The sequence below is a fragment of the Garra rufa genome, chromosome 19 (assembly GCF_049309525.1).
Source record: "Garra rufa chromosome 19, GarRuf1.0, whole genome shotgun sequence".
Classification (NCBI taxonomy): Eukaryota; Metazoa; Chordata; class Actinopteri; order Cypriniformes; family Cyprinidae; genus Garra; species Garra rufa.
In genome coordinates, this window is record NC_133379.1 from 24,453,109 (window position 1) to 24,525,197 (window position 72,089).

At 37.9% G+C, this 72,089-nt stretch overlaps 8 protein-coding genes and 1 pseudogene across 8 annotated transcripts in view; all 9 read right to left on the minus strand.

The window, feature by feature from the left end:
- Window positions 1–1,134: 1,134 nt before the first annotated feature.
- Window positions 1,135–12,753, minus strand: pold3 (polymerase (DNA-directed), delta 3, accessory subunit). The gene is made up of 12 exons (XM_073824523.1): window positions 12,622–12,753; window positions 12,066–12,121; window positions 11,869–11,971; window positions 11,736–11,775; window positions 7,517–7,649; window positions 7,170–7,425; window positions 7,021–7,093; window positions 6,774–6,942; window positions 6,550–6,659; window positions 6,157–6,242; window positions 3,920–3,998; window positions 1,135–1,849 (listed from the first exon to the last, which is right to left on the minus strand). The coding sequence occupies exons 1-12, from the start codon at window positions 12,685–12,687 to the stop codon at window positions 1,644–1,646; spliced, it is 1,377 nt and encodes a 458-aa protein (XP_073680624.1). The 5' UTR covers window positions 12,688–12,753; the 3' UTR covers window positions 1,135–1,643.
- A 6,389-nt stretch (window positions 12,754–19,142) lies between these two features.
- On the minus strand, window positions 19,143–20,078 carry LOC141291902 (olfactory receptor 2C1-like). Its single transcript, XM_073823904.1, has one exon. It carries the CDS (start codon window positions 20,076–20,078, stop codon window positions 19,143–19,145), a length of 936 nt encoding a protein of 311 aa, XP_073680005.1.
- A 9,609-nt stretch (window positions 20,079–29,687) lies between these two features.
- On the minus strand, window positions 29,688–30,620 carry LOC141291851 (olfactory receptor 13C4-like). Its single transcript, XM_073823868.1, has one exon. The coding sequence runs from the start codon at window positions 30,618–30,620 to the stop codon at window positions 29,688–29,690; it is 933 nt and encodes a 310-aa protein (XP_073679969.1).
- A 2,168-nt stretch (window positions 30,621–32,788) lies between these two features.
- LOC141292017 (olfactory receptor 13C8-like) lies at window positions 32,789–37,847 on the minus strand (annotated as a pseudogene).
- A 3,704-nt stretch (window positions 37,848–41,551) lies between these two features.
- On the minus strand, window positions 41,552–42,490 carry or61a1 (odorant receptor, family 61, subfamily A, member 1). Its single transcript, XM_073823994.1, has one exon. It carries the CDS (start codon window positions 42,488–42,490, stop codon window positions 41,552–41,554), a length of 939 nt encoding a protein of 312 aa, XP_073680095.1.
- Window positions 42,491–44,044: 1,554 nt separating this feature from the next.
- LOC141292020 (olfactory receptor 4E2-like) lies at window positions 44,045–45,007 on the minus strand. Its single transcript, XM_073823995.1, has one exon. It carries the CDS (start codon window positions 45,005–45,007, stop codon window positions 44,045–44,047), a length of 963 nt encoding a protein of 320 aa, XP_073680096.1.
- A 3,647-nt stretch (window positions 45,008–48,654) lies between these two features.
- Window positions 48,655–57,959, minus strand: LOC141292021 (olfactory receptor 52E8-like). The gene is made up of 5 exons (XM_073823996.1): window positions 57,557–57,959; window positions 55,716–56,219; window positions 52,328–52,539; window positions 48,930–49,013; window positions 48,655–48,825 (listed from the first exon to the last, which is right to left on the minus strand). The coding sequence occupies exons 1-5, from the start codon at window positions 57,957–57,959 to the stop codon at window positions 48,655–48,657; spliced, it is 1,374 nt and encodes a 457-aa protein (XP_073680097.1).
- Window positions 57,960–62,940: 4,981 nt separating this feature from the next.
- On the minus strand, window positions 62,941–64,307 carry LOC141292022 (olfactory receptor 52D1-like). Its single transcript, XM_073823997.1, has 2 exons — window positions 63,390–64,307; window positions 62,941–62,952 (listed from the first exon to the last, which is right to left on the minus strand). The coding sequence occupies exons 1-2, from the start codon at window positions 64,305–64,307 to the stop codon at window positions 62,941–62,943; spliced, it is 930 nt and encodes a 309-aa protein (XP_073680098.1).
- A 7,436-nt stretch (window positions 64,308–71,743) lies between these two features.
- The window catches only part of LOC141293083 (olfactory receptor 4S1-like), a 930-nt gene continuing 584 nt past the window's right edge, over window positions 71,744–72,089 (minus strand). The window contains exon 1 of the mRNA XM_073825136.1: window positions 71,744–72,089. This exon is cut by the window's right edge and continues 584 nt beyond it. Coding sequence (XP_073681237.1) covers window positions 71,744–72,089 — 346 coding nt within the window.

Sequence of the window (72,089 nt, forward strand, 5' to 3'; positions counted from 1 at the left end):
TTGCTAAGAACTTAATTTGGACAACTTTAAAGGCGACTTTTTTCTTGCACCCTCAAATTCAAAGTTGTATCTCTGCCAAATATTGTCCTATCCTAATAAGCCATACATCAATGGAAAGCTTATTCAGCTTTCAGATGCCAATCTCAATTTCAAAAAATTGACCCTTATGACTGGTTTTGTGGTCACAAATATCTAATAATGCAGCCAGTATTCTCACTAGCAATCAGGCTGCAAATTGTTGTGCATTAGTGCTTCATATGAAAACCAAAAGAATCCAAACAGGTAGCGGAACAAGTGCACCTTTGAAGACGCAAGATAGACCTGGAAACAGTTAACCGGACTCGCCCGAAGCGCTGGCGTGCCAAAACTATTGCCGCATTTTTCCGACGACAGCTATGCAATCGAGCAAAGGATTTTCTCAGACAACGAGGCACCTAAAATTTTAAACGGCTGTTTGATAAGGTATCCAGGACGGGCGTCTCAACCCAGTCTACATCTAACTGCCCAGCCAGAGGCCAGCAAGGGTGAGCTAAGGGAACGAGGGAACACCTAACTGCACAAAACAAACAAAACCAAATTGTTTTCCCTCACAGAATGCAGCTGGATAAGGTAATTAGTGTCAAAAGGTTATTTTTTACACATCAAGTGATCACAAAGAGAAATCTTTTTTTATTATTTAATATACAAAGCATTAATTCTGACTTTGCTAGACTTAAGGTTTGAAAGCGCAATTACAAATGTTTTACAACAATATAAAGAACACTCTGTTCTTGAATTCAATTGCACATGCTAACTCAGGACTAAGTTTAGAAGCCTTTCCTCGGGGGAAAAAAAAAAAGTGAGTTTATGGGGAATGATGTCTTGGCACAAAACGGTCAATTTCACGTCTGTGGCACTGGATCAGAAGAGCTTGGACTGATTTTGATGTGCATTTACAGAGGCATGCCTTTCCACACAGTAAGTTTCGTTTTGATAAATGGAAATGTCCAAGATCAACACAACTATGGAGCCAGAAACTGATGTCATGTAGAAATATGAACCTCTGAGGAGAAAACAACTTCACTTACAGGAACCAAACAAGACCAAACCAACTAAAAAATTTTTTTTACAAGAATATTAATCCAAACAAAAAGAAAAAGTATTTAAATTTTCGATTTATTTTCTAGCAACACACTAAAAATAGACAGATAATGATGAAATAAGACCGGGAAGTATTGGCGGTTGGCCATGTGCAGGTTGGTTTATGGTAAGTAAATCTGCTAGATCAGCAGGATCATACATTTACATACTACAACAGACAATTGTAACAGGCCCAGAACTGAAATCCAGCATGTGAAGTTCAATGGATAGTCAGCACAAGGGTTGTTCGTGTAGAAACAGAAATCTTGTGTCAGTGTTTCTGAATACATATTTCCTCCTTAGAGCATCATATGTGGTTCACTGTTGTTAAGTGCTTAAAGGTATATTTCACCCCAAAAAAGAAGTCATTATTTCTTCATCCTCATGTTGTTTTATTATTTTTTCCTTCCTCTTTAATGAACTTATACGAGAACTTATGGAACAACATGAGGATGAGTAACTAATGACAGCTTGCATTTCCAGGTGAACTACTCCTTTAAAAGTTCGTGAAAGAATAAAAAATGTTATTTCTTTTGGAAGAATCCCATGATGGATGGCTGTTTTGTGGATTTGTTAGCAGCCGAGGTCTTCTTCTGACTCTTTTCTTTTTTCTCTTCGACTTTTTTTCCAAATGACTGCTTGATTGAGCTTGATTGCTTGGCTTGACTGTTGGGTTCAGGCTCCTCTTCACTTTCAGAGTAAGACTCACTCACATAACCCTTCTCAGTCACTAGGAAAACATAAACGTAGGTTATAGATTGTCAGAGAAACACCATCAAGTGAGTAAGTGTGGTTTGGAGTCAATACATACAGTGCCTTTGGAAAGTATTCATACCCCTTCATTTTTGTTCACATTTTATGTTGCTGCCTTAGGTTAAACTGCTTTAAATATTTTGTTTTCACCCACATCAGTTTACACCATAATGGCAAAGCAAAAAAATGGTTTTTAAAATCTTTGCAAATTTATTTAAATAAAAAACTTAAATGATTCTATTGCGTAAGTATTCAGACCCTTATCTGGAACACTTTAAATTCATAAGCATTCATGTTGCTTGTAGATGGTCCTACACTTTGAATGATGTTAACCTGTGGCAAATTTATTTGAACGGTCATGATTTGGAAAGGCACACACGTCTTAATAAAAGGTCTAACAGCTGAAAATGCATAGAGCAAAAACCAAGCCCTGGGGTAAAACAAAAACTGCCTGTAGAGCTCAGAAACAGGATTAGGTCAAGCCACACATCTGGGGAAGAGTTCAGAAAAAAATATCTGCTGCATTGAAGGTTCACAGAAACTCATGGTTACTCTTAATGGAAGAAGTTTGAAACAACCAGGACTCTTTCTAGAGCTGGCCTCCTGGACAAACTGAGCAATTGACGGCAAAAGACTTTGGTTAGAGTGGTGACCAAGAACCTGATGTTTACTCTAGTTGAACTCCATGATCATGTGTGGAGATAGGAGAGATCTACAGAAGAACAAACATCACTGCAACACTCTACCGATCTGGGCTTTATAGCGGTGTGGCCAAACTCAATCCTCTCCTCAGTGAAGACACATGAAAACACATTCAGAATTTGCAAAAAAGCACCTCAAAGACCTTCAGACTGTGAGAAACAAGATTCTCTGGTCTGATGAACAGGAAATCCAAGCATCAATGCTAATGAGCAAAGCTTGTTGCATAATATCCAACAAGACTTGAGGCTGTAAAGGTGATTCAGCTAAGTACTGAGTTAAGTGTATGAATACTTATGCATTGTACATATATATATTTTTTTATATTAAATTTATGGAGTTGTGATAGTTCTGTTTTTGTGATGACATTATGGTGTATGAAGTGTAGATTGATGTGAAAAAAAGTAATTTAAAGCAGTTTAACATAAGGGCAGCAACATAAAATGTGAAAACCATGAAGGGTATGAGTACTCACTTTTCACAGAGATTTTTTTAAATTGCCATTCTTTTTGGCCAAAGGAAAGTTCCTTAATATTAACAGCCTTCTCTTAAGCCATCTTAAATTACTGCATCTGTAGCCAACACAACAGGTTTTAAAACAATACACATTCCTGGCTATGCTATAAATCTTGGTCTGGTCATTCGCATGTAATAACAAATAAGGAAAAAATAACATGTGAAATAAATTTTGTTACCATACAACAACAACAAAAAAATCCACTTCAAAGAGTTTTTGTGGTAAAGGGACAACTAGCATTAAGGAATGCGTAATATTAGACACTGGTCTAGTACAAAAATAATACCAGTGGCTAGATGTTATAGGAATCAAACACACATTCGTGCTTTAAAGTCAAAAATCATCTGGAATAAACAGTCTCAGCAAATATAGTTTGCCAGCCGTCTGTATTTCTGTCACATAGCATATGATTTACTCAATGGTTTAAGTCTTTCTGTCAGGGCTTAGAAAAGATGTGCTTGTAAAAGTAAGGAGAGAGTTCAGTTACTGTTATGCACGGATATTTTAAGGAATCTTCCAGGTAAAAAAGGAAACAATGGATAAGTAAAATGTCAATTACCACAAAAAAAGAAACTTTTAAAACACTGTGCATTGTAATATTTACTGCCGGGCCCTGTGTACTTTGTTATGAGCAGAAAAACTCTGTGGTAACTGACATAAATGCCACAAATGCTGTCAGTAAAACATTTTGCATTTGCATTGAACCCAGTTGTACATACGATAAATTTGTAAAACCATTCTCAATTATATTACAGATTTGATGGTTTCAAGTTTGTGGAGCCGATCAAGGCTAGTGAATGACCAATATAAATCGACTGAAATTGTACTTACCAAAGGAACCATCTTCATCAACAAATGTTGTAGACTTCAAAACACGCCTTCTTTTCCTCCTCTTCACCCCTGAGCTCTCCTGAGTGAATCAAGAACATAATCAATGACAATATTACTGCATGGAAAATACAAATGTGACTTGTACACTGCTGTTCAAAAGTTTGGGGATCAGTAAGATTTGTAATGTTTTTAAAATTTGCTCATCAAGGCTGCATGTATTTGATCAAAAATCCAGAAAAAAAAAACAGTAATATTGTGAAATAGTATTTTAACGTAAAATAACTGTTTTAAATGTGAACACATTTTAAATCGTAATTTATTCCTGTAATGCAAAGCTAAATTTTTAGCATCATTACTCAAGTCTTCAGTGTCACATGATCCTTCAGAAATCATTTTGATATGCTGATTTATTATCAAGGTTGAAAACAGTTGTGCTGCTTATTTTGTTGGAACAATGATACTTTTTTTCAGGATTCATTAATAAAAAAAAGTTTAAAAGAACAGTGTTTATTTAAAATAAAAATCTTTTGTAACAATACAAACTACAGGGTTCCTACACATTTTCCATTTTAAAATTCCATACTTTTCTAGACTCAAATTTCCAAACCTCTCAGTCGATTTTCAGACCGTATTTAACATAAATGGTTCATAAAGCATTATTTTCAGCTTTATATTTGGTATATAGTACAGTCATCTGTAAATATTTTTATTTTCTCAGGGTTTTTTCATTGATTTTCTTGAAATAACAACATACAGAATCCCTAAAAAAAAAAAAAGACAGACTTTTACATGCACACAAGAAACCTTTTTTTTGTGTGTCCTCGAGAAAATATTCACATGCACATGGGAATTTTTTGCATGCTTATGCGTTACAATTTCTAGTTTTATATTCATTTGTTTGTCACTATGAATAAAAACAAGAGCACGGATGCACATGAATTAACAGAAATCTACGTTCTCACAATTTGGCTTTTTTTGGCATAATGTCCAATTTAACACATCCTCTGTGGCGGTGCAGAAACCATGACACAAAATGAGCTAATGACATAAAATTTGCAAGTTCAAGGATCTATAAAAAAGACTGGTACTGTAAAAAGTGTTTAAATTTGGCTTTCATTAAGGCATTATGCAGTATTTCAAGGTCTTTTTAAGGTTTCTTTAACGCATGTGGAGGCCAAGAAACCACATTGCACACATAAAAGTCTGTGTATTTTTTATGTTTGCAAAGGTCCTTGAGGCTGTGTAATACGGTGCTATGAATATTGTGCAAAGAAACCCAAAATGCTTACATTTCCTATTATAAAAAAAATGGGTAACACTTTACAATAAGGTTCATTAGGTAAACATTAGTTAATGTACTAACTATCATGAACTAACCATGAGCAATACATTTGTTACTGTATTTACTATTTACTAATCTTCATTAACGTTAGTTAATGGAAATACAGTTGTTCATTGTTTGTTCATGTTAGTTCACGCTGCATTAACTAATGTTAACAAGATTTTAATAATGTATTAGTAAATGTTGAAATTAACATTAACAAAAACGAATAAATGCTGTATAAGTGCAGTTCATTATTAGTTCATGTTAACTAAGGAACCTTATTGTAAAGTGTTACCAAAAAATGAATATGGGTAAAAGTCTGGAAACACAAATATTGTGCTTTCTTTTTTCCATACTTTTCCAGATTTGGAAAATACTTAAATCAAATTCCATACTTTTCCAAACCCCGTAGGAACCCTGAAACTACCATTTAAAAGTTTGTGGTCAGTACATTTTTATTCTTTCTTTTTTTTAAATAAATAAATAAATACTTTTTTCACCAAGGACATATTAAATTGATAAAAAGTGAAAGCAAAGACTTTTACTGTTAGAAAAGATTTCCATTTTGAATAAATGCTGTTCTTTATGACTTTTTATTAATTATAGAATCCTGAAAAACAGGTTTAATCACAGGTTTTAAAAAAATATTAAGCAGCACAACTGTTGCCAACATTGATAATAAAAATAATAAATCAGCATATTAGAATGATTTCTGAAGAATCATGTGACACTGAAAACTGGAGTAATACCTAATGAAAATTCAGCTTAGCATCACAGGAATAAATTATATTTTAAAATACAAAACCATTTAACTGTAATAATATTTCACAATATATTTTTTTCTGCATTTTTGGTATGTTTGGAAGTCCTGTTCCTAAAAAAGCCAGTAATTATTGGTGTTAGTAACACTTACTTCTTGGTGTGAAACAGGCTCTCTCTTCACTTGCTTTTTAGGGCTGGGAGTATGTACATTAGGCACAGGTGGAGAATCTGGCACAACTGAAAAAGGGAAGAAGAGACATATATTAAGTATATATATATATATATATATATATATATATATATGTATTGACAGAAGGAAAAGAAAGAGAATAAGGAAAAAAACAATGAATGTTATCAATTAGCTTTTGTTTGTCAGAGAGCAATTCTGATATTTTATTCAGCAGTCTGCCCAGAGGGAGAACCTATTTCTTTGTTTTTCTTCATTTTGGGTCACAGAGCGCCTCATCTGGACTGATTCAAATCTGCCAAGCATGACGTGAGCCTGATTTTTTCCATTTTTTTTTTCTCCCTATCTCTTTCCTACCCTCATCATCACTGCTGTCTGGCTGGGGCTTCTTTATCCGCCGTCTCTTCTTCTGCTGGCTCTCCATTTTCTCATCGTCACTGTCCACAACCTCAGCTCGCTTTGTTTTACTTGAAGGAAGCAAATTTAGCTTTTAGCTCACATTTAAGAGGACAAACATAGCATGTGTCAAATATTTGTATGTAGATTTTTTAAACAATATTTCTTAGAAGAGGGGACCTTACTTCCGAGTGTCTTTTGATTTGGCACTGGGCACCTTGGATTGTTCCTCTTTAATGTCAGTCTCAGATTTGGGAGACGTCTGTGACTGTTTCATACTCGCAGTAGCCGTTGCTGTTGAGCTGCCATCCGTCTCTTCTTTGATGCTTTTGTTGGGTTTTTCATCAGCCTTTTCTAAATGTCACACGGTTACATTTGGTTACTGTATGTTATGCTTTGTTTCAATTATTTGGCAGAAAAGACAGAACTCACTGGGGGCAGACTTTCCAAAGAAGTTACTCATCGGGTTCGCTTTGGAGGTTGTTTTGCTTTTTGATGTTTCAACCTACAACATATGAAACCATTATAAATTTCACAGTCTTGTGTGCCATTAACATTAAACTATAGAGTTACACCCGTACCAGAGAAGAATCGTCTTTCTGCTCTGTTTTCACTTCCTTGCTGGATTCTTGGCTCTTAGAAGCATTTTTGCTTGCAAACATTCCCATGATGCCTGCTGGCTGCTTAGCACTGGGTTTGGAGGTAGCTGAAGTGTTTTCATTCAAGCCAGGTTTACTGATTTCCCTCTCCGCTGGAGGGGCCAAAGCCATCTCTTGAGCTTTCTGCAGCTCTGCGGATGACATGGGGACTGCCGCAGCACAACGTATAGCGCTGTACCTGAGGAAAGACCAGAAATATTGGATGTGTCACAACTTTAGCATGTCATGTATGCGTGTGAAGCATTACAGATTATATGAGTATCACTTACTTGTTGCAGTTTTTGAGGTTCTCCTTAACAGCATCGTAATCTGTATTGTAAAGTGGTGAACTATCCTTCAGCTCAGCTCTTTGCACACTGTACACATGCACACTGATGGTCACGTCCATTTTTGCTTTAACAGCTGAGCAAAAAAAATAATAATAATAAACACAAATCACAAAAATGAAAATCATATGAAATTTTTATATACATATATAAAATATGCATTATTTATATGATTTAATTTCTTATGTTTAATTTAATATGTTGAAAACAGTAGAATTTTCTTTGTAATAGAGGTTTCTTTGATGAATAGAAAGTTCAGAAGATATATATACAGTGCCCTCCACTAATATTGGCACCCTTGGTAAATATGAGCAAACGTGGATGTGAAAATAAATCTGTCTAATTTATCCTTTTGATCTTTCATTCAAAAAAAATCACAAAATTCTAACCTGCCATTTAAGTAAAATAATCAAACCTATGGGTGAAATCTCATTAAAATAAATGTTTTTCTCTAGTTCACGGTGGCCACTATTATTGACACCCAATTATTGCAGCGTCCTTTTCCCAAGATAACAGTTCTGAGTTTTTTTTCAACAATGTCTAATGAGTTTGGAAGATGCAACCATGGCCCATTATAGGATTTCTAACAGAGGTCAGGTTTTGATTTTTTATCTGCTGGTATTTGATAGAATCCATGAAGCCATGTATCTAAACAAGATGTCCAGGACCTCCGGCAGAAAAACAGGTCCACAAAATTAAGACCTAGCCGTATTTTTAAGCATGGGCATGGGGTACTTTTTTTTTTTTAATCCCTGTCTGCACCAAAACCATCTGGAGGGTTAGCTGCCAAAAAACTCATTTTTAGTTTCCTCTGACCATAGCAGCCAGTCCTGTTTGAAGTTCCAATCATGTCTGACCAGTGTTGTTTTTGACAACCATCTTAGATTTAGTCTTAGTCTTATGGACTAAAATGCTTATTAGTTTTAGTCAAATTTTAGTCACTTCTAAATGTGATAGTTTTAGTCCAATTTTAGTCGACGAAAAGTCAAAAATGTTTTAGTCTAGTTTTAGTCAAAAAAAGGGGAAAAAGTCTTTTAACAAATTAATGTAGGTCAGTAAGTATTTTGCTGTTTGGTAGTGTCACTTATAAGTTGTGAAAATAGCAGATCTATAGTTCAACACAATGTGAGCTTCCGGATCGACTATTTTCACCAATAATTACAATAATGAAGGAATGGTTTTAGACATAAAAGACATATATTTGAAATACACCCATAGGTCCTCTCACCGTTTGCGACCACCCTGTGTGCAAACTGCCGCCATCATGGTTAATCGTCTGTCTGTCTGAGTGACAACAATGTGACGTGTTGAGCGTAACCAAACAAGGATAGAATGCTAAAACGGCTTGCCATACTAGTATGGCAAAGAGTATTTAATGCTAAAACGGCTTGCCATAGCGGCAGATACTTTTTCGGTTTTAATTGGCATGCACAATAAGCAGAAATGTCATGTTTTAGTCATCAACGAGCCATTTTTATCTCGTCATCGTCTCATTATCGTAATGAAAAAAAAGTGGCATCAACGAAATGATTTCGTCATCGTCATTGTTGACGAAAACAACACTGTGTCTGACAATTGAATATGCTGGAGCTTGTTTTTGGGTGAGTCAGGAGGATTTTTTCTTGAAACCCTCTGCAACAACATGTGGTGATGTAGGGGCTGTTTGATCATTTTATTTTAGGCTTTCTTACCCCAAGACTCAACAATTCTCCAACTGTGATCCTTGGAGAGTCTTTGGCCACTAAAACTCTCCTCCTTATTGTGCATTAGGATGATATAGACACACGTCCTCTTCTAGGCAGATTTGTAACATCTTTAGTTGATTGGAACTTCTTAATTATTGCCCTGATGGTGGGAATGGGGATTTTCAATGCTTTAGCTCTTTTCTTACAGCCACTTTCTATTTTGTGAAGCTCAACAAACTTGTTCTGCACTACATTCTTTGGTTTTACTTCTTGTGATGGATGATTACTTCTTGTTATGGATGATTGTAATATTAATGGGAATATACTTTAGAGATATTTTACTTAGACAAATTTTTAAGGGGTGCCAATAATTGTGGCCAACGTGAACTAGAGAAAAACATTTATGTCATAATGAGATACCCCCCCCCCCCCCAATTTTACATAATTTTACTTCAATGAAAGGTTAGAATTTTGTGAATTTTTCAAATGAAAGATCTAAAGGATAAACAATGCAGATTTATTTTCACAGTCACCTTTGCTCATATTTACTAAGGGTGCCAATATTAGTGGAGGGCACTTTATATGTATATGTATATGTATATCTATATATTATATACATATACATATACATACACACTGACGTCAAGCTTTTGGATGGCATAGTGCATATTGTTATAAAAGCTTTTTATTTCAGATAAATGCTTATCCTTGAATCTTTCTATTCATCAAGGAATCCTGAAAAATATCTACTCAACTGTTTTAAACATTGATAATAATAATAATAATAGTAATAATAAATGTTTCTTGAATGGCAAATCAGCATATTAGATTGATTTCTGAAGGATCATGTGACACTGAAGACTGGAGTAATGATGCTGAAAAGTTAGCTTTGATCACAGGAATAAATTACATTTTTAAATATATTCAAATAGAAAGCAGTTATTTTAAATAGTAAAAATATTTCACAGTATTACTGCTTTTGTTGTATTTTGGATCAAATAATTGCAGGCTTGGTGAGCAGAAGAGACTTGTAGTGTAAATAAATGAAAAACATATATTTGATTAATATATTTAAGATTATAAAGATTATAATCACTGATGTGTCGACTTTATGAAATTAACAAGAATTTGCATATTCATATGTAGGATTATGCATTATTAAGTGTTTTATGAATATGTCTTATGAATTATTATATTTATATCATTATTAATATTTTTGAGAATATGTATTCAATGACCCTTTTGAGACATGACATGAGACTGTATGCTGTTGCTATGTAGCTATGTTATTTTCGTACATTTTATCATATCTATCATTAACTCCGACAGACAGACCGATGTTCTTAGAACAATAACTACTTCTTAGTAAATGTGCCTTTTTAAAGTTTGGGTTGGTGGACAAATATGCAAATTAATAACACTTTTGATCACGAGCTGAGACATGAGTATTGCGTTCTTAATCAAAATATAGAAATATTAACACACATTAATAATCATCTTGAAATATTAGAAGTTTGGTTATATCTTATTGATTAAGCTACTCAATATAGTGCTGAATGCTTTATTCATCCTTCGAAGCATATGTTTCATCTGTATTTTCCATCTATGTATGTGTGATGTCCGAAGCACAGTTCCGCAACATGGTTATTCTTGGCACTTAATGAAGACAGTTTAGATGGACAATTAGATTAGCATTAACACGTCTCAATGTCTCAAGATATAAATTAAACTAAAAAGGAGAAATGAAACTGCACGTCCACTCAACTGAGTTTATAATTACTAATCACGAGTTTATTCACAAGTTGATGTATTGATGTATTTTCAACTGACTTTGACCTTCAGACTTCCTGAGTTGTCTGGTTTTAGGGTATAAAAAGTCTTGCAATTGTATTTAGGACAGATCGGAGACTTCAGACTTCTCAACCTCCTTTACTCCGATCTCAACTTTCTTCTGGGTGCACCTGAAACAGTCTAATTTTCTATTAGACTTAATTTTCTCAGATTTGATATTAGAATTTGACTTTATTAATTGCAATTTGGCTTTTATGGAATTCTCAACTTTTAAGACAGTAAATATTATTATTGCAATATTTCTTATAATTTTTGCATTTGTATATCTTCTCAAAGAAGTATACTATTATTGAACAGATTTGAATTGGCTTATTAATATAACATTGAAATCAATGTTTACTCCTAATTAATGGATTTATGGACTCTTAATTGTGTTAATCTTTCATTTATGACTATTGTCTGGATTGTGGTCTATATTGCGTTTTTGCAATATATGAAATTTATCTGAAACTATTTGAATAAATTGTATAATCATTTTAACCCCACCAGTCTGACTCCGAATCAATCATTTTCCGCATCAATCACTAAATTTAAGATCACCTATGTGAGATTTGAAAAGCCTAACATTTTAGCCTAGGATTAATGCTATTTGTTGTAATTTACAGATACAAGTATCGTAATCTTACCTTCAAGCTTGTCCTCACGTACTACTGACACTTTATGGCACTAAAAGCAATGGAAAACATTTATTTGCAGATCTTAAAGTAATGATTATCTGGGAAATATTAATTTCACAAAGGTTAAGACCTCGGTCCTTACCGTACTTCCATTCTCAACACACTTCCCAGATACAAGGTAAGTGGCATTAAGGGACTTCCCTGAACTTTCATTGCGTTTCTGCTGCAGGTAATGATACAGCATTCTGCAAACATGTTACAGAAATATTAGTGATTCCAACAGATTATCAAATGCTTTAATAAATTAAAAGAGGTGTCAATAAAAAGGAAATGACTTACTGTTTAGCTGTGTTGACATGGACTCCAAGAGTTAAACTGAGCCATTTGTAGGTGACCTGCAAAAATAAAAAAATAAAGGTAGAATAGTTGATAATGTAGCTATTCTCATACTTAGTATGTATAGACTGTATTAGTACGTATACTTAGTATGTATAACAACGGCCATTTGATTTCAATAAAACTCATAATGTGTATCTTTACATGTTAACAGTCAGTCATTAACTAAAACGATTTCTCTCTAGCATTAAGTCTAGTAACTGTTAAACGTATTTTTTGTTCGCTTAGAGTGGGATTTTATTCATTAAGATGCAAAATAGGATGTGGTTGATTCAGTAAAAACAACAACAACTCCAAAGTAGTGTCATACGGAAAACAGGCTGCACAGAATAAAATGAACTGTTAACGGAACCGAACGTCATGAAAATGATTTAATACCGGTATTTTTCTCGGTTTCCAACCCTGCACAGTAAACAAGCATGCTGCTACATGTAAGCATTTCACCTTTAATGTTAACGTTACATATGACAAGAAGGATATCATTATAAAAACGACTTACGATCTTGTTTTGATCATTGACATATTCGTCAATGTTGTCTAAATACAGGTCATCCATATCCGGCATATCGGGCTGCAACTCCAAGTTTACGCTTGTGATTGAAAGAGTCGCCAAACGCGGGAACTGCTGCTGAATCGTATTTACTTCCGGTCATGTGGGCTAAAGCGCCGAATAGCAGAGGTAGGAAGTCTACATACTGCATTCGACTGCACTACACAACATGTATATTTGCTTTTACTATGTTTACGCCACATGTATTTTAGCATATGGTGTCAATATTTCAGTTGGTGCAGGTTCTTGTATCTTTTTATACCACGAACTCTTGTAACCCTTATGAAAAATAAGTATGGTAACCATGATACCGTTCATAATTTCTATAAATAACTTTAAGTAATTTACTAACAGCGTTGTTGCTACTGTAAAGCAATGCAACAAGCGTTCAGAGTCATTTAGTAAGTTTTTATTTTATTTTAGACAGTGGTGCCATCTATTTTGTTGTAACTATATGGTTATTTTTTGTTAATAAGTTATTTATTAAGTTATAATGTAATAAATATTATTATTATTATGTAGATTAGGCATTTGAAGTTATGTATACAGTCAGACCTAACATTATTTAGACATCAGATATAATTATTATTTATTATATATTTACCAGTGGGTGCAGTACAGTATAGGTTATTTATGTTTGTGAGAATAGCAAAATAAGCATATGACATATCATACCCAAAAATTCTTCATAGACTACCAGTAAAATTTATTAAAATTTGGGATCAAAAATTATTCAGACACTTTGACCTGACCATGTTTTGCTTAAGTGTTTTTTCTTTCGATCGTTTTAAACCACAGACTAAATAAAATTAAGCAAAACATGTTTTGCAATATATTTGTTTAATTTAAACAATATTAAACATTTTTTTTTTTTTTTTGGTTGATTGTAAACCATTACCTTTCTATGAAAGTTATCAGACATTATCAGGATGAATTTGTTCTGACACTGTTTAACTCTTAGTTCTTGTAATATTTTATTACTTTTTTTTTCTAAACTATAGCGAAAAAACTGTGATAATGTGAGAAATGTTGAAGGTGTCTGAATAAACTATAGATAGTTTGGCAGAATCTGGTTAACAGTAAAGTTTTAATGTATTATTTAAAATAGCACTCACTTTCTATTCAGTGATCAGTCTTTGTTGCAAAAAATATTTGTCTTGTCAGTTTTTGATTTAAGGTTTTTCAGAAAACTGTTTTATCAAAAGTCTCTTGGAAACAAAATATTGTTCTCAAAATAGTTATATGAAAAAATGTATTACCATATAGCTGCTCAAATGAATAATCTAATTTTCCACCTTTGGTTTCAGTTCAAGTTTAAATTTTTTTTAGGTCGTATTACAAACTCGTTGTCTTCGAGATCAGGTTTAAAAAGCAATAGAATCACAATTCCACAGAGAGGTAAACAATAGCCTATTAGTTTTATTATTGCATCATTGCAGTGTTATACATTCAGACAAAATAGCAGTTTATCAGAGGACCTAAACAATTTTTGTTTCACCTTAAACTGATGGTTTGAAATTCTTGATCATCTGATGCTATTGGATGACAATCAGTGTTATATACATAACCATTTAAAACGTTAATCCTTAAGGCATCTCCATGTACATGATCCCAAATCAAACATGCAGGCATGTGGCTGGATACACATAGTGGACTTCATTTTCAGTTCTCAAAGAAAATGCGATACACAGCACCTGAAAAAAGAAAAAATACTAGTATATTTTAACATTGTTTATAACTAATGTGACAGATTATTGCTATGATATTAGACATAAACCAGAACTTACAAGTTTCCCTTGCCACAGCCTAAGGGTCCAAAATAAAGCTCAGAAGGCAGACACACTCCTTGTCTGCAAACTCCACTGAGACTCGCACAGCTCCAAGGAAAAGACGCAGCCTCATTCTCATTGCCTTAGACAGAAATGAAATGCTTTAGCACTGAAATATCCTATAGGATGAGTGATATGGAGCCATGAGATTTCTCAGATTTAAGTACCACATATGCCTTTAAATAAGACGTCAATTTAAACACTTCTATCACTAAATGCAAAAAACTTACAGTGCAGTGCTAAGACGACAAGGACAAGCAAAACAAGTATACTCTGAGGTTTCATGTTGGTATCTTCGGATGATGATGGCACTCCTAGGACGTTTGCGCAGTACTCTGGTCAGGCTCTGTCTTATTTTCTAAGTGACCCTAGAAGGAGGAGCGACTCAACTGAAGCCACTCCAATTAGATTTTAAGCGAAAAATTGAATTATGTAGCAGAATGAATGGACATGCTGTTCTTAATCCTATTTAAAATAATAAGAAAATACCACGACACAAGAGTATTATCACGTGTTTAGGGCTGTAGCAAATTATCATCGTTAAAAAAAAAAAAAAATCATCACCTGATCTGAAACACATGCTTATCCTGACGCCTATCATTTTTAGGTGTCTTAACAATCTTGAGGATCCTCGCATTGCTGAGATGCTGGTCTCTATAGTTGACTCTTGTTTGAATATATGCCAATGTGGCACACCACAAAAATACAGCGGTGTGGACATTTTAGTTTGGAGGATAATATTCACAAAAATGATCCTAATGTAAAATATTTGAACCAAAAAAAAACACACATTTGAATAATTATAGTTATGCCCCTTGTGAAAATTTTCTTGCTATATGAGTGTATTTCTTTTTAAATTAAATAAAAGACTAAACAATTTGGAAGGGAGAAACAGAGTTAATGATTAATAAATGTCAAGTTTAAATGAGAAATATATTTCAAATGTACATAATTTAAGTTTACAGTTGATATCTTGCATGCACTGTATGCGATCTACCCCCACATTATTATTTAAGGTGTAATCATTTTGCACTATAATTTTTAGATTCAGTTTAATCAGTGATAGGCATTAGCTAATAACAATAGTGGATCAGTATGAAATCTTTGGATTTTGGCTTGCCAGTAATATTACAGAAATTGGGGTGGTGTATAGGTTTTTAACCAGAAGATGGCATCAAAGTGATATTTTTGATCATTTCAGCGTTCCATTGTTCATAACTTCCTATACATATCAACTACTATATTTATAGGAACCATTGTTTTAATGTGTGTGACACAGACCTGCTTTGTCAGCTTTAATAGCACAACAGATATGCAGTGTCAAATGGCATATGATGAAGACACAACCTCTTATATAAATATGCATATACTTCTCTCAGCTGTTAAAAATCATGTGACATTCTTAGTACATCTTAAAGAATGAAATATTCTGTTTCAATAATAAAAACACACCAATCCTTTAAAATAAAACTTCACTTTTAGTGAAACATCACAAAAAGCAGTCAACACTAAATTAAAATTGTGAACAATACACATTATTAATCCTTAAACTTGGGAAAATATACAATATTTTTGCCCTTAATGCTCTTAATTTAATACCATAAATTATAGGATTGACAACAGGGGGAACAATCAGGTATGGCTTCTCACAGTGAAAGGTGACATAATACGAGAATAATGTAAAGGTCGACAACTTGCTATGTACCTATCAACAGCCATGACACTTAAATTTGATAATTCACCAACTGCAATAATGACTATACCTATAAACGTTAATTTTAGGATCCTTAAATATTCCTCAGGGACTCTTCTAAATGCTAAAAATTTTCAAAACAACTGGCGCCTTTACCATAAAATCTCTGACAATGTGGATTCTGAATTTTGAATGTTTGGGCCCTCTATCAATTATTAAATATTGCATTTTACATGAAAATCATATTTCAGATTTTTTTATTTTCAAGTAATGTACTTATAATTGCGTTACTTGTTGTGGCTTTGTATAATTATTTGTGAGATTTAGCTTTTTGTTTTAAAGTAAGTCCTACAACAGTTGTTCTTTGTGTCAGTTATTGTGATCTTCAATGCAGAAATCTGATCAATCAAATTTGTGCTGAAACCAGCCATATTTACATTACTGAAAAACTTCAGAAATATTCTGAAACGGTACTGCATTCAGTGCACGCGAGTAACACAGATTGATTTTGAAGTATATTTTTACATCTTCCTGCAATACAATATTTTCAGATTTGTTTTTATAACTGATAGTGAGATATTAGCCAATAAGAATAATATTAAAGTGCCCCTATTATGCCTTTTCAAATATGATATTTCATGTAGTGTGTCATGTAGCTGTATGTGAACATAAACTATCTGCAAAGTTGTGACGCCGACAGTGCACTATAAATAAAGTTTTTGTCTAACAAAAAAAAGAGTCGGCTCACATTCGCCTAAACGAGTCGTCAGCAATTCGAATCTTTTTTCTGTAACGGCCACACGTCACGAGCTACACATTTGCGTAATGTCCGCCCACATTCAATTTCGCGAACAACTTGCCCACCCACAAACAGCAGGCCTACCATTTTCACGTGGATTACATCATGTCAAGAAGACGCCCTGCACTGTGACAGCCTGTGAGAGTGAATTTGTTTTATATGCCCTTCCGAAAGATGAAACTATCAAGAATGAGTGGTTAACATTAATTTTTTCAACACCTCAGCAGTCCAATGCCAATCTTGTGTTGTGTTCGCGTCATTTTACTGATGACTGCTTTTCCAATCTTGGGGAGTAACGTTACAACGCGAGATTCACCAAACGCTTGGTTTTAAAAAATGGATCAGTGCCCAGTTTATTTGGACCGGCTTGCTCCTCTGAACTTCTACCTGTAAGTATGATTAATAATTGTATTTTCTAGCGATCGTTCAAAATACGTCTTTGTGTACGTTATGGTGTGTAACAACCCCGCACATGTCTTGGTAACCGGCTAACTTGCGTTTCTGTAGTTCTGTTGTTCAGCTGTGAGTGCAATGTAGTCTAAAAAGTCTTGTGATTGATGCAGCTTGACTGTCTGTCTGCCTTATTAGTTTAAGTAATGATAATGATAAACGATGGCTTAACGCAGTGTTATGGATTGTACAGTGTTGAAGTTCACAACGTAGAGATGTGTCCGGTTCGCTTACAAAAGCAAATTGTAACATATGACACCCACTGAGAAACGTCCTGCTCCGGTCGTGCTTGCAAAACAGTTTCTTGTCGATGTGACACTTAAACAGTTTCATCGTCAGACTCCGGCTCGAATTGATAGGGTAAAATCGAGGCTATCTTTTCTATGCATTAACAGGTCTCCGCAGCTGTCATTCAGTTATGCCAATGGGCGTTTCGTTTTGCGCTGAAGCGGTAGACCAATCCAAAAGGACTGCACCATCTGACCAATCACAGCAGTGAGGGCTCACTGAAAGGAGGGGTTTAGAGAGACTGATTCTTCGAACTGCTTCACACGAGTCGTTTACGAATCATTTAGAAACGGGGTAAAATTAAATCTAATTTTTGAGAAAACTAAAGTGTTTTTTGAACTTGCATACATGTAAACCTGTTTTAAGAGACTATTACAACAATATTAACTACCTTTAACATGGCATAATAGGGGCACTTTAATATTAGTCTGATAAATTTTAGTTTAACTAATTGGTTGCATACACATATTTATACCAATAACAGATCAACTTTTAGCTGGTTGTGTTTTGGTTGGAGGCAGTGAAATAGAAATAATAATTAAAAAAAAAACTACTGTTTTAATGCATGTGACACAGGCCTGCTTTGTTTTTTAATAGCATTAAAGATGTGTCAAATACAATGTCAAATACTAAGATATAATCACTTATATAATATACATACTGTATATTTCTCAGCTTTTAAACCATGTGACATTAATCGTCACACTGGCAGAAATCCCAGAGCCGAGCATTTGCTGAAGATAGCTGTCTTTCTATTTTTCTTTGGATTTTTTCTCATCCTTCTTTGCATATTTTTTAAAAAATGTATTTTTTAAGAATATTTGCATGCATGCAATCTATCCACATATTATTAAATGTAAGGTGTGTTAAACTGAAACATTCAGATTCAGTTTAATGAGTGGTGGGCATTAGTAAATAACAATAATGGAGCATCTAGAATTAGATTAGATTAGATTAGATTAACTTTATTAATCCCAAAGGGAAATTAAATCTTCGTAAATGGCTCAAATGCATTCAATAAATACTAATACAATAAACAATATGGTATTTTAACCTTTGGATTTTGGCTTGCCAGAAGTCTTACAAAAATCTTGGCCGGCATTACTGAATTTTAACCAGAAGATGGCACCAAAGTGTTACTTTGGTGAATACAGATCCACTGTATTCATGAGAACTATTGTTTTAATGAATCAGACACAGGTCAGCTTTAATCAAATGCTAAGACACAAGCACTTACAGTATATAAATATGCATAATAATGTACTTCTTTAGCCATTACATCATGTAACATTAATAGTACAGCTTAAAGGTTATATAAGAACATCTCAAATAAACTTCAGGTTTAATGAAAGATCAGTGCAATGTAGAATAAAGACAAAAAACAGCCAGCACTAAATTATAATAGTGTATACTACAAGTTCTTAATTCTTAAACTTCGGAAAATGCACAGTATTTTTGCCCTTACTGGACTTAGTTTTATACCATATATTACAGGATTAACAACAGGGGGAACAATCAGAAATATTACAGTGAAAAAAGTGTATAACATACGAGGCAATGTTTTTGCTCTTAATTCTGTTTGGGAAGAATCAAAAAACACACAGGCTATGTAGTTCAAAAAGGTAATCAAGTGCGGCATACATGTGCTAAAGAACTTCTCTCGATTTACTTTAGATCTTCTACAAGCTAGAATTATTTTTAAATAGGAAATCAGAACCAAGCCAATTAAGACAAGTGCAGTGACATACATCCATCCAATTAAAATCCCATTCAAAATATCTTGCTTGCATGCAAGATTAACCAAGGACAGGTTTTCACAGAAAAGTTTATCAATTTCATGTCTGCAAAAAGGGTGTTTCATAGCAACTAAAATGGCCATTATACTCAAAAAAGAAGGATATATCCAAATAAAAGTCACCAGGCTCCTCACAGTGAAAGTTGACATAATACTGTGATAATGTAAAGGTCGACAGATCGCTATGTACCTATCAACAGCCATGACACTTAAATTTGAGAATTCTCCAGCACCATAAACAATGATGACAAGACTTTGTAAGATACATTCCTCAAGTGAAATCCTGTTTGTTTCCGTGAGTAAATAAATCAAAGCCCGGGGATAAAATCCTGTAGCTCCGCATAGATCATTAACACACAGATTACACAAGAAAATGTACATAGGCTCATGCAGGGCTTTCTCAAAAGCAATAATCATAATCAAAGTGGCATTCACAACAATAGTCAAAAGGTAACATGGAAGCGCAAAAGAAAAAAATATGATCCTGCTGGTCCAGTCCCACTCATTCAGAGCCGTGACAGTGAGAAAGTGGAAAGAGGAAATATTATCCATTTCTTCAGATCAAACAAGGCCGAAAACAATGTAGAATTTCTCCTGCATTCAATCTTGTGTATCTTGTTATACTGTTGTAAGACTAAATCTTTTAAAATAGACTTTTAAGCAGTATGTTGTATCAAAATGGCTTGAAAGGCTGTGAGGTTTGGAGAAGGCCTCTGAACGCCTCTTTTAGAGATCCATCCTGCATTCTGCTCACAGCTGCGTGAAGGAACTTTATATACAGTCAGATACGAAACATTTTAATGATCTAACAGTCCTTTGATAATTCAGAAATAATTATAGAATGCAAATGTGACTTTGAAATGCTTTAGATGACTTTATCCTTCTGTAATTCTGAAGCAAATGATGATTTCAGGAAATACTAATCTAATATATTTAGATGAACTGTAACTGAACTAAATGTTAATTTTAGGACCCTTTACATGTTCCTCAGAGACTTCTAAATACCTGGGTTTTTCAAATCAATGTGGAATGTTTGGCATCTTTAATTCAATATTTTTAAAGTTGTAAATAAATATTACAAAGTGCATTTTACATTAAAATAATATTTCAGACTATTTATTTTTAAAAGTACTATTAATTCAATGCATCACTTGCTGTTTCTTTATAATTATTTGTAAGATTGAGCTATTTCTGAATGAAAATGATTTTTTGGTAACGCTTTAGATTACAACCCGCAAAGAACTACGTAAGTACACTGAATTTACGGTGTATGTTTCTGTAATTATAGTGTACCTATTAAAGTACGTATGTGTAGGTATAAGGGAACAATAGGCTATGTTGCGTTTTGGTAATTTTGGGGTTAACAACCAGATATGCGACCTGCAAAGAACTGCGTAAGTAAACTGAAGTTACGGTGTATGTTTCGTATTTATATTGTAAGGGAACAATATTACGTTTGGGTAATATGGAGGTAGCACACAGATATACAAATAATTTTTAATGGAATTACTTAAAAACTTAGAAGATACATATTAAATCGTAAGTTTGGTGTATCTATAGGTAAGCTTTTTAAAATTACTGGGAAAATATACTCTTGTTCTATGTAGATACAGGGTAAGTGCGACACCTGCGGGTTGTTCAATCCCCCCTGTTCAATGAAGTTAAAGGGTAGTTACAATACATATCTGATATCCTTGACTCTGAAACCTTTATTTAAAAAACAACCTATTCATACATTTGCAATATATAAAATATTTTTATAGTCGTTTATAGTAGTTTATTATCTAGATTATTGTCTTGATCCACTCCTCGAAGGCGGCGCGCATCATTCCAACACATCTCACCAGAAACACAGCATGTCGTAATAGACCATTTGCACACTTCGGTTGTATCCGAAATCGCCCCCTATACTCTAATTCACTATTCCCTATGTTAGTCCACTCATACAGTCCACTTGAAGGAGTGAATGAAAATGAGTGAGTGAATTCGGACACTAAGTGCACCGGTGCTTTTGCATAGTATGCTTGCTGTTTAACAATCATTTAAAACGGACAGTTCCAGTAGTAAGATTAAAGAATTTGTCTTTAACTATGTCACGGAAATTACGTATAAACCCTAGTTAAACAAACTGAATAATCAATTTACAACGAATTTGTACCTGTGTTGTACGCTGTATTACGCCGTGGACGAGCGCATTGTAAAATGAACGAATGAATGATTCAGCTGCGGGCACCATCTTTTGGCAAGACACGGGAATTCAATCGGTGCGCGACTCTCAGTGCATTATGGGTTATCTCTAGCTGTTAAGTGTACAGTGGTTGTACAGTCGTGGCCAAAAGTTTTGAGAATTACATAAATATTGGAAATTGGAAAAGTTGCTGCTTAAGTTTTTATAATAGCAATTTGCATATACTCCAGAATGTTATGAAGAGTGATCAGATGAATTGCATAGTCCTTCTTTGCCATGAAAATGAACTTAATCCCAAAAAAAACTTTCCACTGCATTGTTAAGAAGGCTTCAGGGCGTCCAAGAAAGTCCAGCAAGCGCCAGGATCGTCTCCTAAAGAGGATTCAGCTGCGGGATCGGAGTGCCACCAGTGCAGAGCTTGCTCAGGAATGGCAGCAGGCAGGTGTGAGCGCATCTGCACGCACAGTGAGGCCAAGACTTCTTCTGCAAAAAGTATGGCGAATGGACTGCTGAGGACTGGGGCAAAGTCATATTCTCCGATGAAGCCTCTTTCCGATTGTTTGGGGCATCTGGAAAAAGGCTTGTCCGGAGAAGAAAAGGTGAGCGCTACCATCAGTCCTGTGTCATGCCAACAGTAAAGCATCCTGAGACCATTCATGTGTGGGGTTGCTTCTCATCCAAGGGAGTGGGCTCACTCATAATTTTGCCCAAAAACACAACCATGAATAAAGAATGGTACCAAAACATCCTCCAACAGCAACTTCTTCCAACAATCCAACAACAGTTTGGTGAAGAACAATGCATTTTCCAGCACGATGGAGAACCGTGCCATAAGGCAAAAGTGATAACTAAGTGGCTCGGGGACCAAAACGTTGATATTTTGGGTCCATGGCCTGGAAACTCCCCAAATCTTAAAACTTGTGGTCAATCCTCAAGAGGCGGGTGGATAAACAAAAACCCACTAATTCTGACAAACTCCAAGAAGTGATTATGAAAGAATGGGTTGCTATCAGTCAGGATTTGGCCCAGAAGTTGATTGAGAGCATGCCCAGTCGAATTGCAGAGGTCCTGAAAAAGAAGGGCCAACACTGCAAATACTGACTCTTTGCATAAATGTCATTTAATTGTCGATAAAAGCCTTTGAAACATATGTAGTGCTTGTAAGTATATTTCAGTACATCACAGAAACAACTGAAACAAAGATCTAAAAGCAGTTTAGCAGCAAACTTTGTGAAAACTAATATTCTCAAAACTTTTGGCCACGACTGTACACTCGTTTTTGTGGTACATTGTGGGATTGAACGAGTGCACTCAGAAACGTCCACTATGGTATTGAACACCACTTAAAAAGGCCATCCCCTCAAATTAAGGGTATAGGGGGCGATTTCGGATACAGCCTTCCTGTTTTTTTGACCGGAAATACGTAATCGTAGTGGAACTCTACTTCCGTCCCGACAACGAAGAACAGAATGGCCAAATGAGATGCTAATGATTTGTCATCGTAGATCACAGTTCAGTAGAAGTGACACAGGCTAACATGAAAACCCACTACTTACCTTCGTATTTTTCAATAAACTGTTCGTGAAAAAATTTGTATCTTTTTTCATTTTTGTTCCTTTTGTAATTGAATTTTCTCTGACTATTCAACCATGTTCCATACACAACGATGTTCCGTACAGATTACCTTTTACCGCTGATCGCTGAATAAATACTTTCATATCATATATATCATATATAATCAAATATAAACTATATATCTGTGTCATCTTCATTTCTCTCTCTTTCATCCCCAATCACGACAGCGACACTCCCACCATTTGTTCCAGTGACATTTCGATAAGTTTGCTAGGTCTGCCTACTGCACTTGAAAATGGATGGTGGGCAAACTAAACGTGAGACAGGCTCTTGGGAGGGGAGATGACTAAAGCAGCGAAAATGTGCATTTTGATTTAATTTATGGATCTCACAGTATTTCAGGCTTTGTGAAATTAATATTATGTTATCACAAATTGTTAAACAAATTACTTTTTGTTGAATAAATGCTTTGAAATGGGAATATTTAAACGTCAATTGTGGGCGATGACCACTTGGTGCCACTCAATGTCAGAGACAGTTGTTAAAAACCGTGCAGTGATGATTTTTATATTCTTAGTCAATTAAGTTAGCATTAACACAAGCATTAATGTTAATTTTTAAAAAAGGAGAAAAAAAGTTGGCATCAATTAAAAGTTACATGAATTTAATATTTTAACATTTTAAATGGTCATGCATTAACAAATTAAACACGAATTAAACATTGATTGTAACGTAATTTCATTGCCAATTTTTCATAAAAAGTTATTTAATTTATTTTTAAAAATGATAGGATATTCAGAAGTTATTTAATAATTTTCGACACTGAAATCAAGGTACGCACTCTGTACTGAACACCGTTAATGCTTATCATATTCTGTACACGTGCGGAGGAGGTACTTTTCCCCCCTTTTCTCAAAAACTATTGGTTCAAAAGACATCAATCAAAGTGTGTACTGCGCAATAGTTATTCTCCCAGAGAATGATCACACAAACATGCTTGTCATGCTTTCAATAACGGAGGAGTGGTCGCTGGCGTGTGGTGAAGGGCGAAAAGTGTACGGAACATGGTTAGTCTAAGGCTGTGTCCAAATTCAGGGTCTACATCCTTCGGAGGACTCATTTGAAGGATGTTACGTCACAGCGCCGCGACGAAGGCTGTCCAAATTCATAGGATCCTTCAAATGCGTCCCACAAATACGTCCTCCTTTTCCCCGAATTTGAAGGATGGGTCTGGTGGATCCTTTCCCGTCCTACCTATCCCACAATTCCTTTCGGCAGAGCGCTTCCAGAATTTTCAAATAATGGCGGACGAAGCAAGCGGTAGTAATGATGGAAGTTTTAAAAAAACTGGCGTTTCAAAAAATATTTTTTACAGCGGTTGTCTAGTTAGGCCTTTGGTTTTAGCGTTAAGCTTATTTTTTTACATTTGTATGTATATTTGTTAAAAAAAACATCACTTTCATAAACTAGCTTCTTTCTTACTGCCTGTGTGAATATCCCCTTACACACAGCTAATTTCTTGTTAGTGACTGAAGATGTTTTTAACGCTTTTAGGGATGAAAGAGTAGTTATTTTGTTTTGTGCAGTACAGATAACCTTACTTCTTGCTTAGCGCTGTCACGGTTGCTAGGCGACACGATATGAACAAAGGGGAAGGGAGGGAACTGAAAGAAGTGTAGGCTGTCCAAATTCACTGACACCTACTTCCAGGTTTTGCGGTCTTTGGAGGACCCCTCCTCCTTCAACCTGGTAGGAAGGATCCTAAGGAGGATGCAGACCCTGAATTTGGACACAGCCTAAGTTACATCGGCAAAAGAAATGTTTGGTAAATGTAAAAGGCTGGTGGTGTAGACCCGCTCCATGTTTGACGCTAGACCACTAGACTGACAATAGTTGACAGGAAGAGAGGATCCACTACAATGACATACTTCCGGTTTTTGTGAAAAACGTCTCAGTGACGAATTCAGCGTGAGACTCACACAATTGACACTTTTCACACGCTACACATCTATTTTCTCACCCAGTCAAAAGCACTCTCAGTTAAAACTGTAATAATAAGATATTGGCTAAACATATTTGGTAAAGGCTACAGAGCGTATTTGTGTTTGTGCTCTGGAAATCGCCACAAGACAACAGGCTCGTTTGAGATGCGCCTAGCCTCACCTGAAATGTAGGCGAGAGTAGGCGGCTGCAGTAAGGGGAGGGGTAAAATAAGCGCAGTCAAGACGGACAGTTCTGAGCTCTGGAAGCAGAACAGATACCTACGAGATCAAAGGCGGATATCGCGTTATTCACAATCACGTGCTGTGTTGTTGATAAACATGAGATAATTTAAGTTCTATTGCTTTTATATGAAAACAAATACGATGAACAAAACACTCAAAGTGCTTGCTTTTTAATTCCATACAAAATGCGTATTTATTATCCATTTTTACTTTAATACAAACGTGTATTTTATATTTTTATAGTAATATAACAACAATCACACACAGAGATCGCACTGTCATAGTGTTTGGGAATATTCATGCAGAATTTAAACACATAACCACATGATATTAGATTACAAAATAAAACATTTTAGAAAAGAATGCAACATCACAGTTGATTGAACCAATGAGCATTAAGTTGTGTCGTCAGCCAGTCGTTTCCCATGCGCCCGACTGCTCAATCCGACACAGCCGCCTCGCCATCGCAAGAGTTTTTTGGCACACATCAGCACGATGTCTGAGCAAGTCGGACGTAACTCGGACACTTTTCTAATCGGCATGCATCTTGTGTTGATCACCGGTGATCGATTCTGCTCAGATTTTGCTCAAATGAAAATGGTAAATTTTCTCAAATGACCAAAAAATTTAGTTTGTATCATGATTAAAATGCCAGATGTGGCAAAAAAGTGTTAGGCCCTGCTTGCAAGTGTAGAAATTACGACAAAAGTAACTGAAAAGTAATTAAAGTAAGTAACCTGTGAAATACTCATTTTCATTTATTTTGCAGAACTGTTTTCCAATATTACTGTCGTAAGAATAATAATATCAAATTATTATTATCATTATATTCTAATTTGTTTGGTTTCTAAATATACCAGTGTGAGAATAATATAGACTGAGACACCATATCACAACTAAAAACAGGATTGAGTCCCCTTTAAACGTCAAGATCAAGTCAATTCACTAGCTTTTTTCTTTGTTTAGTTTGGACACTGAAACTGTATTGGAGCTCTTAATTATGAACTCCAAGCTGAACTCAAAAGTTGGCATCCCTGATTATATGAATGTTTAAACGATTGCAGAAATGTTATTTATTTTATAGGGTTTAAAATGTGGTCTTAATAACATTATGTAGACCTATTCTTGGAAACGAGGTGGCAACAGAAATCACACAGAACAGAATGAAATGTTATAATTTCATATTAAGTAATAACGTTAAATGTTTATATGATTTATACATGTCAGTATTGTACGTGTCTGTAAAAACATAAATAAATTTACGTTTTGCAGAACCACATTTTACGTAAAATACATACGAATTATGAGGTCACTTTGCTATATGTATTGTACCTAACCTGTAACTTCGTTGAACAAGAGGGTAACAATCGCCACTTTAATTTTCAACCCGCAGATGGCGCACTTAGGCCCCGATCACACCGAACGTGTCTTTTAGTTCTAAAAACGCGGGGCACACAGCACTGCCTTTTTTTGGTGGCTTTTAAAAAAGAGCAGTGTGCTGCGTTTTTTTTTTTATGTTGCTAAGCAACGACCAAAACAACTGTCCTGTCAGTCAAATCAAGGGATTATAGCGCCAGCGCTCTAAAATCTTTGGTGTTTGCTGTAAATTAAAATGTCATATTAACAAAATACAGCTCCGGGTTACCCACGACAGACACCAAAAGTTTCTCCTCCATTTCTTGCAGTCTCCGGTAGCATGTAGCGAGTGGGGCGAAGCGAGCGTTTTCAATTCATTCATATGGAAGTTGTGCGTAAACGGTCGCGTGGTGCATTTTGGGATTGGAAGCGGCGCGGAGAAGGCGTTGAGAGCTGCTGAGAGCGTCAAAAGGTTGGGCATTCCTCAACTTAATGCAAATCTCGAGTGCAAAACGCTGGGCGAAAACCAATCGCTGTGAGAAGTAGGCAAGGCAACTATGACGCGTGTTACCGAAACTGGTGGATTACTGAACTGAAATCACATAGTATTGAAAAGTAAATGTACTTTGCATGTTTTCATTACATGCTACAGTTTATTTTGTGAACCGCCAATAAAAAAGAAAAATGAAGCGCAAACAGGGTGTAAACATTGTTTTTCCATAGGCGTGCTCTGCTGTAAATTTGACACTTCCCAAAGCAGTGGCAATGTAGTGTTGCCAGCGGCACTGAGCGCAAATTTGACGCTGTAGTGAGAACACACCATTACGGACCGTTACGGTGCATTCACACTACAAAAAACACTCCCCAAAGCAGTGGCGTTGTAGCGTTGCCAGCGGCACTGAGCGCAAATTTGACGCTGTAGTGTGAACGCACCACGCACCGTTACGGTGCATTCACACTACAGCGTCAAATTTGCGCTCAGTGCCGCTGGCAACGCTACAACGCCACTGCTTTGGGGAGTGTCAAATTTAGAGCAGAGCACGCCTATGGAAAAACAATGTTTACACCCTGTTTGCGCTTCATCGTCGTCTTTTAACGGCGGTTCGCAAACTAAACATTGGCATGTAATGAAAACATGCAAAGTGCATTTACTTTTGCATGCCTTTTTTAATGATATGTGATGTCAGCTCAGTAATCCATCAGTTTCGGAAACACGCGTCATAATCTTGCCTTGCCTCCTTTTCACAGCGAATGGTTGTCGCCCGGCATTTTGCGCTCGAGATTTGCATAAAGTTGAGGAAAGTCCAACCTTTTGACGCTCTCAGCTGCTCTCAACGCCTTCTCCGCGCCGCTTCTAATCCCAAAATGCACCACGCGGCCATTTATGCTCAACTTCCATATGAATGAATTGAAAACGCTGGCTTCACCCCGCTCGCTACGTGCCAGTGTGAACGCACCGTTACCCTGTATCTACATGGAACAAGAGTATATTTTCCCAGTTATTTAAAAAAAAGCTTACGAATAGATACAGCAAACAGTCGATTTATGCCTGGCACAGTAATATAATAGATACCTGTTAACACCATACGCAGTTCTTTGCAGGTCGCATATCTGGTTGTTATGCCCAATTATCAAAACGTAACATGTTCTCTTATACCTACAAGTAAGTTCTTTATAGGTACACTATAATTACAAAAACGTACGCGTAAATTGCAGGTTGCATATCTGGGTTGTCCTTATTACCCAAATTTAACATATTGTCCCCTTATACCTACATGCACGTTCTTTATAGGTACACTATAATTACAGAAAAGTACATCGTAAATTCAGTATACTTATGTAGTTCTTTGCAGGTTGCATATCTGGCTTGTTACCCCCTTACCCAAATTTAACATATTGTTCCCTTATACCTACATGTATGTTCTTTATAGGTACACTATAATTACAGAAAAATACACCGTAAATTCAGTGTACTTACGTAGTTCTTTGCAGGTTGTAATCTAAAGCGTTACAGATTTTTTTTAATTTACATTTTATTTGAACATTTTTATAATTCTGCCTTACTAAAATGCTTCAGAAATCTTCTTAAGAAATTGTCCTGTCCTGTATTCAGTGTATGTGAGCTACACACACTAATTTTGAGGTATAATTTTACATCTTACTGCAATATAACATTTTCAGATTTATTTTTATAATTTATAAAAATAATTGATCAATAAAATGATATTTAAAATGTTGGATATAACACATTTACAGTATGATCTCGACCGCATGAATTTAGGTTACATAATAGGTTGCATTATCATATTAATACCAATAATAAATAAACATTTGGCTGGTTGTGTTTTGGTAAGAGGCAGTGAAATAGAAATAATTAAAAAACCATGAACACATGAGGACAGAACATGACTTGCTAATATTTGACTTGCGTGGCATTTAGGGTGTTACCAGAGGATGGCATCAAAGTGTTGCTTTGATGTCTGTTTCCTTGGTTGAGTTTCAGTGTTTATAAATATTTACAACATCCTATACCGAGACAAGGCTTGCTTTCTTTTTTATTGACTTTAATAACATTAAAATGTGTGATATGCAGTGTCAAATGCTAAGATATAAGCACTTATAGAAATGTATGAATATATGTCTCAGCTTTTAAATCATGTTATGTTGACAGCTCAAACAACACATTGTTCTTTTTAAATAACATAATACGAGCACACACTTGTTTTTGCAGCACAAACTAAAACATTTATTACTGCCACTTTTTATGAAGCATCATTATAAAAACAGCCAGCACTAAATTATTCATAACAGTGCATACTACAAGTCATTAATCTTTGAACTTTTGAAAATATACAGTATTTTTGCTCTGATTGGACTTAATTTTATACCATATATTACAGGATTGACAACAGGGGGAATAGTCAGGATTATAACAGACAAAAATGTATATGTAATATTAGACAACGTTTCTACTTTAAATCTTGTGTAAAGAGAATCAAAAAGACCAAAGGTTGTGCTCAGAAAGGAAACCAAGTGTGGTATACATGTGCTGTAGAACTTCTCTCGATTTACTTTAGATTTTCTGCAGGCTAGAATTATTTTCAAATAGGAAATCAGAACAAAAACAAAAAAGACAGACATGCTGATATAGACAAATCCATTTAAGATCTCTTGAAAAACATCTTGTTTGCATGCAAGGTTCAGCAAAGAAAGGTTTTCACAGAAAAGCTTATTTATGTTATGTCTGCAAAAAGGGTATTTTAGAGCCAATGAAATTGCCAATCCACTTACTAAACAAGGAAATATCCAAATAAAAGTTACCAGGCTCCACACAGTGAAAGGTGACATAATACTGTGATAATGTAAAGGTCGACAAATCGCTATGTACCTATCAACAGCCATGATGCTTAAATTTGTGAATTCACCAGTTGCATAGAACACAATGACAAAACCTTGTACACTACATTCCTCAAGTGAAATTTTGTTTGTTTCTGTGAGTAAATATGCCAAAGCCCTGGGATAAAACCCTGTAGTTCCACACAGATCATTAACACACAGATTGCACAAGAAAATGTACATGGGCTCATGCAGGGCTTTCTCAAAAGCAATAATTATAATCAAGGTGGCATTTAGAACAATAGTCAGAAGGTAACCTGGAAAAGCAAAAGAAAAAAATATGATCCTGCTCTTCCAGTCCCACTCATTCAGAGCCGTGACAGTGAGAATGTGGGAAGAGGAAATGTTATCCATTTCTTCTCAAAATCAGACTCCAGATCAAACAAGGCCAACACAATCAATGTAGAATTTCTCCTGCGTCCGTTCTTCTGTATCTCGTTGTATTGGAAGTCTTTAAATAATTTAAAATAGATTTTAAAGCAGTATGCTGTATTAAAATGACTTAAAGGGCTGTGAGGTTTGGAAAAGGTCCTGAACACCTCTTTTAGAGATCCATCCTGCATTCCGCTCACAGCTGCATGAAGGAACTTTATATACATTCAGATATGCGACATTGTTATGATCTAACAGTCCTTTGATAATTCAGAAATATTTGTATGCACACGTGACCTTGGGGTGAGTGTTTATACTATTATATGACTGTATCCTTCTGTAATTCGGAAAAGGCCCAGCAGAAACTCTTCAACTAAATACACAATTTATTCTGGATGAATTGTAACTAGACCAAATGTTACTTAAGACCCTTTCCTCAGGAGCCAAATACAAAGATTTCCAAAAAACACAACCTTTAGCACTCAAATTCACCCAAAAATCACACTTTACTCATGCTTATGTCTTATTTAACTGATAAAAAAAATATTGGATTGCAATATTTGATTGTTTGGGCACTTTATCACTTATTGTGAACCTTCATGCAGAAATACCATTAGCCAAGTGGTTGCTAAAACAGACTATCTTTATTATTCCCTTACAGTCTGTCATGTACGAAGTCACGTCGGAATGTACCAAAGAAATAGGATCTCGCCTGAGAGCCCTATCACTTCAAGTGTAAACTAAACAAGTTAATGCACATTTCCTTGTGAGATTTGCATCTTCCACTTCACCCCCACAGTGCAGGTATAAATGCACACAACGCAATGCACACTCAGCTTTTCCCTTCAGAGCAGAGTGATTTGAGTCCCCTCTGTGCTTCTGCACAGAGAGAGGGCTAATTTCCCTAAAAGATCAAAACATGAGTGTGATGTTGCGTCTTTTTAAAGCTGTCATTCCACTCGTGTTTGGATGCACTATTTTAATTGCCGCTGGATGACAATCACAATCATTGCCTCGTGTCTGGGAGCTAAGCACGCTCATGTTGCTTTCATGGATGAATTATGTTCTGTGGGAAGATGACCATCTCAGTGCTGCGGTCGAGACTCCAATACCTCAAAGTGGTGTAGTCCTCCTACCAATGTTCCGATCTAGTTCCACTTCTGTGCCTTGGAAGAAGGCTACTTTGGTGAATAGCCAGGGTGACAGTGAGGTCTAACCCGTCAAATAAATCTCCATGGGCCAAGCTCTGGAGTTTCCTGCTGGACACGCTGGTCCTTCTCATGGCGGGCCAGCCGTCTCATTCCGGGCTGCTCTGGATGACCAGATGTTAATCACAGCATCGTAGGTTGAGTTGCAGTCTGGATATGAAGCCTCAGCAGGTTCTCCGCCCCCAGCCCCAGTGCCATTCTTTCTGGAAGGATGGAGCATCCTTTGTATCCTTCTCTATTTGTTCTAATGCTGGCCCTTTAGCCAACAGTAGCCAAAGTAAAAAAAGAGTTTCCACCATCGCTGGCTAATATGGACCATCAGACTTGGCTACATGATTCAGTTTACCTGGCATTCCCCCAAATTCAAGGGCATCCAGTTCACCTCTGTTTTGACCAGTGATGCTCCTGTCTCAGGGTCAGAAACCACAATCAGAAACACTTTCCTACTGGTGAAAGTGTTGGGCGATATGCTCAATTTTCATATTGTCCTATCGTCAGCCTGTGACATCGCCATTACATGATACTATCTGGCTAATTTATTTATCTATGTACTAAATTCCTTATTTGATTTGTAAGGGTAGGTCTTGTTAATCGGCATGTGACTTTAGTTGTATGTGAACAGCACGCTGACGGTAGTTCAGCCAGAGTGGTTCCAGTTTACTTTCAGTTTCATTCACTGCTACCTGCTATCTTCAATAAGTAGTAAATGTGCGCTCATGAATTTAAGTTAGTTTATCTTTCTTAACCCGTCATATTGCGATAATGTTACTGCTGCATGTCTGATTTTTGTTGATTGTCCCCTCAGGCTCTCACACTTAGTAGGGGTGGCCGCGGTCTCAAGGGTTTGGCTTTAGCAGCAGGCAGAGGCCTCAAAGCTTCTCAATAGCTGCCAGCGAAAGCTGGTGTTTGTACACACTGCCAATTTCCAATAGTCTTTGGCAATCATAGATGTGTTTCCAAGTGTTTAACAGATGATTTTACGATAAAGTGAGACTGTTTGAAGATGAGATGAGACTAACAGACATAAAAAACACAGTTTTTAGAACCCGAAGTAGCCGCTGTGTCTGACCGTACATCCATCTTTCTTACGGTTCTTAAATTCGGTAATACAATCTTTCATTCAGTAATATAATACTAAAATACAGTAATATAAAAAAATTATAATCCTCCACTTTAACTTCAAAGCGTAATCCCAGATTGCCAGACAATAAAAATATGCATATTAATAAATAAATATAAAAAAATTGTGTTTGAAACACTGTGAGCATGGAGACTGTAGTGCACACCGCAAGTTTGAAAATGTTTAGCTTTACATGTTTAATATAAATAAAAAATGCTCATAAATGGCTGTTCATAAGCATGAGAATGAATTTGCTTTTCCAATAAGTTTTCCTGCTGTTTATGGTCAGATTATTGCAAATATCGACCCATGTTTTTATGCAGCAAACAAAGAAGTTAATTAAAAAATCTAATCAATTAAGATTAGCTGTATGCTATATTAAAATGGACTGAAGGGCTGTGAAGTTTGGAGAAGGCCTCTGAACGCCTCTTTTAGAGATCTACCCCCCACTCTGCGTACAGCTGCGTGAGTGTTCAGTCAGATACACAACATTATAATGATCTAACAGTCCTTTGATAGTTCAGAAACAATTATATAATGCAAACATGATCTTGAGGTGACTGTTTATACTATTAGATGACTATCCTTCTGTAATTCTGAAAATAAAGGTCCATCAGAAACCTTGAATAACTAAATACACTGTTTGTTGTGGATGAACTTGTAGGTGGGCGTCTTTGTTGTTCTTGAGAATTTGCAATTCTGATTTGCTGAAATGCTTCAGAAATATTCTTTTAATTGTCTTGTATTCATTGCATGCAAGCTACACACATTCATTTTGAGGAATATTTTATATCTTCTTGTAACATGTCATTTTCAGATTTTGTTTTAATAATTGATAGTGAGACATTAATAAATAAGAATAATGGATGGCCTAGAACAATATTTAAAACGCTGCCACTTCTAAAGTCTTTTAAAGATACATTTAGTTTACTTAATAGGTTGTATTAACATTTTTATACCAATAATACATTTGGCTGGTTGTGTTTTGGTTGGAGGCAGTGAATGTAACTACATGTAGTTAAAAATATGAACACATGAGGACAGAATATGGCTTGCCAATAATCTTTCAAAAATCGTGAGTGGCTTTTAGGTTTTTACTAGAATATGGTTTCAAGATGTTGCATTGATATTCATTTTCTTGGTTAAGTTTCAACGTTAGCATTAGTCATAACACCTTTAGTGTCAATCTATATGAGAACATGCCACTTTTCTAATGCATGTGACCCAGGCCTGCTTTATTTTATTTTATTGACTTAAATAGCATTAAATACATGCAGCGTCAAATGCTAAGGCATAAACATTTCTTTAATAAACATATATTTCTTGGCTATTAAATCATGTGACATTAATGGTACGGTTCAAAGTAAACATGATCCGGTTTATATAACATTATATAAGAACACACTTGTTTCTGCAGCTCAAACTAAAACATTTATCATTGCCACTTTTTATGAAGCATTACTGTAATGCATCTTGACAAAAAAAAAAAAAAAGCAATCAGCACTATTTATAACAGTGTATACTTGTCATGATCGGGGCTGTGGGTCTCCCCTCAGCCTCCTGAGGTCGCTGTTCACACTGCACTTTCGGATTGCATTCACCTGTCTTTGTCATTTGCACTGATTACACTCACATCTGTTCACAATTATCATTTGGACTATAAGAACTCTTCCTGCTCACTCTGGATTCAGGTCTGCATTGTCTTTTGTCCTCTGTGTATTTTTGTGTTCCAGTTCTACTCATGACCTTGCTCTTGTTTTGTTCAGTTTATGTTTGAGTTTATGTTGAGTCTGCCGTGTTGGCTTTTTGGTTTTGTTTTGTTTGTTATTATTTTCATTAAAGAAACTACTTGCCTGCATTTGGACCCAGACCTTCCCTTACTCCAACGTGACAGAATGCAGACCTCACAAATGGGTCCAGCAGGGAGGAATTTTTTTTTTGAGGCGGCGACCATTCCCTCTGCTCCAATGACGGAGGGGGTGTCTTTTGAGGCGGCGTCGGCAGCGCGCTTTGAGTATATCTACGCCTGCCTGGCGATGGATGCCCGTGTCGCCGAGGATATGCGAAGGCGCCCCTTCTTTGCGGTGGGGGTGGAGACGGAGTTTCGTGGGAAGGCGGCGGCTTCCACTTTCTCTGTTCCTGACGCAGAGACGACTGCGCTCTCTGTTCCTGACGCAGAGACGACTGCACTCTCTGTTCCTGACGCGGAGACGACTGCACTCTCTGTTCCTGACGCAGAGACGACTGCACTCTCTGTTCCTGATGCGGAAACAACTGCGCTCTCTGTTCCTGACGCGGAGGCGACTGCGCTCTCTGTTCCTGACGCGGAGGCGACTGCGCTCTCTGTTCCTGACGCGGAGGCGACTGCGCTCTCTGTTCCTGACGCGGAGGCGACTGCGCTCTCTGTTCCTGACGCGGAGGCGACTGCGCTCTCTGTTCCTGACGCGGAGACGACTGCACTCTCTGTTCCTGACGCAGAGACGACTGCGCTCTCTGTTCCTGATGCGGAAACAACTGCGCTCTCTGTTCCTGACGCGGAGGCGACTGCGCTCTCTGTTCCTGACGCGGAGGCGACTGCGCTCTCTGTTCCTGACGCGGAGACGACTGCACTCTCTGTTCCTGACGCAGAGACGACTGCGCTCTCTGTTCCTGATGCGGAAACAACTGCGCTCTCTGTTCCTGACACGGAGGCGACTGCGCTCTCTGTTCCTGACGCGGAGGCGGCTGCGCTTTCTGTTCCTGACGCGGAGGCGACTGCGCTCTCTGTTCCTGACGCGGAGGCGACTGCGCTCTCTGTTCCTGACGCGGAGACGACTGCACTCTCTGTTCCTGACGCGGAGACGACTGCACTCTCTGTTCCTGACGCAGAGACGACTGCGCTCTCTGTTCCTGATGCGGAAACAACTGCGCTCTCTGTTCCTGACACGGAGGCGACTGCGCTCTCTGTTCCTGACGCGGAGGCGGCTGCGCTTTCTGTTCCTGACGCGGAGGCGACTGCGCTCTCTGTTCCTGACGTGGAAGCAACCGCCGTCTCTGTTCCTGACGCGGAGGCGGCTGTGCGTTCTGTTCCTGACGCGGAGGCGACTGCGCTCTCTGTTCCTGACGCGGAGGCGACTGCGCTCTCTGTTCCTGACGCGGAGGCGACTGTGCTCTCTGTTCCTGACGCGGAGGCGACTGCGCTCTCTGTTCCTGACGCGGAGGCGACTGTGCTCTCTGTTCCTGACGCGGAGGCGACTGCGCTCTCTGTTCCTGACGCGGAGGCGGCTGTGCGTTCTGTTCCTGACGCGGAGGCGACTGCGCTCTCTGTTCCTGACGCGGAGGCGGCTGCGCTTTCTGTTCCTGACGCGGAGGCGACTGCGCTCTCTGTTCCTGACGTGGAAGCAACCGCCGTCTCTGTTCCTGACGCGGAGGCGGCTGTGCGTTCTGTTCCTGACGCGGAGGCGACTGCGCTCTCCGTTCCTGACGTGGAAGCAACCGCCGTCTCTGTCCCTGACGCGGAGGCGGCTGCGCGCTCTGTTCATGACGCGACGGTGACTGCGCTGCACGGGCCTGGCCCGCCATCCCTCCCCCTGAGTTGCCTTCCTCCGTGCCTCCTCCCTCCAGACTTTGGGAACGTCTGGGAGCCGTTCCGTAGGGAGGGGGTACTGTCATGATCGGGGCTGTGGGTCTCCCCTCAGCCTCTTGAGGTCACTGTTCACACTGCACTTTCGGATTGCATTCACCTGTCTTTGTCATTTGCACTGATTACACTCACATCTGTTCACAATTATCATTTGGACTATAAGAACTCTTCCTGCTCACTCTGGATTCAGGTCTGCATTGTCTTTTGTCCTCTGTGTATTTTTGTGTTCCAGTTCTACTCATGACCTTGCTCTTGTTTTGTTCAGTTTATGTTTGAGTTTATGTTGAGTCTGCCGTGTTGGCTTTTTGGTTTTGTTTTGTTTGTTATTATTTTCATTAAAGAAACTACTTGCCTGCATTTGGACCCAGACCTTCCCTTACTCCAACGTGACAATACTACTACTATTAAGCTATTAATCCTTGGACTTTGGAAAATATACAATATTTTTGCTCTGATTGAACCTAAATTTATACCATATATTACAGGAGGGAACAATCAGGAAAATAACAGAAAAAAAAGTATGTAACATAGGAGACACATTTTTTGCTCTCAATTCTGTCTGGGAAGAATCCAAAAAAGAACATGCTATGTAGTTTAGAAAGGTAATTAAGTGTGGCATACATGTGCTGAAGAACTTCTCTTGATTTACTCTAGATCTTTTACATGCTAGAATTATTTTAATGTAGGAAATCAGAACTAAACCAATAAGGACAATTATTGAGGCATACATCCACCCATTAAAAATCCCATACAAAATATCTTCTGTACAACCAAGATTAACCAAAGACAGATTTTCACAAAAAAGTTTAGCTATGTCATGTCTGCAAATAGGGTGTTTCATAGCCACCAAAATAGCAAATATACTTGCAAAGAAGGAAATATCCAAATAAAAGTCACCAGGCCTCTCACAGTGAAAGATGACTGTGAATTCACCAATTGCATAGACCACAATGACAAGACATTGTACAATACATTCCTCAAGAGAAATCCTGTTAGTTTGCGTGAGTAAATATACCAGAGCCCTGGGATAAAACCCTGTAGTTCCACACAGATCATTAACACACAGATTACACAAGAAAATGTACATGGGCTCATGCAGGGCTTTCTCAAAAGCAATAATCATAATCAAGGTGGCATTTAGAACAATAGTCAGAAGGTAGCCTGGAAGCGCAAAAGAAAAAAAAAATGATCCAGCTGGTCCAGTCCCACTCATTCAGAGCCGTGACAGTGAGAAAGTGGGAAGAGGAAACGTTATCCATTTCTTCTGAAATTTTGACCCCAGATCTAACACGGCCAACACAAACAGTGTAATATTCCTCTTGTGTTCAAACCTGAAATCATTCAAATAGAGTTACAAGCAGTATGCTATATTAAAATGGCTTGAAGGGCTGTGAAGTTTGGAGAAGCTCACAGCTGCATGAAGGAACTTTATATTCACAGTTCACAGTCAGATAAACAACATTATAATGATCTAACAGTCTTTTGAGAATTCAGAAATAATTATACAACACAAACATGATCTTGAAGTGACTGTTTACACAATTAGATGACTTTATCCTTCTGTAATTCTGAAAATATAGGTCCAGCAGAAACTTTAAATAACTAAATACACTATTTATTCTGGATGAACTTGTAACTGGGTGTCTTTGTTGTTCTTGGGAATTAGAAATTTTGATTTGCTAAAATGCTTCAGAAATATTCATAAATTGTTTTGTATTCATTGCATGCAAGCTACACACGTTCATTTTGAGTTTAGTTTATAATATTTTAGCTTTATTTATATTTTATTCTCACTTGTAATATGTCATTTTCAGATTTGGTTTCATAATTGATAGTGAGACATTAGCAAATAAGTATAATGGATCAACTAGATCAATATTTAAACTTTTGTTTACTTAATAGGTTGCATTAACATTTTAATACCAATAATACATTTGGCTGGTTGTGTTTTGGTTGGAGGCAGCGAATGTAACTGCATGTTGTTAAAAATACATACACCTGGGGACAGATTACGGCTTGCCAATAATCTGACTGTCACAGACACCTGTTTCACCAGCCACAGTCACTCGTTCCTTGTCACACGTCCACTATTGGACTCACTACAATTCCCAGAATCCCTCCTGGTACATAACTGCTCGTTATCCACGATCACCCGCACCTGAATCCACTATGCTGTGTTTCAGGAAGGTTTTTGAGTTCATAAATCATGACTTCAAACCATGACTTGCAACTTTGTAGCATTCCAGGCAAGTCACTCCAAACTGCCTGTGCGCATTTATTATTATCATAATATTATTAATTTGATTGCAACATTATATTGTCCTAAAGTATATTTTTCCACCGTGTACCACTTGCATAAATACCGTACCCATAGGGGCTGACGTTGTTTCGCGGGGAGAACATCGATCTAGTACGAGTTCACGGGTTTGACTGCCGGTCCAGTGCACTTTTACAGGTAGTAGGTTAAAAAACAAACAAAAAACAAACAAACAAAAAAAAAAAAAAACAGGTAAAGGGTTGCCTGGAACGCGGCATTACCTTTACCTCATATAAGCACATGCACTTCACTCTTTCAGTGGCTGGTCTCAAGGGCTGTATCCGAAATTGCCCCCTAAAATAGGGGCACTATTTAAGGGGGCAAACAATTTAAGTGGTGTTCGAAAACATAGTGGATGTTCTCGAATGCACTCATTCAAGTACACTTCACACGTACACTTCCTGTTTACCTTGCTGCAGAGTGGTCTGTGTTTGTAACTCCATGGAGCTTCGTTTTTCTGTTGGAATCTCTATCTACTGTTGGAATCTCTATTTTACTGTCTCTTTCTGTTGTTTAAATTGATAAATATAGCATGTTAACAAATCGTTAAGCAGTTAGTTTGCCATGCACGTTCCATTCATGGTTTTTTTTATCTTGTGTTTACTACCTTTAGCATTCCTTTGGCCAGTTAGCTTGGCATTCAGATTCCATTCACATTTTTATCTTGTGTTTACTACCGTTAGCATTGCGTTAGCCAGTTAGCTTGCCGTTTGTGATCCATTCACATTTTTATCTTGTGTTTACTACCGTTAGCATTGAATTAGCCGTTAGCTTGCCATTCTCATTCCATTCATGTTTTTTTAATCTCGCATTTACAATCGTTAACATTTCTTTAAGCGGTTAGCTTGCCACCCTGCTGAAAAAAAAACAGCATATGATGGTTAGGTATGTTTTGGTGCTGGGATGCTGGTTTTAGCTGGTTTATGCTGGTCCTTGACCAGCAACATGACCAGCATAAACCAGCAAAGGACCAGCATAAACCAGCAAAGGACCAGCATAAACCAGCATCCCAGCACCAAAACATACCTAACCAGCATATGCTGTTTTTTCAGCAGGGAATGCACGTTCCATTCATGTTTTTTATCACGTGTTTACTACCGTTAGCATTTCATCGACCGGTTAGCTTGCCATTTACACTCCATTTACGTTTTTTAATCTTGTGTTTACTATCGTTAGCATTCCGTCGGCCGGTTAGCTTGCCATTTACACTCCATTTACGTTTTTTAATCTTGTGTTTACTACCGTTAGCATTCCGTCGGCCAGTTAGCTTGCCATTTACACTCCATTTACGTTTTTTAATCTTGTGTTTACTATCGTTAGCATTCCGTCGGCCGGTTAGCTTGCCATTTACACTCCATTTACGTTTTTTAATCTTGTGTTTACTATCGTTAGCATTCCGTCGGCCGTTTAACTTTGCCATTCGTGATCCATTCATGTTTTTTTTTTTCTCATGTTTACTAATGTTAGCATTTTGTTAAGCAGTTAGCTTGCCATGCACATTCCATTCACATTTTTATCTTATGTTTACTACCATTAGCATTGCGTTAGCCGGTTAGCTTGCAATTCGCACTCCATTCACATTTTTTTATCTCGTGTTTATTATCATTAGCATTTCGTTAAGCAGTTAGCTTGCCATGCTTTAAGTCTAGTCAAGTTTTAGTCAACTAAAAGTCTGAGCGTTTTAGTCTTATTTTAATCAGAATTAGCCATGACTATTTTCGTCTAGTTTTAGTCAACGAAAACTGATGACATTTCATCTAGTTTTAGTCAACAAAATGTGTGTATCATTTCTTCTTTTTCTCCCAATGATGAACCCTGGCTGGCTGGCCATGTGTCAGACTTTTTCTTTGTAGTCATCTTTTAGATAATGCTATGAATGAGTGTGGCTTGAGGGAGTGATGTCACCTGCGTCTGCACCGTAGGCTAGAAGGGATACAGCTCTGACTACTGGGCATGCGCACATCAATCGCTATAACAATATATAACACACACACACACACACACACACACACACACACACACACACACACACACACACACATAAATACATTTATACAAAAAATAAAATTAAGTAGCTGTTTTATGAATTTTTTTGAGCTATTATTTTCTCAGAGTTCATAGGTCAGCATAATTTCAGAGCCAATGCACTATTTCTATCACCACTTTTATAATTACTAAGGTTTGGATGTTTTCCAAAATATTAAGACAAATTTAAAAAGCATTAGTAAAAAGCATAGTTACACTTATTGTTAACCTATTTCATGCTCATAATAGTAATTAGTAGATACTTGCCTTGTACTCTGTCAGACATGGACATTTACTTTCTGTCATAGCAATCTCATATGTTTTGCTTTGTATATAAAATAAAATGTTTCATAAATAAATGCAGATAATTACTTATAATAGTGAAGATTCAGTGGTGTTTTAATGATTAAACAAATTACATTACAATATCTGTACTGATATTTATATATATATATTTATTGTTTTCATATTTAATATCAATACAATCTGACCACACACTCATGGTTTTTTATTTTGATATTCATCATAGCTGTCATGAATCATCAGGGAGCACATAGCCCACACTTGCTATTTCATGCAACCCATGTTTTTTTCTTTTTTTTCCAGATCTGTTGGGAATAATCAATCAGTATGACTTACTCTTAAGCTTTGGAATATATTTTTTGCTTTAGTCCTAATAGGAGTTAGTACAATTCCATATATTATAGGATTAACCAGAGGTGGAATGATCACAAAGGAAACTGACAAGAAGTTTTTAAAACCCAGAGACAGGCTGCTAGTTCCAAACCTCTCATAGAAGCTATTGAAAAGTGACCAAACCACATAATTCAAAAAGGCTATCAAATGTGGCAGACATGTTGTCATGAACTTCTTGTGGTTTTGAACAGAGTGCTTACAAGCGATCAGGATTTTTATATAAGACAAAAACACAAAGCACACCAGAGCGTTAATAGCACATGTTAATATTCCACTGAGGACAAACTGAGCAGTGTCCACCTTGCAGGCAAGTCTCTCTAAGACCCAGGTTTCACAGTACAATTTGTCTATCTGGTTCATGCAAATGGGAAACCTGAGTGTCATCAGTATCATCAGTATTGCAGTGCAGCAGGGAAACATCCAAACGAAAGTCACCAGCCTCCAAACCGTGATTGTTGTCATGACAGTGTGGTAGTACAGAGGTCTGCAGATCGCTAAGTATCTATCGAATGCCATTATGCACAGATTAGTAAACTCACCTATTGCATACGAGAAAATGGCAAAGCTTTGGATGACACATTCTTCCAGAGAGATAACATTGGTGTCATTTAGTAAATAATACAGCATGGGTGGATACAATCCTGTGACTCCGAATAAGTCATTTATACACAAATTGCACAAAAATATATACATAGGCTGGTGGAGAACTTTCTCCAGTACAATTATGAAAATCAAAACTGTGTTGACAAAAATGGTCAGTAAATAGCCTGGGAGAGCCAAAGAGAATACAGTGATCCTGTTGGACCTGCTTGTGTCATTCAGAGCTGTAAGAGAGAAAGAGGAGAAGGAGGAGATGTTGTCCATTCCACTTGACAAACTAATGCAAACCAGACACAAATGCAAAAACATAAGCATTTTAGGAAAAGTACAATCATAATCAATGCTTATATCATACTTTATCACAAGCATTTTCTTTTTGTATACACACAATGTGGTCAGACTCATAGTATTTACACTCAAACACTTTAAAGAGAAAGCTAATAAAGCTTGCCAAATTAATTGCGTTTGTACCTGAAAAACTAAAAAAGTGTGTGAAAAATGTGGAGGTGTTCTGGAAAGGCCTTTTGTTCTGTGCTCTCAGGGAGATTTCCAAATGCTCATGGCTGAATCCCTTGTACATGTTTATATAACAAAGGGTCAGAGGATAGGGTGGGTTTATTAACCCCTTCGATAATTGGGTTTGATAACTAAGGTGATGTCACTTCATTGTTGAATTGCTTATGTACTTTAGAGCAGTGGTTCTCAATCCTGGTCCTGGGGGACCCCTGCTCTGCACATTTTGCATGTCTCCCTTATTTAACACACCTGATTGAGATCAGCTCATTAGGAGAGAGATCCATGAACTGAACTAACAAGCTGAAGATCTCAATCAGGTGTGTTAAATAAGAGAGACATGCAAAATGTGCAGAGCAGGGGTCCCCCAGGACCAGGATTGAGAACCACTGCTTTAGAGAAAAGCAAATTAATGTAAGTTTTAAGACAGGGGTTTTCAAACCTGTCCTGGAGCCTCCCCTGCCCTGCACATTTTGCTTGTCTCTCTCATCTAATACACCTGATTCAAATCATCAGCTCATTAGTAGAGACTGCAAGACCTGAATTGGGTGTGCCTAATAAGGGAGACATACAAAATGTGCAGGGCAGGGGAGGCTCCAGGACAGGTTTGAAAACCCCTGTTTTAAGATATCAATTAAATATCTTTAATGCAATGTGATGGTTTCAAAAATATCTACCATATTCCATTATTTTATTTTATCATTATTAGTTTTTATTTGATTTATATTATGGTTTCTGTTGATTTTGACTTTAGAAGTCATTGACTAATTAATGATTTGTGTGGTTTTTGAGACAACATACTGTGATATACACATGCACTTTACTTTTGGGTTGCAGAGTCCACACAAAAATGAAAATTCTGTCATTATTTACTCACCCTCATGTCATTGCAAACCTGAGTTAAGAATATAAAAGAAGATATTTTGAAGAACGTTGGTAACCAAACAGTTTTGGTTCCTATTGACATCCATCAAAGTATTTTTGTGTCCCAAATTAACAAAGTGATGACAGAATTTTCCCTTTAAAAGGAAACAACTTTATGTTCCTAAAAAATTCAGGATCTTTCAGGGTCAGTATGAGTATGAGAACACAAATTTGAAGAGTAGAACTCATTAGGTAAAGATTACATTTACAAAGGCTGTTAGAGTTTTAATACATTTTTACATTTAATAATTTATTTGTATTTAATAATGTATTTTCACAGTTCGTACACACATCACACCAGAAATATGCTTGTTAAGAACACTCTTGCTGTTTGTCACAATTTATTGATAATGTATAAAACATTTTTTTCTTGTATCAGTTTTACATAATTAAGTTGTGGACCTTTTTTGAAAAATATTTTCTTGATGCACATGATACACATAAAGTGAAAACTCTCGTGCGCACTGCTCTAATATTTAATCCATAGATTAGAGGATTGAACACAGGTGGGACTATCACCAATTCTAGAGCCAAAAAATTACGCAAACTCTCTGGAATGTCAGATGAACCATATCTGCTATACATGATATCAAATAAAGAAGCAAATGTGAAATTTATCAGTGAAAATATATGTGGCAAACATGTTTGCCAGAATTTCCTTCTGTTTTCTAATGATGCTTTACATGCAGAGATCAGTTTTAAGTAGGACAGTATGACAAAAACTATAAAGCTAACAAATATGACAGTCATGGAATATCCAAAGATATTGTTAACAAAACTTGACACACAGGACAGTTTTACAATTGACCAGTTGTCACAATATAATTTGTCAATGTGATATTTACAAATAGGCCTGAAGTTTGTTAACAGGGCTGCTGTAACGCAAAAGCAGTTGGGAACAATCCATGAGAATAAAATTAATTTCACACAGGTGTTTTTAGTTAATTTAGAATGATAGTCTAAAGGTTTACATATGGCTATATATCTATCATAAGCCATCACTGTTAATATAGTGATCTCAGAAATTAAAGAGCTGTAGATGACATAGGTTTGCAGAGCACACATATGAAATGAGATCACATATGAATCTAATATTAAATCAGACAAAATTTTAGGGTAGAATCCTGAGGCTCCATAAACCCCATTTATACACATATGACACAAGAATATGTACATTGGTTCGTGAAGAGTTTTCTCCTTGATAATGACCATAACAAGACAAATATTAATTGACAAGATAAGCACATATAATGCCAGAAAACAAATAAAATATATGTGCCTATATAGTATAGTTTCTTTTGGCACCATAAGAGTCAATATCACAGGATGTGACACATTATTCATCATGGTATTCATAGTACAGTCCTTTAAAATCACATGAAACAAACAAATGTAATGCAGCACAACTCAACATAAGACATTTTTAGTCAAAGGTAAGTAAAACATAAATAAAGCATAAAATAAATAAAATAAAATAAAATAAACTTCAATTATTGTGCAAGAGTAATTGCCCACAGAGTTGTTACCTAAAGAAAATAAAGCAGCCACAGTCAGAAAAAAAAGAAAGAAAACAAACATACTGTATCCACAAATGTTGCAAATGAAAGTGGTTAGGGCTTGCTTGGTTTTATATTTACTGATTTGTCTTTAGGGAAATATAAGAGATATTCTAAAATTTCTTGGGATTAATTATGGGGTTATGGACAACACATTGGCCCTTGGACAATGATCAGAACCATTATTTAATTTTTTGTTGATTTATTTGCCCCATTTTTTTTCTCCGCAACAGGTTTAAATTTAATTGATGAATTTGTTTATTTGATGTAATAAGCACATCTAAAGTAGTTCCAGGGAGTTCCATTTCACTTCACCAAATAATTTTAATTATTGCAAAGGTCCACACTGACCAAGCAAACAAATATAATAATTAATAAAAATGACATTATTATTCAGTAATATATGAATGAATGAATCAATGATGCATTTATATAGCACTTTCACTGTGTATTGCCGTACACTAGGAGTTGGAACTGGTATTTGTATCTGTATTTGTATTTGTTGAGGGGGGGAAAAGTAGTTGTATTTGTATTTGTATTTGAGTAAAATTCAAAATAGGTGTAAAATCCTGTTTTTTTTTTGTGCGTTACACTTATAATTTACGTTATAGTGTAAGTATTCTTTAATTATATCCATTATAATAATTATGTATATGCAATATTGGTTGATGTTTTTGAACATGTAACAAGGAACGCCATTGAAAAGAAAATAACATAACAGCCACCATGGTTAAACCAACAACTAATAAAATACCATTGTGAACATTATGAACCCCACCACCACCCGTCCTTGTTGGAGGACGCTGAACAGACAGAATAAAAACAAATAATACTTAAAAGAACTGTTCTTCTTCTGAATGAACTTCTTTCCCGTGGCGTCTGCCGTTGCTAAGCAACCATGACCTGATCTCTCAATGAAGACTCGGAAGCTTCAGCAAAGCATAAATGGATTTCCAGCATTAAAAATCACTTGCAGTAGCTCTGCTATTAAATTTATTTTAAAATGGTTATTCCTGTACAGATATGATGAGCTGTTCCTCCAACTTGGCTGTTTTTCAATGTTATTAAGGGAAAGGGTGAAGCTGATTGGTTGGTTCTGGTCACATGACCTGCGCTGCGCTTGTGGCATTCTGAAAAGTTGAGATGTATTTATCTGGATGCGGCGCGGACGTGCCTGGAAAAAACGAACGCGTAGCACCATGTCCGCGTCTACATGTAAAACAACGAACTTGAGCGGCATGTGAACGGCCCCTAATGGAATAATCTCCCGATCAAACTCTGCCTCCCAAAAGCTATAAACTGCCTCCAGAACCCAGTTAAGGTACAAAAATCTATTCAACAAAAATAGTGATGCAGTGAAGTCTTTTTTCACCCAGCCGAGTCTTCTCTGTTGCTGTGTGTAGCAGCCTGTGTCTGTCACCTCTTTTAACCCCACCCCCGACTCCTGAATGTCACTCACTCACGCGGACATGCACTGACTGCGGTCTCATGAGGAAACGCAGCTTTTTCAAATATAAAGTTTTTCTTGTTCCCGAATACAAATATTTTTTAAAGTATTTGTTCGAAATAAGTATTCGTAAAAAACACGCTATTTGTGCCTTTCCGAATAACGCATTCGGGTTCGGCTCCACCCCTACCGTACACCCAAAGCACTTTACAATCATATGGGGGATCTCTCCTCAACCATCACCAGTGTGCAGCATCCACTTGGATGATGCGTCGGCAGCCACAGTACAACGGCGCCGGTGCGCTCACCACACACCAGCTACAGGTAGAGAGGAGAGAGTGATGGAGCCAATTCATATGACTGTATAACAAAATATATTACTAATGTATTACTTTTTCTAACAAAATTATATTTTATTGTTTACGGCAGGTCTAATTCTCTCAGTCTCTCTTCCATACAAATGCACACATATACAGTTCAGACACAAACTTGCACACAGACCACAACATACACACACAGAAATGTGTCAGTGTCCTCGCAACTTTGTAAATAAAATAGTTTTGTAACTAATAAAGTTACACACACTTTTCAGTAGCAAGCTAGTAACATTGCTGCAGATTCATTTACAGCTTTGTTATTAATAGAGATGCTGCTGCTGAACACTGTTGAGAACCATGCAACATCAGGTAATTCATGACATTACCCCCATCGAAGGAGCCTTCCAGACACTCCAAAACTAAAATTCAAGTCCATGAGGAAAGGGAGGGAAAGCAGAGGTAGATTAGGGAGAGGGATGGTAGGCCAGGCCCGTGTGGTGGAAGAGGGTTTGGACTGAGGTAGACCAGGGAGCCAGGGCAGAGCTGGCAGAGCAGGAAGCCAGGGCAGAGCCAGTGGACCAAGAAGCCAGGGTGGAGCTGAAAACCACCAGGGAGGAGCAGGCAGAGCTGAAGATCACCAAGGCAGAGTGGATGGAGATGAAGGGCACTAGGGTGGAGACCACCAGAGAGGAGAAGGTGAAGTTGAAGATCACCAGGGCACAGCAGGTGGACCAGGAAGCCAGGCTGGAGCTGAAGACCACAAGGGAGGAGCAGGCAGAGCTGAAGATCACCAAGGCAGAGCAGGTGGAGCTGAAGGGCACCAGGGTGGAGACCACCAGAATGGAGCAGGTGGAGTTGAAGATCACCAGGGCACAGCAGGTGGACCAGGAAGGCCCTCCTGCATCTTCCTCACTTGCTTCATCCACTCAGGAAAGTGTCTCTTTCTCAGGAAATGGCGGGGACAGCACCACTCCTTCCCCCGGAGGGCTGTGTGGAGAATCTTTTGTTTTTCCGTTAGCTCCTTGTTCTATCCACCACACTCTCATCCACAATGCCCTCTATCGGTAATGGATGCAATGCCTCCTCGAGCATCTCTGGCCAGTCCCTCTGGGGACACTGGGAATCCTGTTGGTGTGATCTAGGATGCAATGCCTTCTGGGCTGCCAGCAGGCTTCCCCACCACTGCACCATCGTGAGTATGCCAATTGTCCCTGTGGTGCGCACTCGCATGGAGTTTGGGGGATGGCTTGAGGTACCCAACCCATCGTATTGGCTCATTTGGACAGTTTGATTCAGTTCAGTTTGCCAAGCAACCCACCAGGTTCAGCTGCATTTTTGAGACTTGGGTGGCAGTCTGAGACATCCCTGTCCTGCACAAGTAGATGTACCTCTGGCAATGGATGCAATCAAGCTTGTCCCTCCAGCCAATATGAAGCAGGGGTTTTATAAACTTACTTCATCGTGCTCAAGAAAAGCGGTGGCCCTCTTTCAGTCCTGGATCTGCAAGTCTTAAATCTGGCCCTTCACAAGCTTCTGTTCAAGATGTTGATCAGTACAAGGCTCTCCCAGCCTTCCAATGTTTTTCCAAAGTTGTGGTGTGTGCCCTTGCCCCACTATGGGAAGTGGGCATCAGGATCCTCAACTATCTCGACAACTGGCATCATGGGCCAATCACAAGAACAGTTGTGCGATGACAGGGATCTGGTACTCCAACACCTCAGCCAGTTGGGGGTTTAGGTCAACTGGAAAAAGAGCCGCACGTCCTCCCACTGCCAGCTGTACTACTCCCTTGCCGAGGCTCCCCTCTGCATGGATGCACTGGCACACAGCTGGCTCCTGGGCCTACGCAAGTATACTTTTCCACCAGTGAGCTTTTTCAAACAGACACTGTGCATGGTCAGGAAGGACGAGTAACAGGTCTTTATGGTTGCACCTTACTGACTCACCCAGACATGGATTTTGCTATAGCAGCACATCACAATGGAGTGGATGGCCAGTCCCTGGGGAACCACGACCTGATTATCAGGTTCCTGTGGGGTGCCAGAAGGTTAAATCCTCGTAGGTCACCCCTTGTACCCTCCTGGGATCTCTCTGTTGGGATTTCAGAGGAATCCCTTTAACCAGCTAGAGTCAGTGAAGCTTAAAATCCTGTCAATTAACCCTCTGGGGCCGACGGTCACGCCGGCGTGACCAACCTACTTTTTTTAAGATCAGCGCAAAAGACACTAAAAATGCTCTGTCGGTTTAAGTCATACACATTAGAGATATACATCAATGGAAACTGTAAAGCGTGTACTTTTATTTGGGCACACTCAAAAGAACAGCAGAAAGTTGTGTTTTTTTTTTATTTAGAATAAAGAAAACAAACAGGGTGATTTCTGTTTTCTCTGTCTCCGTGAACTGCTTTTAGAAATGCGTCACTTATATCATTCAAACACGGTGAATATTTAGCACACAAACATAAAAGTGGTATCTACTGAAAGCCTGAGATTTATGCTATTAAACGAAGTAAATTTTATCAAAAACAAATAATCTGTGATAAATTAATCTATATGAAACCACGGAGATGTCTAGTCTATCCAGTTCCAACTAATTATCTCTAATGTGACCGCGCCCACCATCGCGAAATCTTTTGCCATGCAAATTAGCCATGTGCTACTAGCGCAGCAAGGACCGGAGTATCTGTACGTGAGGAAACTCCCACATCACTGCAACAAAGCAACATGACTTCAAGTTCATCTTGGTTACAGTTTGTTACTGAATGAAGATATGCTGTGAGGAATAAGACTTATATTTACCTCAATCCTAAGGACGCGATGCGAGGCAAACCCAGCAGGAGGAGACATTTACATGAGTAAGTCTTACTTTCATTTTCCTACTAGCTTTCGCTGTTATTTACTTTGACAAAACATGTACACATTTTACTAGTTAGACTTATTCCAAACTAAAATTCCTGACTTTATCAAATGAAACATTACGTTTGATTGCATTGCATCTCTTACAATGGCAGGATATTTATAATGTTCTAGAAAAACGATGTGATTATGACTGTGAGATGCATTTATGACGATATCTTTATGAATGTAGAATCATACTTTATTTATTTATTTTATTGTATAACAGTGTAAAAGTAATATGAGTGCTTACACTGAATGTGTGTTTACATCACGTTTATTAGTAATATAGTGCTAAACAATAATTATTAGTTTCTTAGATATTACATGTCCTTTTTTTACATTAGTACAAATTCTAGAGTATAGACTGTATTCTGACAGATGATCCTGATATGATTTTTGGTTTGTTTTGTTTTTGTAGTGATCTCAAACCTGCTCAAAAGATGAATCCTGCCCTCTTTCCCATGAGTCCCTTCAAACTGTTTTCCTCTGAGAGCACTAGAAACTTGAGATGTTCAACTACACTGATATTCTAGTGTAAAACAAGTTTTTGACTATTTTTGTATTTTTTTAAGGGCACACATAATAGCAGGTAAGATTTGTTTCATTTGTTGAACAGAATTCAGAAGAAGTTTTCAGAAATGCCACAAAGTCTGTGCACATCTGTGTGGTTAGATGAGGGAGCTCAATAATGTGTCTTGGACCTTCATTATGTATGTTTTGTTTATACAGTGATAGTAAATAAAATAAAAATAATCTAAAACTCCATTCTCTGAATCTTCTCACATTGTTTCCTTACCTGCTATAGTCAAGTCAGTCATTGATGGGGCCATTAGGGAGGGCTCTTTTGTCTCTCAGGTGTGAATTGCTAAATATTCATGGGTCATTGCCACACCTATGAATAATCCCTTTCGATCACAAAACATGTTTTATAAAATTTAAATCAATATATTGTTTTCTCTAAACGAGTGAACGAGATGATTTTCACATCATTTGGTTGAAAAAATTCTAGCCTACGACATCCAATTATCTAAAGTCTTGTAAAGAAATGTCCTGTATGTGCTTCATGGCCTTATTTCAGTGACTTCAAAACTTTAGATTTTCAATAACCACGCATAAACATAGTTTTCTCAAAAACACAAACATGCACATTAATGTTGCTTGCATATTATTGTAGCCCAATATGTGCTGATTACAATGTAATCTGACTTTAACCATTCATATGTTTTTAAGATACTGAAAAAAGCACAAATGTCAGGGCATGTCAAAACTTCTTCAGGGCCCCAAAACACCTCAGGCCCCAGAGGGTTAACACAGCACTCCTGACCATGCTCACCTCTATCTGTCACGGTTCAAACAAGGAGGTCTGGGTCCAAATGCGGGTAAGAAATGATTTTTAATAGATATAACAAAACAAACAAACAGAAGGCCAATACGGCAAACTAAGAACTAAAACACAAAATAAACAAGATCTAGAACATAAGCTTAAATCAGGAATCCAGGAACATGAAAACAAACATGACAGGAGACAATGCACACATGAATGCAGAGTGAGTGGAGATGATACTTATAGCCTTGATAGTGTTTGTTAACAGGTGTGCGTGTAATCAGTGCAAATGACAAGACAAACGTGAACGACTAGGGGAGTGTAGTGCAAGGGGAACAGCGACCTCGAGAGGCTGAGGGAAGACCCACAGCCCCGATCATGACAGTACCCCCTCCCTACGGAACGGCTTCCAGACGTTCCCAAAGTCTGGAGGGAGGAGGTACGGAGGAAGGCAAGTCAGGGGGAGGGATGGCGGGCCAGGGCCGTGCAGCGGGGTCACGCGAGCATGCCTTGCCGCCAGCGGAGCCTGAGCAGACGTCGCCGCGTCAGGCACGGAGTTAGCGGATGTCGTCGCCTCAGGCAAGGAGATAGCGGACGTCGCCGCGTCAGGCAGGGAGATAGCGGACGTTGCCGCGTCAGGCAGGGAGATAGCGGACGTCGCCGCCTCAGGCAGGGAGATAGCGGACGTCGTCGCCTCAGGCAGGGAGATAGCGGACGTCGTCGCCTCAGGCAGGGAGATAGCGGATGTCGCCGCCTCAGGCACGGAGAGAGCGGACGTCGTCGCCTCAGGCAGGGAGATAGCGGACGTCGCCGCCTCAGGCACGGAGATAGCGGACGTCGTCGCCTCAGGCACGGAGATAGCGGACGTCGCCGCCTCAGGCAGGGAGATAGCGGACGTCGTCGCCTCAGGCAGGGAGATAGCGGACGTCGTCGCCTCAGGCAGGGAGATAGCGGACGTCGCCGCCTCAGGCACGGAGATAGCGGACGTCGTCGCCTCAGGCACGGAGATAGCGGACGTCGCCGCCTCAGGCACGGAGATAGCGGACGTCGTCGCCTCAGGCACGGAGATAGCGGACGTCGCCGCGTCAGGCACGGAGATAGCGGACGTCGCCGCGTCAGGCACGGAGATTGCGGACGTCGCCGCGTGAGGCACGGAGATATCGGACGCAGGCACGGAGATAGCGGTTGTCGCCACCTCCCCGCGAAAGAGCACCTCCACCCCCTCCACAAAGCAGGGGCGCCTCCGCGCAGTCTCGGCACTGCGGACGTCCACCGCCACCAGGCAGGCGTAGATGAACTCGAACCTAGCGGCCGATGCCGCCTCAAATGACATCCCTGCAGTGTCAGGAACAGAGCGGGTGGTCGCCGCCCCCAAACGTGCGTCCGCCGCCTCTTAAAAAAAAATCCTCCCCGCTGGACCCATCTGTGATGTGTGCATTCTGTCACGGTAGATAAAGGAGGTCTGGGTCCAAATGCGGGTAAGAAATGATTTTTAATAGATATAACAAAACAAACAAACAGAAGGCCAATACGGCAAACTAAGAACTAAAACACAAAATAAACAAGATCTAGAACATAAGCTTAAATCAGGAATCCAGGAACATGAAAACAAACATGACAGGAGACAATGCACACATGAATGCAGAGTGAGTGGAGATGATACTTATAGTCCTGATAGTGATTGTGAACAGGTGTGCGTGTAATCAGTGCAAATGACAAGACAAACGTGAACGACTAGGGGAGTGTAGTGCAAGGGGAACAGCGACCTCGAGAGGCTGAGGGAAGACCCACAGCCCCGATCATGACACTATCAAGAGGGTCAGGGACCTGCAAGCATTTTGTGGGAAGAGTGCCTGAAACGAAAGTATAACTTAATGAGACCAGACAAAGAGTATAAGAAAACAAGGGGTATATATACACTCTGACTAAATGAGGGAGTTAAACAGAAACAGCTGAATGGAAAATTAACCAATGGGTAACCAAGGAAACAAGGAGAAAAAAACAGATTCAGAGCTAGTTGTGATCTCAGCTGATGTCACGATTCCAGTCTGTGGCCTTCGTTCACTCACCACCAGATGCCACTCTTTATATTATATTGACTCTCTCACTAACGGACTATTGCACTACACCCTGGACTACAATTCCCATACTCCCCCTCACTCATTACTTTCACAGGTGTATCCAATCGGACTCGGTATAAATATGTGGCACTCCTGCTTTCAGACAGCTGAGTATTTAATTGAGTTTAACACGCTTATTGTGTTAGCATTGTACAGAGCCAACTGCTTATTTACCTTAGTCCTAGTCATTTGTGTTTTTGAATCCCCGCCTTGTTTTCTGGTCTTGTCTGCTTTCTGTCTGCCCTAGAACATTCTAGCCTCTTTTGGATTTACTCTTTACCCAACCGTTTCAGACTCTGTTTGCCCCTCATATGAACGCTTGCCTCATATTTGGATTACCCATTTACCTAGCCCCCTGGAATAATCCTGCTGATCAACCCTCACCTGTTTATGGATTACTCTCATGTCTTGCCCGTAATGTACCTTTTTGACTGTGTTTGACCCTGCTTGTTAATGGCTGTATCCGAAATCGCCCCCTATACCCTCATACACTATTCCCTACATTACTCCACTCATACAGTCCACTTGAAGGAGTGAATGAAAACGAGTGAGTGAATTCAGACACTAAATGCAACGGAAGGACTGATACTTTTGCATGGTTTGCTTTGTAATATTTGTAATTGCTGTGTAATAATCGTTTGAAACGAGCAGTTCCAGTAGTAAGATTAAAGTATATATCTTGAACTATGTAATGGAAATGATGTACAAATTATGTATAGTTAAACAATTTAATAATCAATTTACAACGAACTTGTACCTGTTTAGTACACTGTATTACGCCGTGGAATATGAATGGATGGATGATTCAGCCTCAGGCGCCATCTTCTGGTGAGACGCTGGTATTCAATCGGTGCACGACTCTCACTGTGCATTATGGGTTATCTCTAGATGTTAAGTGTACATCGGTTGTACACTAATTTTTTCGGTGCATTGTGGGATTAAATGAGTGCACTCAAGAACATCCACTATGATTTCGAACACCACTTAAAATGGCTGTCCCCTCAAATAGTGCCCTATTTGAGGGTATAGGGGGCAATTTCGGATACAGCTCATGTCTTTGTCCGATTTTAATAAAAGCGTGCAAATGGATCCGCCCGCTTCCTGTTTCATCAGCTCTGTTAGAGCTAAATGTTATGAGGTCTGGTTGTTTTTTATAAGTGTTTTATCTTTAGGGATATCTGATTTGCTAAAATAAGCAAATATGCTCATATGCCTTCACTTTATTCATTTTTGCATTCACTTTAAAAGCATAAAAATGAAATAGAGATGTATATGCTGATTACATATTATTATATCCTAGTTCTTGCTGATTTAAAGTGTAATCAGACTTAGCCATTAATATGTTTATAATAAATTGAAAAAACAAAACAAAACACAAATTACCTAACTTGCTGAAACTTCTTGTCAAAAGCCCCCTCAAACCCCAGAGAATTAAAAGACAAATAATGTTTAATGTTATTGATTTGTTTGGACTGACACTTTCAGATGCAGGTGTACCCACAAAAAAAAAAAAAAAAAAAGATGTTTGTTTACATTTATCCTGGAGAAAGTATGGAGGTTAGACATTAATTCTCATTTTTGCTGAACATGTTCATTGTTAAATTATCAGTTATTTGAATCAATAACTTTTTGTTAAAACCTACAGACTGACAGATACCCCTTGCTATATAATATTGTTGCAATTTTTAATGTTCGATTTTACACATAATTTTAAAATGTTTTTGTATGACTACATACACTAGACTGTTGTTGTTTTTTAACGGTGTATCAAAGCAGTAAAACAGCATAGACAAACTGCATTGTTAAATAAGAGAGTGTCATGAAATAGTACATTCTCAAATTGGGGGAAAGAGAACCATGGCAAGAGAAAAGTCACCCACAGTTTTCTGAGAATGATTATTAGAAAATTTGTCATAGGCCTATATGATTACTGACACACATGATTCAAAAATTATATTACAGAATATGTACTGAAATTATGGTGATGTTAGGGTATGCACTGTCCATACATTCAGGTAATTCCATACTTTTGATTTCAGGCAGGGGCAGATGCACAGCACAGGCCAGTAAATTATATATTTAAATATATATAAATATATATTCATTATGTAAGTTCACAACTCTACAATACTTTAAAAAATGTTATTTAAATATACAGTGTTGAAGAAATTGATTAAATGCACTGGACAACATGCTTAGGTTCTTAAGTGATTGTTAGATTCACAACAGATTTTTTTTTTCAGTTTGTACGTACAACATACCATAAATATGCTTGTTAAAACCACACACTTTCTCACATGTCACAATTCATTGCTAAAGCAAAAGTAGCATTTTGCATGCATTTGTTTTAATACAAAATTAAGTTTAGAATTTTTTTTTTGAAACATTTACTCTTGCTGTAACGCAAGATGAAAACTCTTTTACGCACTGCTCTAATATTTAACCCATAGATCAGAGGATTGAACACAGGTGGGACTATCACCAATTCTAGAGCCAAAAAATTCCGCAAACTCTCTGGAATATCATTTGCACCATATCTGCTATACATGACATCAAAAAACATAGCAATAGTGAAATTTATCAGTGATAATACGTGTGGCAAACCTGTTTGCCAGAATTTCCTTTTGTTTTCTAAAGATAATTTACATGCAGAGATCAGTTTAATGTAAGATACAATGATAAAAATTATACAGCATGAATACAGAACACCATTGGCATATCCAAAGACATTATTAACAAATCTTGATAGACAAGACAGTTTTACAATTGACCAGTTGTCACAATATAATTTGTCAATGTGATATTTACAAAAGGGCCTCAAATTTGACAACAGGGCTGCTGGAATCACAGAAAAGTTGGGAACAATCCACGAGAACATAATTAATTTCAATTCAACTCAATTCAATTCAAGTTTATTTGTATAGCGCTTTTCACAATACAAATCGTTGCAAAGCAGCTGTACAAAAGTTTAGGCTACTACAATATATTTAGTAGCTTATTAGTGGTGAATACTGTATGTTAAGTCGATGTACATATGATATAAATGTTAAAATCAGTAACTGTGTAATCAAACAGATGATGAACACTAATTGCAATGATTATGTGCTGTAATCAAACTTGTAGGAAAATTATGTAGTGCTGAATGTTGTTTCAAGGCTGGCATCATCTGCGGTCCTCTGAGGGGTTGGCATCATCTCTTCTTCTGAATCCAGACTGAATCTTGTGTAAATCCTAGTTACCACGGAATGGAAATCCCGTGGCAGAGACAGAGAAACAAATAGAGAAATAATTAGCGTAGCTGCTGTTCCAACTTCCAACCAAACAAAAATGATGTGTTTAGCCCAAGCTGAAGAATATTAATGTGCATTTGATCAGATGTACTGAAGTACAACGTTATGAGATACATTATGTGAATGCTTGGCTAAAGAGATGAGTCTTTAATCTAGATTTAAACATAGAGAGTGTGTCTGAACCCCGAACGTTATCAGGAAGGCTATTCCAGAGTTTGGGAGCCAAATGAGAAAAGGCTCTCCCTCCTTTAGTGGACTTTGCTATCCTAGGTACTACTAAAAGTCGGGAGTTTTGCGACCTTAGGGAGCGTGAGGGATTGTAGCGTAGTAGGAGACTAGTTAGGTATGCAGGAGCTAAACCATTAAGGGCCTTATAGGTAAGAAGTAGTATTTTGTAAGTGATACGGAACCTAATAGGTAGCCAGTGCAGAGACTGTAAAATTGGGGTAATATGATCATATTTTCTTGATCTGGTAAGGACTCTAGCAGCTGCATTTTGGACTACCTGTAGCTTATTTATTGAAGAAGCAGGACAACCACCTAGTAGTGCATTACAATAGTCCAGTCTAGACGTCATGAATGCATGGACTAACTTTTCTGCATCAGAAACAGGTAACATGTTCCGTAGCTTAGCAATGTTTCTAAGATGGAAGAATGCTGTTTTTGTAACATAGGAAATATGATTTTCAAAAGACAGGTTGCTGTCTAATATAACACCCAGTTTCATCTGGTCTTGTTGAAATATATAGTTGAGTATCATCAGCATAAAAATGGAAACTAATCCCATATTTCCTAATAATATTACCAAGGGGTAACATGTAAATTGAAAATAGTAGAGGACCTAGGACAGATCCTTGTGGCACTCCATACTTTACTGGTGATAGCTGCGATGACTCCCCGTTTAAATAAACAAAGTGATAGCGATCGGACAGGTATGATCACAGGTATTTTTAGTTAGTTTGGAATGATACTCTAAAGGTTTACATATGGCTACATATCTATCATAAGCCATCACTGTTAATATTGTGAAATCACAAAGTAAAGAGCTGTAAATCACAAAGGTTTGCAAAGTACACATGTGAGAGATCACATATGAATCCAATATTAAATCAGACAGAATTTTTGGGTAGAATCCTGAGGCACCATAAACCCCATTTATACACATGTGACACAAGAATATGTACATTGGTTCATGAAGTGCTTTCTCCATGATAATAACCATAACCAGACGAATATTAACTGGCAATATAAAGAGACATAATGTAAGAAAACAAGTAAAATATAGATGCCTATATGTTTTAGTTTCTTTTGGCACCATAAGTGTCAGTATCACAGGATAAATCATGTTATCCATCACAGTATTCATAGTACAGTCCTTCCAATCACATGAAATGAACAAATGTTTTGAAGTATTACCAAACATGAAACAATATTAGTCAAAGGTCAGTAAAGCACATAACTAAAGCAAACATTTCATAAAGATTCAGTTACTATTGTTGTCTAAAGAAATAAAACAGCCACAGTCAGAAAAAAAGGAAAACAAACATACATTTTTCACAGATGAATGTGTCGCAAATGAAATTAGTGAGTACTTGCTTGGTTTTATATTTACTGGCTTGTCATTAGGGAAATATATAAGAGACATAAAAAGTTCTTGGGATTAATTATGTGCTCATGGACAATACTTTGGGAAAAAAAAGTTTGCTAAAAAAAGGTCAAATTTACTAACAATACTTGTGCAAACAGCCTCACATATGATGCAAAATGTTGTGTACATCCATTTTTTAAATACTATGTGTGTTGTAAATCATGCTGCCCACCTACAATGCTAATTGAATATCATTATATTTTATTTATTTGTTTTATTAAGTTATGTAGGCTATGGGTTTATAGATGTGTATAATTATGTTGTAATTAGAATAAATTTGACCTTTAACCTCTAATGTGGATGTTGTTTACCGTCATGCAGTTGGCCAAATATGGTTGCAGGTTTCAATATTACCAACATAGTTCAATGATTTGGTGTTTTCCAACTCCATAGTTTCAACGAACATTCACAAACAGCATCGCAAAGTTGTGTAGTTGGAAATACAGCTCTTGACCTGTGGTTAGAAGTGTAGTTTCTTGTTAGTTTGAGATATGGAGTTAGAAAAAGTTCATCTACTTGAGCAAAATACTTACACACAGATTTAATTGTATGTCTTTTGGTTTGTCAAAAGAATTTAAGGGCACCTATTATGATATTATGACTCTTTTTACCAAATGTAATACTGGTCTTGGATGTCCCCAGAATATGTTTGTGAAGTTTCAGCTCAAAATACTCCACAGATCATTTATTGTAACATCTGGAAAATATAATTTTTGGTGTGGACCTAAGCAATGTGATGTCACATGAGAATCAAAATGGCATGCTTAGTGAGACTAATATGGTTTGATGGTTAATAGATTTTTATTATTGTAGGGTGTTGGTGTTTACACACTGCCAACACACATCTAGATAACATTTGTAATGTGTGACATCACACAGACCAAGGCCGCTCCCACAATTGTTGATTGACATGGCCCTTGTACATTAGACCACCTCTAAGTGATCAGTGAAAAGTTCTCAATTGTTTTGATGCCTGAGCAGGGGAATACAAGAGTGTCTCCTAAACGATTGAGGTGTTCTGTTGTTGGATGTAATAATGATCATAGCAGTCGTCATTCACTCTTGACATCTGAGCCACTGAAGACAAAGTGGATTACTTTCATTTTTGAAGGGAACGCACCCCCCTATCTACATAAATGCGTCTATGTTTACACAAATCATCCATGATCCAGCTTCTTTTATGAATTTTTGCAAATCGCCTTTCCCAATAATGTGCTAGTTAACAATTTTAGTGGCTAAAGTAAACAGTACGGCTCATCACCTACAGAGCCGTTGAGAGAGAGCTGTACGACAACGGAACTTCAAATAGTTCCAGAAAGTTCATAGCGGGCAATTGGAATACATTACAGTTAGAGGTAGAAAGAAGAAATGCTAGTTTGAGCCCATTCCTTTGTTCATAATCACTTAAACTCTGTGATGTTGGTGGGTTCCCTATCGATACTTCATTCATACTACATCTGATAAAGACACTTTGGGGAAAAGCTCCTAAATTTTCTCAGAGACTGAATCTTTTTTCAATAACACAGTGTAACTGCACGGCCATTGGTTTGTGCAGTGAATAACTGGCGATAAAGCCCTCCAAAGTCCGCCAGAAGAGGTGGACATATAAGCAGGCATTTCACCATAGGATCTCATCCTTCTCCTTCAGCGACGACTACAATTCTTCGCAGGAGACTCAAGCCTTCGCTCTTCAAGAAGCCTTCGCCATGAACAAGGCCTTACAGCAAATTCGGACCTCTCTTCTTGGCTGAGCCCCTGTGTGCCTCACTCTTGCAACCTAGAGAGGATTCGCCCGTTCTCTTCTCACATCTGGACCAGCGTCCCTCTGTGGCTGCGAGCAATCTGGTCTCTTTTGGAGGGAGCGAGTGTGACAGCATGTCATTGGCTGCTTCAGACAGGGAGGTCTCACGACCCCACCCCCTTGCTGTCTACACAGCCCAGCGTGGCCAGTGTGGGCATGGATGCCAAATTACTCCACGTCCTGTCTAAAGCTGTTGAGGAGCTGGATTTGGAACTTGGAGTGATCCCCATCTAGTTCTGTTCCCTGGATCTGAAATGTGCCTAATTTCACATCCAGATTACCCACTACCACAGGCAATTCTTGAGTTCTGCCTTAGAGGGAGTGGCTTATCAGTACAAAGTCCTACCCTTTGGACTGTCACTGGCTTCCCACACATTTACGAAGTGCATGGATGCAGCTCTTTCCCCCCTGAGGCAGATGGGAATTTGCGTCCTGAACTACATCAATGACTAGCTTATTCTGGCCCAGTCAGAGGACGAGCTAATATCTCACAGCTCCTTTCTCCTCAGCATCTTGGAGTGCCTGGGACTCAGGGTCAAATTTGCCAAGAGCGTGCTGTCCCCCAGCCAACGGATATCGTTCCTGGGAGCAGTCCTCGATTCCACCCAAATGTGGGCAGTACACTCTTAAACATAAAGGTGCTTCAAAAGGTTCTTCAAGTGATGCCATAGAAGAACCATTTTTGGTTCCACAAAGAACCATTCTGTCAAAGGTTCTTTAAAGAACCATTTCTTGTTTACCTTTTATAATCTGAAGAACCTTATTTTCCACAAAGAGCCTTTTGTGAAACAGAAAGGTTTAATAAGTGAATTATAAGATTAAGGGAACATTAATCATTTAATGTTTTTGATTCTTGTTTGCTACATAATTATGAATATATAACTATTTTAATAGTAAATTTAACTTAATTTAACTTAATTAAAAAATTTAGATTCTTTGGGCACCATAAGAGTCAGGATCACAGGATAAGACATGTTATTTATCATGGTATGGAGGATTTACTACTAATCAAAGTACCGGCTTCATTGACTAAACGCGCCTCACAACATCGTTTGATTAATCGTTGCAGCCCTACTTCAAATCACATGAAACAAATGACAATGCAATACAAACGGAAAGCAAACTAATGTTAATAAAAGCTCAGATAAGGATTTAAAACAGTTTATCTCATTAGTATTCAAAATCCACTGTTGGCTACATCAGGACTGAGAGTCTCTCAGAAATAAACAGATTCAGAGCTGTTGTCATCTCAGTTGAACATTTCAAGGTCTGGTTGGTTTTTATAAGTCTGTTATCAAGTCAACTCAACTTTATTTATATAGTGCTTTTAACAATACAGATTGTGTCAAAGCAACTTCACAGTATTTAAACAGGACAATAGTGTGTAAGTAACGCATTATTGTAAACAATCAATTTTCAGTTAATAGCAGATCATCAATGAATTCAGTGATATCATCATCCAGTTCAGTTCAAATAGTAAAACATTAACACATTCCTATAATTCATAGGGTTGAGACAACCCTATGTTATCATAGGGATGTCTGTAGAAGATGCTCTGAAATCTCTATGGCTTAATTATTTTCTCATGGAAAAAAATAGAAAACCTTTGATTTGTTAAAATAACCAAATATTTTCATATCTTCACTTTATTTATTTATGTATTAATTCAAAAGCTTAAAATGAAATATAAATTTGTACATACATGCTGATACATGCTACATACATATTATTGTATATTATTGTAGCTGAGTTTGTGCTGATTACACTTCATATCATGCAATTCAGACTTTAAAACTCGCATTTGTGAGTTTATATCTCAAAATTCTGAGGAAGAATTTCAGAAGGAAGAAAATCTGAATTGTCAGGGTGTATCACACAATTCTGTAAATAACCATTAAAGTCTGAAATGTGAAATAAAACATCACAAACATAATTTTTTTTAGTCAGTGGCATAAGTGAGCTTGCATACAAAGAAGTAAAACAGCATAGACAAAACAACTGCATTGTTAAATAAGAGTGTCATGAAACTTTATATAATACATTCTCGTCAAATCACCCACATTTTTCAGAAATGATTATTGGTAAATTTGGTTTAGACCTATATGATTACTGATATGCATGATTTAGAAATTGTGTTACAAAATATGTACTGAAATTGTGGATGTCAGGGTACACACTGTCCGTACTTTCAGACACTTTCTGCACTTTTGTGTTCAGGCAGGGGCGCCACTGATCGGATAAGAACAAAACCTAAACTAAATTGACCTGGATAATGAAACTGTCTTCTGTAAAGCTGCCTTTAATATTCCTCACACAAATCACAATGACAGTAATACACAAACTACAATATTAACATTTACAGTTCAGTTCAGTAGGGTCATATTGGGAATCCGTTATTTAAAGTCTAAGTTTACACTGAAAATAAAGAAACATTTAGAATTTTGATAATTGTAAAAAAAAATTATAATAATAATAGAAATTAAAATAAAGATGGAAATTGCTTCAGAAGTATTTATGATTCAGCACTTTTTCTGTGTTGCTAATCAAATAAGTCTATTTGTGATGGATGAATCATCTGGCTTCAACTGTGAAAATGCTCATTTTTTTTTTTTTTTTTTTTAATTATTGTTTACGTATAAATACATGTATTTGGCACAGCGTTTAAGGACAATTAAAAATGGCACTTTATGACCAAAAATATATGACAATTTAATTTTTACACCATACCAAACAATGTGACAAAAGCAGGGCACTGAACATAATGCACGGAACAGACCAGCAGAAGACATGAAAATTTCTGATAGTCTAGTCTAAAGCAGGGGTGTCTTTGGGCACCCCTGGTCTAAAGGGTGACATATGGCTACATATCATTGGGCATCACTGTGAAAACTGTAAATTCACAAAGAACAGAGCACATGTTAGAGATCACAGTAGTATTAAATCAGACTGAAATTTAGGGAAACATCCTCCATAAACCCCATTTACAAACAGATGACCCAAGAATGACTGAAAATTTTGCATTAGTAAAAATATATTTTTTTTAATATATGGACCTGTAACTCTACAATACTTAATGTGCTTAAAATGTTAGTCCTAGATATACAATGTTCCAATATGATAGTCAGACAGCTTGAAGGATTGGATCAAATGCATTTTACAACATGCTTTGATTCACAACTGATTTTCAGTTTGTACATAAATCTCACCATAAAAATGTTTAAACCACACTCTTTCTCACATTGTCACAATTCAAGGTCAAACTAGAATTTTACATCTATCAGTTTTAGAACATAATCAAGTTTAGATTTTTTTTGTGAATCATTTACTCTTGCTGCAACACATGAATTGAAAACTCTTTTACGCACTGCTCTAATATTTAACCCATAGACCAGAGGATTGAACACAGGTGGGATTATCACCAACTCTAGAGCCAAAAAATGACGCAAACTCTCTGGAATGTCATTTGCACCATATCTGCTATACATGATATCAAAAAGCAAAGCAATAGTGAAATTTGTAAGTGAAAATATGTGTGGCAAACATGTTTGCCAGAATTTCCTTCTGTTTTCTTTAGATAATTTACATGCAGAGATCAGTTTAAAGTAGGACACTACGATAACAAGTATAAAGCTTGAAAATATAACAGTATTGGCATATCCAAAGACATTATTAACAAAACTTGATAGACAAGACAGTTTTACAATTGACCAGTTGTCACAATATAATTTGTCAATGTGATATTTACAAAAGGGCCTCAAATTTGATAACAGGACTGCTGGAATCACAGAAAAGTTGGGAACAATCCATGAGAACATAATTAATTTCACACAGGTGTTTTTAGTTAATTTGGAATGATACTCTAAAGGTTTACATATAGCTACATATCTGTCATAAGCCATCACTGTTAATATTGTGATCTCAGAAAGTAAAGAGGTATAGATAACAAAAGTTTGCAAAGTACACATGTGAGAGGAGATCACATATGAATCCAATATTAAATCAGACAGAATTTTCGGGTAGAATCCTGAGGCTCCATAAACCCCATTTATACACATGTGACACAAGAATATGTACATTGGTTCATGAAGTGCTTTCTCCATGATAATGACCATAACAAGACGGATATTAATCGTCAATATAAGTAAATATAAGGAAAGAAAGCAAATAAAATATACATGCCTATATGATTTAGTTTCTTTTGGCATCATAAGTGTCAGTATCACAGGATAAGTCATGTTATCCATCACGGTATTCATAGTACAGTCCTTCCAATCACATGAAATGAACATATATTATGCAGTACAACCAAACATAAGACAATGTTTGTATAAGGTCAGTAAAACATAACTAAAACAGACATTTGATCGTAATCATGAAGGTTCAATTACCATTGTTGCCCAAGGAAATAAAGTAGCTACAGTATCCACAGATGGGTGTGTCACAGCTGAAAGTAATGAGGTCTTGCTTGCTTTATATTTACTGATTTGTCATTAGGGAAATATATAAGATACATAGAATAATTTCTTGGGATTAATTAAGAGCTCAACACAAAAAAACTTGATTTGTTAAAATTAATAAAGGTCAAATATATTTACAATACCTGTGCAAACAGCCCCACATGTGCTGTAAAAGGTAGGGTACACCCAAGGATTTTGCTCAATTACAGCTCTAAATAATTGTATTTCATGCATTTTTTTATTTAATGTAATGTAGGCCAAAAGTGTTTTATTTGTATATGTGTGTATGTTGTAATTTGAGAGTGAATTTGACCCTTAGCCTGTAATGTGGGTGTCATTCAGGGTGTTTTCTCTTGATGCATAGTTAGCCAACTATGGTTGCAAGTTTCAACATTACCAACATAGTTCAAAGATTTGGTGTTTCCCAAATCCACAGTTTCAATAAACATTTGCAAATAGCATTGCAAAGTTGTGTGGTTGGAAATGAAGCTCTCGACCTGTGGTTAGAAGCATAGTTTCTTGTTAGTATAACGCTATAGTTCTCAATTCCAGTCCATGCGTACCCCCGCTCTGCATATTTTGCATGTCTCTCTTTGTTAACACAACTGATTCAGATCATCAGCTCATTAGAAGTGAGCCCTGTGCATGAACTGTGTTCCAATTGACATGGTCCCTACACAGTGTCCATTGCTCCCTACTCCCTGAGCAGGGGAAATCTGTTGAAGTTTACTTCACTTTGGAACATTCATTCATGGATTTGTGCTCTGCCATTGCCTGCAGCGTCTTTAGACAGAGAGAAAACTTACAAGAGAAGCATGAAGTGTGACATTATATACCTCTGTAAATAAATACAATTTAAATGCATGTCTCACACACTTCAATGCCCTTTGAATGGAACAAATATTTTCGTTTGAACTGGAATCATGGCAGAATATCCTGTAATCTCCACTTCGCAGCGCACATACAGTTGAAGTGATAAGAGAAAGATACAAAATGTGCAGGGTGGTGATACGCGAGCACTGGAATTGAGAACCGCTGGTATAACTTATGAAAGAAAGAAAGAAAGAAAGAAAGAAAGAAAGAAAGAAAGAAAGAAAGAAAGAAAGAAAGAATAAATTGACGAGACCAGACAAAGAGTATAACAAAATAAGGGATATATACATACAGGTGCATCTCAATAAATTAAATTAAATTAAATTAAATTTTCTCATGGATTGTTCCAAACTCCTTGTCAGTTGCATCCGTCCTGTTATCAAATTTGAGGCCCTTTTGTAAATATCACATTGACAAATTATATTGTGACAACTGGTCAATTGTAAAACTGTCTTGTCTATCAAGTTTTGTTAATAATGTCTTTGGATATGCCAATACTGCTATATTTTCAAGCTTTATACTTTTTATCATACTGTCCTACTGTGCGCATTCAGTGGATTATAAGGCTAAAAATCTGTAGAAAGTGTCTTCATGTCTGTGGTCTCCCATGGTTTTAAAATCGGTTAAGATTTAAAAATCGTCTAGTGTGCAGCCAGCTTAATCGGCATATTGACGGCAGACGATCAAGGCCTGCCCAGGAAGCCATATGACTGACAGGTAAAGAAACCAATCTATTCCGTTTTGTGTTGTGTCAAGTTTAGGAGAGTGAAAATGTCCACACAATAACAGACCAGTGTGTAAAACTCTATATTTTAAAGATTTTGTGCCGCAAACTTTAAATATTGCACATACTTTTGAAAATCCAGTGTTTAGTTGATTCTGTTAAGCGCTCATCATAACAGTTGTAAACACGATGGCTTTCTTCTTTTGTGAGGGGGTCAGCATTACAGCATCTTAAAGAACGCGACGCATTACCTGGAAATCCTGTATAATTCAACCAATCTGATGACAACTTTGAAACTCCTGAAGTGTTTCTATTTTTGTGTGCCATATACATCAGACGTTCAGTCAATAGTTTCTATGTAGATAGTTTAGTTTAGTTGTCACGATTGCCTATCTGGATTGTCTATATTGCCCTGTATGCTGTTGACTGACCTGGACTGTACAACTTTGATTATTGAACTTAATAAAGCTGCCTTTGGATCCTCATCCTGTTGTCATACATCGTCACATAAGACTTCACCATACCCGGATCCAGCAACCTCTCTCGGAGTTACCCGGTCCCAGCATGGATTCAGTAGTTCAGATCATGCGTCTCCATCAAGGTGAGCATCCTATTGAGGATTATGTTGCAGACTTCATTGAACTATCAAATTTAACTTCTCTGGACGATATATGCTTAATGTTATTTTTTCGTGGTGGACTTTCTGAGCCATTCAGCTCTTTAATGCCACCCCATGAGACGAACTGGACTTTACAATACTACATAGACTTTGTACTGCAAATGAGTGGCTCTCCTTTTACTGTGGAAATCACAGAGGAGAACAAGCGTTTTTTCACAGTAACCTCCAGCCCAGAGCCAAATTACAAAATGGCCGCCAACCCGTTACTAGCTCACAAAATGGCCGCGGACCTAGAGCCACTGCAAAAGATGGCCGCCACGCCAGAGTCTGCAACCAAAATGGCCACCACACCGGAGCGCATGAACCAAATGGAGGCCGCACTGGACCACGTACACAAATTGACTGCTACATCTGCACTTCAAGTCATCTCTGTTTCAAGGGGGTTGGTGTCTAGCGTGGAGGACCCACTGCTGCTGTCAGCTCGAGCAGCTGGTCTCCCTAAACACAAGTCAGCACTCGTTAGCACCATGTCCGCCAAGCCAGCGCCCGCTAGCATCACGTCAGCCAAGCCACAGCCTGTTTATGCCATGTCAGCCAAGCTACAGCCTGCTCACGTCTTGTCTGCTGATCCTGAGTCTGCACCCATCATGGCTGCTCTTCCAGCTGCTGTTGCGTCCAAGTCAAGGCACATCATAGTGGCTGTTCCTGCAAAGTCAAGTCACGCTCAAGCTGCTGTTCCTGCAAATTCAAGTCACGCTACAGCTGCTTTTCCTGCAAAGTCAGGTCTCGTCACAGCTGCAGTTCCTGAGTCAAGTCTCGTCAAAGCTGCGGCTCCTGAGTCAAATCTCGTCACAGCTGCAGTTCCTGAGTCAAGTAGCAGCTGTTCCTCTAGAATCAAGCCAAGACACAGCGGCACTTTCTGAGGCAAGTCAAGACACACCGACACTTCCTGAGGCAAGTCAAGACATAGCCACACTTCCTAAGGCAAGCCAAGACACAGCTTCACATCCTGAGTCAAGCCAAGACACAGTTTCACACCCTAAGTCTGGCCAAGACACAGCAGCACTTCCGGAGTCAATTCAAGACACAGCAGCACCTCCTGAATCACATCAAATCGCAGCAGCTCCAGCAAGGTCAAGCCAGGTCGCAGCTACTCCAGCAAAGTCAATCTTCTATTACTATACTAAGTGCCATTTTATTTTATACATTTATTTATTTTATACTTTTACTATGCTTACTATGTTTATCTGTGCTGCTTTCTTGTTTTATTGCTGCTGGCCTCTGTGAGCTACCAAACAAATTTTGTTGTGTAACTACAATGACAATAAAGTCTCTTTATCTTCTTTATCTTTATCTTTAAAGTCAAGCCAGGTCGCAGCTGCTCCAGCAAAGTCAAGCCAAGTCGCATATGTTTCCTCAAAGCCAAGTCAAGTCAAAGCTGCTCCTTCAACGTCAAGTCAAGTCACAGCAATCCCTTCAAGGCCAAGTCACGTCTTCCCCGAGCATCCAGAGCCAAGTCACGTCTCGCCCGAAAGTCCAGAACCAAGTCACGTCTCACCCAAGCGTCCAGAGCCAAGTCAAATCTTGCCCGAACATCCTGAGCCAAGTCACGTCCCACCCGAGCGTCCAGAGCCAAGTCACGTCTCGCCCGAGTGTCCAGAACCAAGTCACGTCTTGCGCGAGCGTCCAGAACCAAGTCATGTCTTGTCTGAGCACCCAGAGCCAAGTTATGTCTCGCCCGAACGCCCAGAGCCAAGCTACATCTTGTCCGAGCGCCCGATACTCCCGTTTACTCCTGATACCGCTGACTGGCCAGAGCCTCGTCACATCACAGCTGGTCTTCTAGAACCTTATTACACCTCCTCTGTTGGTCTGGAGCCAGCTCACTTCATGCCTTCGTCTCAAGAACTGATTTCCCTGTCCATGGCACTTCCCATCATGGGAGTCACCCTTTTGTGTGTCTGGGACGCGTACACCACCACCGAGTCTCCAGAGGTGGCGGCTCACGCTGCAGAACCCCTGGAGGCAGCTTTGTCTGCTGCTTCTCCCTCCACGTCAATGAGGGCCACCGTAGTTTCCCCAGAGGTGGCGGCCGAGGCTGCAGAACCTCACGAGATAGGGACGGCTGCGTTTGCTCCATGCACGGTGGTAGCGCCCTGTAACACTTCCTCGTTCAATGAACTCTCTGCCCGTCCTGCCACGGCCACGGGGGCCGTTAATGATCTCTCTGTTTGTCCTGTCACAGCTATGGAGGCTGTCAATGAACTTCCTGCCCGTCCTGTCACGGCTATGGAGGCCGTCAGCGAACTCTCTGCCTGTTCAGTCACAGCCACGGAGGCCATCAATGAACTCTCAGCCTGTCCTGTCTCGACAACGGAGGCCGTCAATGAACTCTCAGCCTGTCCTGTCTCGGCAACGGAGGCCATATGTGAACTCTCATCCCTGCCTGCCTTGCCCAAGGACCCACAGACTGTTAAGCACAAAGTTCTTTCCCCTGTGTTCCAGGTCTGTCGGATCCGGCTTCGTGGTCTCCTGCTCTGCCATGGAGGCCTCCTATTCTGTCTGCTCCGGCCTGGTGGTCTTCTGCTCCGCCTTGGAGGTCTCCAGTCCCATCTGCTCCTGTCTGGCAGTCTTCTGCTCCGCCATGGAGGCCTGGTCTGTGCCATCTTGGAGGGGTTTCGTTCGGCACTGGTGGTCTTCTCTGCCGGGGGAATCTTCGCTTCCATCTACCCTGCTGAGGTGGTCCTCAGCTTTCCCCATTCTGCCGGCTCCATCCTGGCTCTCTTATCTGCTGGTCCTGCCTCAGTCCCCACTTCCTCCACCATGGCTCCTCCCTCTGTCGGCTCCGCCTCAGTCTCCTGGTCCTCCACCTGCACATGGACCGGTTCCCCCAGTCCTGCCTCTGTGCCATGTCCGCTCCATCACTCTCCCGGACTGTCATACTGTTTTTTTGGAGCGTCTGGAATCCGCTCCTTAAAGGGGGGGCTCTGTCACGATTGCCGACTGGAGTGCTCATGAACTCCTTTAGAGAGCACTCCAGTCTGGACTCACATTATGGATTCCATTTCCCATGATCCCTCACATGACACTGATCATACAGCCAATCACTTCCTGTGACACACACACACACACGTTGCGAAGTCTTGTTCTGCTTATGCTAACATTACCGAGCGTTCATTCCTAGTCTGTTTTCCTGTTGCCAATCTGTCTGTTCCTGTCTGTTGATTGTCTGCCGCCTGCCTTTTGACCCATCGCTTGTTTTGTGGATTTATTCTGTTTTGCCTGCTGCCCGCCCTGACTTTCTACCTGGACTCTGACCACTATTCTGTATTGTCTATATTGCCCTGTATGCTGTCGATTGACCTGGACTGTACTACTTTGATTATTGAACTTAATAAAGCTGCATTTGGATCCTCATCCCATTGTCATCCATCGTCACAACCTTAACAGGTCGCTGTGAACAGAGCGGTTTTAGAAAAGGTAAAAATTATGTTGTTTTACATGACCACTGAGAAATTTTAACCAAAGTATCTTAGAAATTTCATGAAGGCCTTAAAGAATCATACCAACATGTGAAAATTGTGAAAGTTCCCATTTAATCAAACAAAAAAAAAAAAAACTGAAATAAATCACTCACAGCTCTTGAGTGAATAACTTTAGTAAATTTAACTGAAAGGATTCATGTGTATTTATTTATTTATTTATATGGAGAAGATTATCTTTACTTTTGATTACTTCATTAAATTTCTGTAGTATTTCTGTACCTGAATATTATTGTTAGACCTAATTCCAGTTTAATTTTCCGTTGCCACTTTATATTAGGTGGCCTTAACTACTATGCACTTACACAAAAAAATACTGTATTGCAAAACACTTTTGCTGCTAGTGAGGTGGGATACGGATAAGGTTAGGGACAGGTTTGGTGGTATGGGTATGTTTAAGGGTGGGTTAAAGTGTAAGGAATAGGTAATTACAGAAATTAATTACAGATGTAATTACATGCAGGTATTATTTTAAAATATAAGTAGATAATAGACAATAGACAATGTGAAAACATGTATGTATACCATAAGTGTATAAAATGATTAATTCAAATGTAAGTACAGTACCTAGTTAAGGCTACCTCATATAAAGTGGGACCAATTTTTCTAATACAAAGACTGATCTACTCGTTTTGTATTTATGTTCTCTCTTTAATGGTAATATCATTCCTATATTTGATACTGACATAAAGGAGATGGCGTGGGCCTCTAGAATCTCCAGCATCTAGAATGATTTTGATCAGCTTTTTAATGTTTATAGCAGAGGGCTCTCTCACATGTTACATTTTATGTTTTTTTTTAATTGGTGTAAGATTTTGCATACACATGTGCACCCTTCAAAACGTTTTTAGAGAGTATGTTTTTAAAATACAAATATATATTTGTATAACATATTGTACCATATATGTTCATATGTACTCCATATTCTTAAAAAGGCAAAGTACTTAGAATGTCAAAGGCTCTGCAAAAAAAACTCTCTCTAAGATAAAAATACAATATGCCTTTGTATCAAATCCAGTTACAGCCTAGTTTAATAAAAATAATAATAAAAAATGATAAATAGGTAGTTACCAGAGGTAGTTAAATACATTTTAGAGGTATCTGAATACATTTTTATACAATATGCAATATAAATCATGATGGATAAAAATCTAAACTGCATTTTCTAATTCACTTTTTTATGAATGACATGATACATGATACATGAGTGAGAAGCTTTTCTTTGTTTGCATTATCAACTGATTGATGATATTTGACAAAGAAAACATTAAACTGAAAATAAACTAAATTTAGCATATTTCACAGTAATAAAAGTTGTTATAAACATTTTGGTGTATGTTTCAGCATAAAATGACATGAGCAGTCTTTCATTTATGCTTCAGTTGTTTACAATGAGAATTCAATGTTATATAAAGACTATTTTAAGATAAAATACAATGCAGAAAACACATAGAACAGAATTTTATCATGATTTTTTCAAGATATTTATACAAAATTTCAAGATTCTGTTGCGGACCTCTTTCAAGTTTAAACCATAGATTAGAGGATTTAACAGAGGTGGCACAATAATTATTTCTAAAGCCAAAAAATTGCGCAGATCATCTGGGAAATCGCTTGTGCCGTATCTGTTGTACATTGTATCAAAAAGCATTGCAACACTGAAATTAACTAATGAAATTACATGAGGCACACATGTCTGCCAAAATTTTCTTCTGCACTCTAATGATGCTTTACATGCAATGGCAAGCTTCACATAGGATACAATAATTACAGCGAAAATGCAAAAATGAAATGAAATGCCTATTAGTCCA

Bases quoted from the DNA above. Each gene is read 5' to 3' on its own strand.
- pold3 (XM_073824523.1), bottom strand. From the start codon at position 12,687: ATGCCGGATATGGATGACCTGTATTTAGACAACATTGACGAATATGTC. The intron at 12,122-12,621 runs GTAAGTCGTTTT...TTATTTTTGCAG, and splicing joins TCAATGATCAAAACAAGATC to GTCACCTACAAATGGCTCAG. The intron at 1,850-3,919 runs GTAAGTACAATT...ATGTTTTCCTAG, and splicing joins TGATGAAGATGGTTCCTTTG to TGACTGAGAAGGGTTATGTG.
- LOC141291902 (XM_073823904.1), bottom strand. From the start codon at position 20,078: ATGGATAATATTTCCTCTTTCCACTTTCTCACTGTCACGGCTCTGAAT.
- LOC141291851 (XM_073823868.1), bottom strand. From the start codon at position 30,620: ATGGATAACATTTCCTCTTCCCACATTCTCACTGTCACGGCTCTGAAT.
- or61a1 (XM_073823994.1), bottom strand. From the start codon at position 42,490: ATGGACAACATCTCCTCCTTCTCCTCTTTCTCTCTTACAGCTCTGAAT.
- LOC141292020 (XM_073823995.1), bottom strand. From the start codon at position 45,007: ATGAATAATGTGTCACATCCTGTGATATTGACTCTTATGGTGCCAAAA.
- LOC141292021 (XM_073823996.1), bottom strand. From the start codon at position 57,959: ATGATTTATCCTGTGATACTGACACTTATGGTGCCAAAAGAAACTAAA. The intron at 56,220-57,556 runs GTGATCATACCT...AATTGAATTGAG, and splicing joins CAAACTAACTAAAAATACCT to TTGAATTGAAATTAATTATG. The intron at 48,826-48,929 runs GTGAGTCAGTAA...ATACTTGCGTAG, and splicing joins ATAGCAAAATCCATGTCTGG to GCCCAGGAGCCAGCTGTGTG.
- LOC141292022 (XM_073823997.1), bottom strand. From the start codon at position 64,307: ATGGATAACATGACTTATCCTGTGATACTGACACTTATGATGCCAAAA.